The 61,773-nt window shown below is 43.1% G+C and overlaps 3 protein-coding genes across 4 annotated transcripts in view; 1 reads left to right on the top strand and 2 right to left on the bottom strand.

Annotated features, from left to right (window-relative positions):
* The window catches only part of ano2b (anoctamin 2b), a 91,867-nt gene extending 91,781 nt beyond the window's left edge, over positions 1-86 (bottom strand). Inside the window, exon 1 of the mRNA XM_030045896.1 lies at positions 54-86. Within this exon, the coding sequence (XP_029901756.1) occupies positions 54-86 (33 nt within the window). The remainder of the gene's footprint in view (positions 1-53) is intronic.
* A 7,311-nt stretch (positions 87-7,397) lies between these two features.
* Positions 7,398-34,918, bottom strand: pik3cg (phosphatidylinositol-4,5-bisphosphate 3-kinase, catalytic subunit gamma). The gene is made up of 24 exons (XM_030045891.1): positions 34,754-34,918; positions 32,914-33,133; positions 32,081-32,252; positions 31,461-31,723; positions 30,585-30,671; positions 30,360-30,460; positions 29,160-29,329; positions 28,462-28,649; positions 27,379-27,486; positions 26,951-27,044; positions 25,996-26,422; positions 25,120-25,218; positions 24,031-24,166; positions 21,687-21,752; positions 20,309-20,452; positions 17,953-18,034; positions 17,548-17,651; positions 17,246-17,392; positions 14,265-14,355; positions 14,021-14,151; positions 11,767-11,878; positions 11,412-11,569; positions 9,287-9,368; positions 7,398-8,494 (listed from the first exon to the last, which is right to left on the bottom strand). The coding sequence occupies exons 2-24, from the start codon at positions 33,124-33,126 to the stop codon at positions 8,295-8,297; spliced, it is 3,375 nt and encodes a 1,124-aa protein (XP_029901751.1). The 5' UTR covers positions 33,127-33,133; positions 34,754-34,918; the 3' UTR covers positions 7,398-8,294.
* Positions 34,919-38,088: 3,170 nt separating this feature from the next.
* Positions 38,089-54,167, top strand: LOC115355194 (HMG box-containing protein 1-like). 2 transcript variants are annotated; one of them, XM_030045904.1, is made up of 13 exons: positions 38,089-38,108; positions 39,948-40,030; positions 42,465-42,560; positions 43,696-43,924; positions 44,960-45,095; positions 45,868-45,979; positions 46,275-46,384; positions 47,516-47,672; positions 48,555-48,699; positions 49,408-49,526; positions 50,291-50,477; positions 51,520-51,661; positions 51,815-54,167. In XM_030045904.1, exons 2-13 carry the CDS (start codon positions 39,958-39,960, stop codon positions 51,830-51,832), a joined length of 1,524 nt encoding a protein of 507 aa, XP_029901764.1. In that variant the 5' UTR covers positions 38,089-38,108; positions 39,948-39,957; the 3' UTR covers positions 51,833-54,167. The 2 variants fall into 2 exon arrangements, with proteins under 2 accessions (XP_029901764.1, XP_029901763.1); XM_030045903.1 differs by having other exon boundaries at positions 39,951-40,030.
* The last annotated feature ends 7,606 nt before the right edge of the window (positions 54,168-61,773 follow it).

Here is a 61,773-nt window from a genome sequence, read left to right on the forward strand (position 1 = left end):
CAGGTGACACAAAGGAGGGTCGTTCTATAGGTCCGACCGCAGCACTCACCTGCGTTGGTGGAGGAGGGGGATCTGCGCAGGGCCATTTTGTTTTTCCAAACTCCACACAGAGCTCTCACACTGTCTTTAAAAAGCCCCTGTGGATTCGCTCGGCGGCGTCCCGTCCCGTCCCGTCAGCAGGTGACAGAAACCAGAAGAGCAACAGTCTGACTCAAATCCTCGGCTTAGCCCTGCCGGGATAATGCCGAGCTGCGCCCGGCCGGCTGGTCAGCGGGCGCTCCGCCGCTCGGCTCGCCGCTCGCTGGTGTGCTGGTTTGCCGGCTGGCGGCGGGGCTTAAGGGCGCTCGTAGGCTCCTGAGCCCCGCGGGTGACGGGGCAGCCGGCTCACTGGGTGTTTGGCTGAGGAATTACAGCCAGGCAGAGGCAGGCAGAGATTACGGGCTGCTGTAAGGTGCACTAATTACTCCACCTTCTGTTCGGGTTTAGCTGCAGGCCTGCGGGGTCTTAAGCGCCCCCTCATACGGATTAAAGACAAGGAGCCGCCAGCCCAGCTTAAATTACCAGTTAGATTCATTCAACACAGAAAAAAAAAAAAAAAATCTGTGTTAAAGCAAAGTTGAACTCCACGAAATACAAAATAAACTCCAACAGATTATAACAGCAGGGCTCCTGTGCTCGTTTTTTGTATGAAATTATTTGTTGCTAAACCCATCAGGTTATTTCCTGCCACGTCACCACGTGGGAGTTTCCTGCATGCGCTACCTGCCGGAACTACTTTCCAATACAAATAACACCAACACCAACAAAGAGGATTATGACAATATGAACAACAACAAGACCCGGTTCCCATTTTTTGAGGAAATTAGTCGCCTCTTTTCTTGTTATTTTCCTTTTTGAATTGGAAAGTAGTTCCGGCAGGTACAGCGTCTGCAGGACACATGGTAACCTTACGCCAGCAAGAATCAACCTGTTGGTAACGGAAACAAACACCAACCTGCCGGATCTACTTTCCAGTTCAGTCAGGAAAAGAACAAGTAAAGAGACGTTTACTTTTTAATTAAAAAAAAAAAAAAAAAAAAAAAAAGGAGCCATGTCTTATTTCTTTGTTTTGTGAAAATCTTCTTTGTTGGTGTTGTTTTCTGTTACTCTCAGCGTTTCAACTTGTTTCCAGAACTTTCTTGAATCAGGTGTCATTCTGCCTTGTTTCTGCACATTTGTACACTCTGAGAAAATAAAGCCCATAGCTGAACCTTTAGGGGTCCAGCTGCTCATCTCTGGACCCTCTAAGGTGCAGCTTTTTGAAATTTACCTAATTTATTGATTTATTCGGGTATTTATTTATATATTTCTTTATTAATTCATTGTATTTGGCCTAACAAACACTGTCTCCTGATACTGAACCTTCACATTTAGAGGAAACGGTGTATATCTGTACCTTTTACTGCTCGGGAACATATCTGGACCTTTTCGGCTCTGAAAAAAAGGTTCACATAATTACCTTGTGGTCTAATATTTATCAGTAATTATTAGCCCTATCGGGGGGACATTTTTGTAAACTGTAACTTGGGGACAGAAATAGACTCTTACTACTGTAATTTTTAGTCACTAGCTAGCTCACTCAGGAAATAGTCCTTTGGGTCGTATTAGAGTTCGGTGGTTTCTGAGTGTTGAGGACTTTGTTAGTCGCAGAAGCAGAACATCATAAGGCGGCTGATTCAACCACAAACTCACATTTTGACTCTGTGCTGTGAAATCTGTAGCTCCCTGCTGGATTTGATAAACGGTTTGTTGACATAAAAGTGGAAAAATGAATCAGTGGAATGCTCCTTTAATGTCCAGTCTGTTACTATGTTATCCATGCAGAGTGTATTATAGATCAGTGGTGACATTACAGATGATTTCACTGTGTTTCAGCAGCTCTGTAGGAAACATGAGAGGCTCCAGAACAGAGCCTTGTGGTACACCAGAGTCTGCAGGACAACACTCTGCCTTCATGTTGTTGTGGAAGATGCAGTGTGTTCTTTTTGTTTATGGGGAAAAGAGAGGAAAATAGGTTTTGCTTTCCACAGCCAATCATCAGCTGTGTGGTTTCTGAATGTTGAGGACTTTGTTCTCTGCAGAAGCAGAACATTATAAGGCGGCTGCTTCAACCACAAACTCACATTTTGACTCTGTGATGTGAAATCTGTAGCTCCTGCAGGATTTGAGAAATGGTTTGTTTGCATGTGGAACATGGGGAAACATTCAACATCAGTGGAATGCTCCTTTAGAAAAAAAAAATTAAAAATTAATTTTTGCCTGATTAAAACAACAACAATAACACAACACATGGTATGTCATCGCCCATCATCCATAAACAGGAAATCCCAGTCCCGCCCACACTGTTTGATTGACAGGTGTGGAGCAGAAACAGCACAAGGATGAACGAGACGGAGATAAAATAAAAATATTATCACACTGATGACATGAATAAAGAGATAAACGATCAGATTGTCTCTTCTTCTTCTTCTTCTCTTACTTCCTGTCGGCCTGATTGTTTGGCCCAAACCTCCTCGGGACTAATTGTTCTACCAGAGAGGAAAGTGATGCTAAATACAGATAGAGGGAGTGTGAGAGGCAGGCTCAGGTTCCACACACACACACACACACACTCACACACACACTCACTTGTATTCTGTCAGTAAGGGTATCTGATGTGGTACACTGACCCTTCGGAAGTACTCTAAGCAGCTCACACACACACACACGCACACACACACACACACACACGTCTCCAGTTACAGAGGGTACAGATATATCCGTGGTGTTAAATATTAACGGCGCTGTGCTGTAATCGAGGAAACTGCGAAAAGTTCAAGTTCAGTCTGGAGGCTCGGCGGAAACGTCTTCGGCCGGCGAGGAGAAGGAGGAGGGGGAGGGGGAGGGGAGGAGGAGGAAGAGGGGGAGGGGGAGGAGGAGGAGCTTCACCTCCTGCAGTTTAACTCTGGAAACTGTTCTCATGCAATAAAAACAATATGAGTCATTATTTTAACATCATGTTTTAATCTACAGGTCAGTGCTAAAATTAGACTTCTATTTATCATTAAAGGCTTTTAATCCCTTTAATCCCTCTGTGTGTGTGTGTGTGTGTGTGTGTGTGTGTGTGTGTGTGTGTGTGTGCGTGTGTATGTGTCAGCAGAGAGCAGCGGGTGTGTCGCTCCCAGCCAATCACAGTGCAGCGCGGTGCCAGCTCGACAGCACCGCGTCCAATAGGAAGCTGCGAGGATCTCTGACCCGGGAAAAAAAGGTAAATGTTGCGAGGAGAGACGGCGAGAGAGAATCTGAGCGCTGAGGAGGAGGAGGATGAAGAGCGACGCCACGCTGGACTGGGAGCTACTAGCTAACATTAGCTAGCTAACGTTGGCGATGTTAGCTTGCTAAAAACAAACTGGGCTCCACTTCACTTCTTCATTGGTCTTTATGCTACACTGAGCTTTATGCATCCTTTCCTAGGATGGTGACGGAATGTTTTCCAGACTGTTTTCCATCACCATCCTAGGAAAGGAAAACGGGCTGCTGGCGGTTAGCTTAGGCAGGGAGGAGGGGCCAACTTTGAATGTTGTGTTTACAAACCACAGCCAACACACCGCGCTCACTCTGCCTTCAAGTTAACCGCCATCGTTTAAATCAAAAAACTTGTTTGGTGCAGTCGAGCATTTTGTCGAGGTCAGCGTCTTTTTTTTCCCAGATGTTTCAGTCTCCTAATGACCTTTGACCTTCTCATATTTATTTGTAACGCTTTGTATTTGTAAGTAAAATTTTATTTGTATAGCGCCCTTCACAGTACAAATACACAGAGTGCTTTACAGTAAAAACAGCTGTTATGACTCATCTTCAGATTTATTTATTTTTCTCCTCATCACGTCGTTTTGGAGGAGAGGATCATCTGCATCCTGGAAGTGATGACCTGATGAAACTCAGACACTGGATTTTTATTAATTATTATTATTATTATTATTATTATTATTATTTTTGTGTTGTTGTTTTTGAAGAGTAGATTTTTTGTTGAAGCGTTTGGAGGTGAAACGCCTCCCTGCGGCGCCGTGGGAGGAAACTGGAGCATCGACCATCGATTCTCTCCTTCTATTATCTCTGCTTCGTCTCCAGGAAGACATGAACCAGATCAGACAACGAGGGAAATCACTCTCTCTCTCTGTGTGTGTGTGTGTGTGTGTGTGTGTGTGAGTGTGTAATCTGTGCATTCATGTGCGCACACGTCTATGTAAATGTAAATGCTGCCATACGTGTGTGTGTGGGTGTGAGGCTCCTCTCTCTATTTCTGGTTCTGCCTTTAAGTGGCTTGAAGAAAATAAACACACAGATTTAATGCTTTTCCTTTAGATCGGTGTCACGTGCGCATACACACACACACACACACACACACACACACACACAACGCTCCTTTACATCCTGTGACTGGAACACAGGCAAGACTCTCCCACAGATTAAAGGAATATTCCAACGTTTTTGGGTGAAATAGCCCTTTCCCCCGCCTCCCCAGACTGAGACCATCTCCACCTCTTTGGTTCAGCTCCTATGGGTAGCATTTCCTGTTAGCTTAGCATAAAGACTTGAAGTCTATGGGAGTCGTTAGCCTGGTTTACTTCAAACCCACATGATCCACTGTGTAAATTAGAGAGGTTTCCTCTTCTTTCTATTCTTTAAATTTTATTTTCATTTTTAATTATTTATTTGTGCTGAGTGCAACTTTGACAGCATTGATTCCGTGTTTCTTTTATTTTATCTATTTAAAAAAAAAAAATGTCTTATTTCTCTTACAGCAGCTGGAGCAGTCCTTTTTGTGTTCCTTTATTTTATTTTATTATTATTATTATTATTATTATTATTATTATTTCTCTTACAAAGGCTGGAGTGGTCCTTTTTTGTTTTGTTTTTTTATTTTTTTTTTAATTATTATTCTTTATTTCTCTAAGAGCAGCTGAAGTAGTCATTTTTTGTGTTTGTTTTAATTTTATTTTTTATTTCTTTAACAGCATCTGGAGTGATTTTTTTTTTAATTCTTATTATTTTTGACTTCTTTTATAGCAGCTGAAATGTTCCTTTTGTGATTTTTATTATTTTTTTTTTTTATTTCTTTAACAGCTTCTGGAGTGGTGATTTGTTGTTTTCTTTTTTAGTAGTTTTTTTTTTTTTTTTTTTTTTTTTTTTCTTGTGACTGTTATTGATGGAAACAAAAAGCTGAACTGTCCTGAGCGTCTCTGCTGTAACTCACAAACTCAACCGTCCAAACTGAGACTTTTCTGGTTTACAGCCTCGGTGTTCAAATCTTTTCGCATCTCTCTTTTCTTTTCTTTTCTTTCTCATAAGACACTCCGTCTGGTTTCCAGTGCAGTTTCACAGCTTCAGGATGTTTTCTCTCTTTGCTGTTCGTCTGTCTTTACAAGCAGCTGCTGCAAGTCGAGAAAAATCAGCAGACACCCTAAAACTACTAAAATGAAATAATAAAAAAAATACAGTGCTTTTGTTGTTTTAAATCAGTCGGTATCATATTTAGTGATCAAATCTTGTTTTTCTTCAAATCAGGTACAAAAAAATCCCGAGTGGGATGAAATAATCCCACGTGTCTCATGAATTTCAGTGTGAATGTGTTGAAACGAGGCAGATCAGCCTCTGGGATCAAGAACAGGACAAATCAGGTTGTTAACATGATTTTTTTTTTTTTTCCCCCAGGGGAGCGGCAGAGATAAAGCGGTGCGATCCGCTCACCTCGGCCTCCACACGGCTCAAACCGGGGGAAGAAAAATTATGATTAAGAGACGACGCTAACGCAGCAGATTATCGCTCTAATCCAGTTACAGCCAGAAAATAAAGAGACATGAAGACATGAAGAGGACTTTCCCCTCCTCAGCCACAAAGACTCTGCTGCCCCTGTGAGGAAGAGGAGGAAGAGGAGGAGGAGGAGGAAGAGGAAGAAGAGGAGGAGGATCAGGATGAGGAGGAGGAAGAAGAGGAGGAGGAGGAAGAGGAAAAGAAGGAGGAGGAAGAAGAGGAGGAGGAGGAGGAGGAGGAAGAGGAAAAGGAGGAGGAAGAGGGAAGGAGGAAGAGGAGGAGGAAGAGGAAGAGGGAGAGGAGGAGGAAGAAGAGGAGGAGGAAGAGGAGGAGGAAGAAGAAGAGGAGGAGAGGGGTAAAAAGGAGCTTGATGTGGTGTAACTCTGTGAAAAATGGTGGCGTTGCTCCCTCTTGTGGTCCAAACTTGTATTACAGCTTCATGATGTTTAAAGGTTCCATGTTTTAGATAGATAGATAAGATAGATGCACTTTATTGACCCCAAGCTGGGAAATTCTTATGTTACAGCACAGACACACACACACACACACACACTTTTTAATTTCTTTTTGCCTGATTTCATTTTTTTTTTTTTTTTTTTTTTTGCATCTTGCGTCTTTTATTTATCCTAATCTGATGATGCTTTTATGTCGTCTAAAGTGTCATACAAATAAAATTATTATTACTATTATTATTATTGTTGTTGTTGTTGTTGTTATTATTTATGTTATTGTCATTAGTTTTTCAGCTGGAAAACTGCGAGCTGAAGAAATGTTCGACAAAATGAGGATTAAGCTGAGGAGATTATTAAAGTGAAGGCAGGAGATGTTTGTGCAAGTGAAGTGAGAGAGAGACAGACAGAGAGAGAGAGACAGAGAGAGAGGGAGAGAGAGAGACAGACAGAGAGAGAGAGACAGGCAGAGAGACAGAGAGAGAGAGAGACAGGCAGAGAGACAGAGAGAGAGAGAGACAGGCAGAGCACAAACTGTTCATGATGTTGATTTTATTGATTGAGTCAAAAGGAGAAAATAAAAACATGAAGACAGAAAATCAGTTCCTGCAGGTCGGGAGGAAGAGACTGTGATTTCCAAGCGGAGCCTGAAGGCCTCACTAATGTCACCTGTCCACAGGTGTGTGTGGGTCTGACGGCAGGTGCGGCGCTGCTTCCTGATTTAGACGCTTGATGGGCGTGGCCACCCCTGATGATTGACAGCTGAAGAAATAGAGGATGTGTGTGTGAGTTTCCAGAGTCGCAGCCTAATTTGCATAAAGTAACCTGGACCTCGACTTTATGCAAATGAGGGGACGCCGACATGACGCCCCGTCTCTACTCCGCACTACCAGAATGCATTGCACTGCTGCCTGCATAGACAATGAATGGGAAGCCTGATCCATGAGACTCTGAGCTTATTGAAGGATTTCCTACGTTTCCCATGATGCCGAGCGACATCAGGAGCCAGACAAACAACCGGGAGATTTTGTGAAAAGACGTAAAAAAGTGAAAACAAACTTTATGTTTCTGCTGAAATCTGAGAAGCGACAGACTCTCTGCTCAAAACCTAAAAACACAACTTTCAGTCTTAACCATTAACATGTGGTGTCCAGTTTGCGTTGTGGCGACTTAATCCCAATCCTAATCTCACGTCCTGACAGCGCTTCAGTCGCCATTGTGGCCGTGAAAATGCAAAAATATAAAATATAAATTTCAGTTGGTCATCTTCAGCCTTTTCTTCATCGTTCCTTCAGATTAAACTTTTGAAGTGCAAAAAAGTAAAACAGAATTTATGAACATTTTTCTGTTCATGGTTTCTACTGATTTCAAAATTCAAGTCTTCGTCCGTCCTTCAGTCGACTTTCAGCTCTCAGTCGATGATCATGATTTATTTATTTATTTATTTATTTATATTTTGTTTTTTTGCTGTGCAGTTACATTCCTCATCCTCCAGCAGCTGCATCAAACTCTACAGATTTAAATTGTCCACTTCCAGAGAGACAGGCTGCAGTTCAGTGTCTGTCCACCGGGGGCAGCACTGAGCACTAAACACAGCAGAATAAGTGGCTCAGCGCTGTGAACTGATCCGTCCAGAACCAGCAGCTCATTTTCAGCGACGCACAGGAAGAAAAAAAATATTATTATCATTTAAAGAGCCGAGTTTCTGGAAAAGTCCCATTAACCGCTGCTGATTTGACTGTTTGGCCTCTATGGCGCCCCCTGCAGGTGGAGACACACGATGGATCTCTATAGAATCTGTCTTTGTCTGCGTCTCTTTTTCGAGGAGGACTTGGAGGGGTTTTGAAATGGGAAATGTGCGGTTGCCGGTTCAACGCCACACTCTCTGTGCAGATCGGAAGCTCATCGAGGACACGGCTTCTCAGGGAAAAATAAAAAACGTCTGTAACAGTTATCTTTGTAAAAATAAAGGAAAAACAAAGTAAAAGCAGGAGCGCTGGCGTGCGGCGCGGCGCTCTAGGCGGAGCGTTTCTCCACGCCCTGCTTGATGCCCAGCACCAGGTGGACAAACCAGTTGATCTGCACCATCCAGCCTTTCTCCCTGCAGATCTCGATCTGGTCCAGCAGGTGGCGCTGCGCCTCGTCCTCGCTGCGGCCCACCGTCAGCGCCTCGCGGATGTACTCGATGTCCTCCTTGCTGGTCAGCTGCGGCATGCCTGTCGCCCGGCACAAAACAAGAGCTTTTACTTTGAAAGGGTCTATTTCTTTCTAAATTTGCACATTGTGTACTTAGATCTCTGGTGTCATATTTTATTCTTTATTTTTTTTTAATTTATTTAATCTTGTGCTCTGTGGATACTGCTGAAAACTGTGAATTTCCTTCGGGATGAATAAAGTATCTATCTATCTATCTATCTATCTATCTATCTATCTATCTATCTATCTATTTCTCTGTTTATCTGAAGTCCCAAAAGAAATGACCTCACATGACCTCATGACCTCACATGACCTCGACTTCCTGTCAAACAGAGCATCTAAAACAGTGACATCATCATCCTGCTCTAGTGGCTGTAAATTAAAATTTCAAAAAAACTTTCACAGATCTGTCAACATCCTCTCTCATCTACATGTCCCTTCAAAATAAAAGCCTATTTCTCTCCCAGACTGATGTCCTGTTGGTTTGGCACCGTGTCCCGCCCAGACTCAGCTGACAAAAAATGCTGAGTTAACACGTAATTTGTCATTTAAAGAAACCAATAAACTCAACCGTCCATGTTTTTGAACGGTGGAAAAGAAATAAATTACGCGTTTTATGTGTTACATTGTTTCCCACCATGACATTAAAATACATTTTTAGAAAAGCGGACTGACACATTTCTGTGTAAAATATGAAAAGCTTTTCATCGCAGGTGCGTTTAGTTTTGTTTTTTCATGGAGACGCTGGAACTGCGACTTTCCCCCGAGGAAAATAAAGTAAAATAAATAAATTAAAATAAAGTGAAACCCACCGGTCATCAGCATCATGGAGAAGAGGATGATGAGCAGGTTGGTGTGGTGACGAAGAGCGAGGTACGCTTTCACACACACATCCTGAGGGAGAGAGAGAGAGAGAGAGAGGGAGAGAGAGAGAGAGAGAGAGAGAGAGGGAGAGAGAGAGAGAGAGAGGTAAACAAAAACAAAAACAAAGATTCAGACTTGTATCAGGATGTCGAGTCGCATTTGTTCCTTCACTGGAAACAGGATTTTTTTTTTTTTTTTTTGCAAATGTCAAAATGACCGAGTCGACACATATTTTCATATTTTAGGCTGCTTATTGATTTATTATTTCGAATCAGTCAATTTGTAGCCGACCGATCGATGAGAAACTGCATGGAAATTAGACAGAATGTAGAATCACATCAAGCAGAAGAGACACAACAAACACACAGCAGACACGTTTGACTTTTCCCTCCCAGAGGAAAGTAAAAATCTGTCCGTCTTTCTGGAAAAACTCTTCGTTCCATGTGAGAAAAAGGTGCTGCTTATCTTTTGCACGGAGTAAGAAAGAACAGAGTGTCGGATCACAGCGTTCTCATGGAGCTTCTTGTCGTTCATGTTCGCTCTCGCCGCAGAACCCAACCGCAGCATCTTGCACTGCAACCCCCTTACCTTACCTCCCTCCCAGGTGAGTCTCCATGGCAACAGTGACGTGTAAGAACTTTCCCAACGTTCCATGTGGAGCTTTTGCTTTTTGAACAGCAGCTTTGATAAACAGACAGACACAGCAGCTGACGGACAGTTTGTAGTGCCAGGTCTAATTAATTTATCATAATTACTAATCACTAATTTAAAAAAAAAAAAAAAAAAAAAAAAAAAGTGGAAATTTCCCCACTGTGGGACTAATAAAGGAATATCTTATCTTATCTTATCAATTTGTCAGAGGCCTCTTATTTTTCTTATTACACATAATAATAATAAAAATAAATAAATGAATAAATAACAACAACCACAATAATAATAATAATAACAATAATAAGAATTATCATTACTATTATCATTATTATCATTGTTATTATTATTAATATAATAATTATTATTGTTGTTGTTGTTATTATTATCAGAATAATAACAGTGATAATAATGATAATAATAAAAAAAATTTCCAGAGACGGCTGCTGTGCTTTTGGAATAAAAGTTTACCATGAAGGCTTTTTATTTATTTATTTATTTATTTATTTATTTTTCAGACTGTTTGTTTGTTGCACGTTGTTCCATTTGCTTGAGCTGCTCATTATAAATGTATAAGTGCGGAAATATTAATAATATTCTCATCATCTTAATTTCTCTCATGTTCTGCTGCACTGAGACATTTTCATCAGCCTGACACACACACACACACACGCACGCACACACATGCACAAACAATCTGGGTTAATTTTAATCGCTGAACTGGGTCACACACACACACACACACACACACACACACACACACACACGTCACAGCCAACAAACTAATATTTAATGTTTCCAAAATCAATAAACTGAACTCTAAACGACAGGCGATGGCGAGACACTTGACTGGGTATTTACAGATTTAGTTTTTTTTTGTTTTTTTTTTTTTTGTTTTTTTTTTTTTAATAATATTAAAGGCAGAATGAGTAGGATTTTCAATATTCACTATTCATTGAGCCTCAAAATTACAGTCAATTAATTTTGAAAAGTTCCAGTCATGCAGCAGAAATTTTTAAAGAAATCCTGTATTCATTAAAAAAAAAGAATAACTTAAAAGCAGAGTGAATAGGATTAAAAAAAAAAAAAACATGTACAGACTACAAAAAGTCATTACTTTATAAATGACTAAAATTATTCACTGATCCTCAACACTACAGTCAATTAATTTTCAAAAGTCCCATTCATGCAGCAAAAATAAATAAAATCCAGTATAATTTTTTAATAATAACTTAAAGACAAAATGAGTGGGAGTTTCAAAAAAAAAAAACAATGTCTAGACTCATAGAAAAATAATCGTCCAGTGAGCCCGACTCACTCTGCCTTTAAAAAGTGATTCGTTAGGCCTGATGCAGTATAACAAAACTGTGACTGTATGTGTGTGTGTGTGTGTGTGTGTGTGTGTGTGTGTGCCGCTTCCAGCACCTGGAACTTGTGGAAGTGGGGGCTGCTCTTCTTGCCCGACGTTCCCATGACGTACAGGAAGTCCGGCGTGAGCACGAAGGGAACCCACTCCTTACTGATGCCCATGAAGCTCTTGTAGTTCCCCAGGATGTGGCCGAAGTCAATGTGGAAGAGGTTCCCTGCACACACACACACACACACACACACACACACACACACACACACACACACACACACACACACACAGCAAAGCTTCTTAAGGTGTCCTGATCATATCACATCATCAGGTCTTATCACATGAGATCTGTAAACAGGAAGGTATGTCCATCGTTTGGAGGAGTGTTTTGTTGTTGTTGTTGTTGTTGTTGTTGTTTACCGGACTCGGTGATCATGATGTTGTCGTTGTGTCTGTCTCCGATGCCGAGCACGTAGGTGGCCACGCAGTACCCGCCGCAGGACAGCAGGAAGCGCTCCACCGCCTGCTGGAACTGCAGAGGAGAACACCTGGTCATCAGCCTCACCTGACACTGTGAGCCCCGCCCCACCGCCTCACCTGACACTGTGAGCCCCGCCCCGCCGTCTCACCTGACACTGTGAGCCCCGCCCTGCCGCCTCACCTGACACTGTGAGCCCCGCCCTGCCGCCTCACCTGACACTGTGAGCCCCGCCCCACCGCCACGCCTCACCTGACACTGTGAGCCCCGCCCTGCCGCCACGCCTGACACTGTGAGCCCCGCCCTGCCGCCTCACCTGACACTGTGAGCCCCGCCCCACCGCCACGCCTCACCTGACACTGTGAGCCCCGCCCTGCCGCCTCACCTGACACTGTGAGCCCCGCCCCACCGCCACGCCTCACCTGACACTGTGAGCCCCGCCCTGCCGCCTCACCTGACACTGTGAGCCCCGCCCCACCGCCACGCCTCACCTGACAGTGAGCCCCGCCCTGCTGCCACGCCTCACCTGACACTGTGAGCCCCGCCCCGCCGCCACGCCTGACACTGTGAGCCCCGCCCTGCCGCCACGCCTCACCTGACACTGTGAGCCCCGCCCTGCCGCCACGCCTCACCTGACACTGTGAGCCCCGCCCTGCCGCCTCACCTGACACAAGCTGAAGTAACTCTTTGAAACCCAGGAGCCTGTGGGCACGCTTTTATTTTGAAAGGTTCTTACTTCATCTCCTTTACAAGATTCACATTATTTGTGTTTTTTTGTTTATTGGGATTTTTTTTTTTTTTTTTTTTTTTTTGCGATGTCTTTCAGTTTTTTCCACACAAAATGTTTACTTAATTTTGTGGTAATTTTCTTGTTATAATCTCTTCATAATACTTACAAATAGTTTTCTTATAACATTTTTAAAAAATGCAAATTTTCTGTTTTTTTTTTTTTTTTTTTTTTTTTTTTTTTTTTTCAATTTTATGATTTTTTTTTGTAATTTTTTCACTACCTTTTTGGTAATATTCTGGTCATGTTTTACTTGTTTCTTGCTCATATGCTTGTAAACTTTCCCCCTCTTTTTATTTTTAACAAATCAAGTGAATTTGCTGAAATCTCAAAGCGTTATCTCCAATAGTTCAGACACTATTTTGAATAAAAATTTGATGATATTGTGCGAGAGAGCGTTACATGTCATTTAAGATCACAGAGCGTTTGGTGTCAGAGCAGCAGGTCGCAGCTTCTCCTGATAAAATGATGAACCAGAGGATTCTGGGGCCTCGAGGCTCCTGGGAGATAATAACAACAACAGGGACAGGAATAATCTCACCACTTTAGATCTGTCAACTATGAGAGCTGAACATTTTAATCCCAAATCCTGATGCAAAGCAAAATATTTTTTCATGTCAGGATCCAAACACAAAAAAAAAAAAAAAAAAAAAAAAAAAAAAAAGCTGAATGAAAGTCGAGTCGGGTCCAGAACACGAAGACGTCTGAAAACCTTTTTACAGAAACAGAGCAGGAAAAGTAATAATAGATCAGAGTGCAGCTGTGACGGCTAGAGGAGTGTGTGTGTGTGTGTGTGTGTGTGTGTGTGCGTGCGCACGGTGGAAACACACACAGACGCGTTTCCTTCCTGTCTGCGACGCTGCCACTTCCTCTGAAACTGACAGAGGAGCAGCTGGAGAGAGGTGACATCACACCGTACCCACGATGCATTTCTGCTCTGCAAACCACACACACACTCACACACACACACACCAACGTCACACAGATCCTCAGACGACAGGCACCCCTTTATTAATGATGATGATGCTTCCACCTGCAGGGGGCGCCAAAGAGAATCTTCTATAAAATCTGTCTGGTCACTTTCATGTGGTTTTTACTCTTTTTTTCCATTTCTTTGGTAATTTAGTGGCAATTTCATATAAATTTTCTTGAAATTATTTTCCCCCTCATGTTTCCGGGTATTTCTGTGGTGATTTTATGTTATTTTATTTAATATGAAACGCTTTTGAAAAGTTAATTTGCTGAGGTTTCAAAGGGATAAACGAGGAGAAACGAGGCAGATCAGATCCAGAAAACAAAACTCTGGAAGCCAGTGGGATTATCTCGTCCCACTGGTGGATTATTGTACCCTCTGAAGGAAAACAAAGGTCAGAGCAGCGAGGGGGGGGGTGTGTGTGTTTTGGGGGCACCTTGTCCTCGCTCACACAGCGGTCCCGGAGCCACTGGTGCAGGATCTCGTCTTTGAAGGCTCCGGTGCTGCCGACCACGCTCTGCTGGATGTTGGCGATGGTGGTGGCGTCCTTCACGATCTCGATCATACCTGCAGCCGCAAGACGGACAGATTAACACTGATCAGCCTGTGCATGTGTGTGTGTGTGTATGTGTGTGTGTGTGTGTGTGTGTGTGTGTGTGTGTGTGTGCGAGCCGGCTGACCGATCCTGTTCCCGGTGGAGATGCAGCCGTACGGCAGCAGGGACAGGTCCAGGTTCTCCGTCTCCCAGATCGACTCCATGATCAGCAGGATCTGAAGGGACAAACAGAGCTCAGGTCAGACCGAGGTCACACACACACACACACATTTTTCACCAAAATCATCTTGAGTGGACTAACCGGTCTTGCCCAAAACTGAGCTAGAAACTTTGATTAAAATTTAAGATGAGTAGTGACGATGTTAGCTACTGACTTTATGTATTTCCATAGTGAACTAAGTAAATACAACACAGTTAATCAACGACTGATGACCTGTTGACAGTTTCTGGTTAGGTGTGTGTGTGTGTGTGTGTGTGTGTGTGTGTGTCAGCGAGCCGTGTGGGGTGGCCGTCCTCAGGCAGGAGGGGATTTGGTTGCAGTCCTGTTAGTCCAGGTAGTTTCACTGCTTTCCCCTCCTGAGAAACCCCCTCTCTGTCTCTGCCTCTTGGTTCTCCAACGTTCTCCCAGCAGAACCAAAAGGAACCCGCTCGTGTTTTATGACCACGAGACTTTTTGTTTACATAACATGATCATCCAGAAGCCACGAGTACCAGGATGACACATGAGTCAACACGGCGATGGAAACTAGGCTTCCCACCGATCTGATCAGATATATCGGATCGGCCAATATTTTGCATTTTATGCAATTTAGCATCTCAATTCGCCGATCCGATCAGTGACGTCATTGTCGTGTTGAAACTTTTTGCAGATGCTCCCGTTGCGTCGTTTTATCTGTCTCATTTACTCCGAAGAAGTTCCACACCACTGCCGTGTTAGTTTTGAGCCCTGTCACTATGTGACGGACAATAAAGTTTTTTTAATCTTGAATCATTCGCTGTCGGATTCAAACATACATGTCAGCGGTGTGGGACTTCTTCAGAGTGTCTGAGACAGAGAAAACTCAAGCTAGTTTTAAGTACACTATATTGCCAAAAGTATTCACTCAGCTATCCAATTAATTGAATTCAGGTGTTCCAATCACTTCCATGGCCACAGGTGTATAAAATCAAGCACTCAGGCATGCAGACTACTTCTACAAACATTTGTGAAAGAATGGGCCGCTCTCAGGAGCTCAGTGAATTCCAGTGTGGCACCGTGATAGGATGCCACACTGGAATTCCAGTCCAGTCGTGAAATTTCCTCGCTCCTAAATATTCCACAGTCAACTGTCAGCTCTATTATAACAAAATGGAAGCGTTTGGGAACAACAGCAACTCAGCCACGAAGTGGTAGGCCACGTAAAGTGATGGAGAGGGGTCAGCGGATGCTGAAGCGCATAGTGCAAAGAGGTCGCCGACTTTCTGCACAGTCAATTGCTACAGAGCTACAAACTTCATGTGACCTTCAGATTAGCCCAAGTACAGTACGCAGAGAGCTTCATGGAATGGGTTTCCATGGCCGAGCAGCTGCAGCCAAGCCACACATCACCAAGTGCAATGCAAAGCGTCGGATGCAATGGTGTAAAGCTGTGATATTCTGTCTTGTTTGAGTTATGTGTTTGTTGGCACTTCCTGTTTTATTTTGTAGTATTGCCCTTGTATGTTATGTTGTTACTTCCTTTTGGTTTCCTGCTTGTTTTTCCCACACACCTGTGTCTTGTTTGCTCCTTCCAGTGCCACACCTGTCCTGTGTCTGTCAATTATCCCTGATTGTACTGATCCCTCCCAGTGTTTCCTCAGCCTATCCTCTGTGTTCTCCTGTCTTGTGTTCCAGCCCCTTCCCCAGGTGTGTCTTGTTGTAATTAGTCTTGCCCTATTTATTCCCTGTGTGTCCTTGTGTCCTCTGCCAGATTGTCATTGTCTCCCCTGTGAGTTCATGCATTCCAGCATTTATTTCTTCGTGTTAGCTTTTCTGGTTTTGGACTTGGATTGGATTTTTGGACTTTGGTTTTTGTGCTCATCCCCTGATTGGACTTGTTTGTCTTCTCTGCCTGCCTTCCCGTGTATGACCCTGGACTGGAAAAGTAAAGTGATTATCTTTACTTACTGTTTGTTTCCTGTGTGTTTCTCTGCATCTGAGTCTCTGTTCGGTTCAGAATTGTTACAAAAGCACGCCACCACTGGACTCTAAAGTAGTGGAGACGTGTTCTCTGGAGTGACCAATCATGCTTCTCCGTCTGGCAATCTGATGGACGAGTCTGGGTTTGGACAATTCCATGCTCCCAACCTTGTGGGAACAGTTTGGAGCGGGCCCCTTCCTCTTCCAACATGACTGTGCACCAGTGCACAAAGCAAGGTCCATAAAGACATGGATGACAGAGTCTGGTGTGGATGAACTTGACTGGCCTGCACAGAGTCCTGACCTGAACCCGATAGAACACCTTTGGGATGAATTAGAGCGGAGACTGAGAGCCAGGCCTTCTCGACCAACATCAGTGTGTGACCTCACCAATGCGCTTTTGGAAGAATGGTCAAAAATTCCTATAAACACTCTCCTCAACCTTGTGGACAGTCTTCCCAGAAGAGTTGAAGCCGTTATAGCTGCAAAGGGTGGGCCGATACCATATTAAATCTTATGGTTTAAGAATGGGATATCACTCACATTCATATGTGTGTGAAGGCAGATGAGCGAATACTTTTGGCAATGTATATACAGTAAATAAACAAGTTATTTAAATAGACATATCGCTCCCTCATGTGATCGGTGATCGGTTTATTTAAACTCACTGATCGGTTATCGGCCCCAAAAACCCTGATCGTGTAAAGCCTAATGGAAACAGGATAAAACTTCACAATATCACAGAACAACTCTTTGAATTTTGTATTTTAAGGAGTGAGAAGCTTCCAGACACACACACCATTTCACTTCAGTGTGTTTACAAGAAAAAAACTACGTCGTGTGCCTTTAACTGGCCCATAACCAACGTGATTCTGATTCCTGTGATTCTGTATGTGTGTGTGTGTGTGTGTGTGTGTGTGTGTGTGTGTGTGTGTGCAGCGCCTCGCCTGCAGGATCAGCATGTCCTGCCTCAGGTCGTCTCCGTCTTTGAAGATGATGCCGATGGCGTCCCGGGACAGGGTCGTCGGGTCGGCTCGCTTGAACTGCAGCCACAGAGGCTTCTTCTTGGACGCCATCACTTTACACTGCTCGATCTGCACACACACACACACACACAGATATATACAGACAGACGAACATAGACACACACACAGAGACATATGAGGGGGTTGTGCAGGTTGTCTGAACATGAACCTGTGTGTGTGTGTGTGTGTGTGTGTGTGTGTGTGTGTGTGTGTTGCTCCCTCACCAGCAGGGCTCCAGCTCTCAGGCCAGGATCGTACGGGACTCTGAAACTGTCCGGCAGCCCCGACGACTGCAGAGTCTCCAGCTTCTGACGCAGCTGGAACACCACTGACACACACACACACACACACACACACACACACACACACACACACAGAGTTATAATACACGTTTTATTTTCCACTCCAAACAGCAGGATTGACTGAGCGTAGCAGGTATTCTCTGAGATTAAAGAGGAAAATTTATGAGAAAAAAACCTCTGAGCTCTGTGCTCTCAGGGTCTGTTCACATTAGGGCCATTTGCTCCGTATCGTACCAAAGGCAGGTGTGTGTCAGGTGTGTGTGTGTGTGTATGTGTGTGTGTGAGTGTGTGTGTGTGTGTGTGTGTGTGTGTGTGTGTGAGTCTCACCTTGTGCGCTGACGTCGTATTTGTCTGCAGACATGGCCTTGATCTCTCTGGTGACTCTCTGCAGAGCCTCGGTCACCTCCACCTGGACAGCAGCAGCAGGTCAGCCTCAGCTACTGACCCAGCTACAGACCCAGCTACTGACCCAGCTACTGACCCGCTACTGACCAACTACTGACCCAGCTACAGACCCACTACAGACCCACCTACTGACCCACTACTGACCCACTACTGACCCAGCTACAGACCCACTACAGACCCAGCTACAGACCCACCTACTGACCCACTACTGACCCAGCTACAGACCCACTACAGACCCAGCTACAGACCCACCTACTGACCCACTACTGACCCACTACTGACCCAGCTACAGACCCACTACAGACCCAGCTACAGACCCACCTTCTGACCCACTACTGACCCAGCTACAGACCCACTACAGACCCAGCTACAGACCCAGCTACAGACCCACCTACTGACCCACTACAGACCCAGCTACAGACCCACCTACTGACCCACTACAGACCCACTACTGACCCACTACTGACCCAGCTACAGACCCACTACAGACCCACTACTGACCCAGCTACAGACCCAGCTACTGATCCAGCTACTGACCCACTACTGACCCACTACTGACCCACTACTGACCCAGCTACAGACCCACTACTGACCCACTACAGACCCAGCTACTGACCCAGCTACTGACCCACTACTGACCCAGCTACAGACCCACTACAGACCCAGCTACAGACCCGCTACTGACCCACTACAGACCCGCTACTGACCCACCTACTGACCCAGCTACAGACCCAGCTACAGACCCGCTACTGACCCACTACAGACCCGCTACTGACCCACCTACTGACCCAGCTACAGACCCAGCTACAGACCCGCTACTGACCCACCTACTGACCCAGCTACAGACCCAGCTACAGACCCGCTACTGACCCAGCTACAGACCCAGCTACTGACCCACTACTGACCCACCTAAGACCCAGCTACAGACCCAGCTACAGACCCACTACTGACCCACCTACAGACCCAGCTACAGACCCACCTACAAGACCCAGCTACAGACCCACTACAGACCCAGCTACAGACCCAGCTACTGACCCAGCTACAGACCCGCTACTGACCCAGCTACTGACCCAGCTACTGACCCAGCTACAGACCCACCTACTGACCCAGCTACAGACCCAGCTACTGACCCAGCTACTGACCCACCTGCTGCCCCAGCTACAGACCCACCTACAGACCCACCTACAGACCCACCTACTGACCCACCTACCGACCCAGCTACCGACCCAGCTACAGACCCAGCTACAGACACAGCTACTGACCCGCTACTGACCCAGCTACTGACCCAGCTACAGACCCACTACAGACCCAGCTACAGACCCGCTACTGACGCAGCTACTCACCCACTACAGACCCACTACAGACCCAGCTACAGACCCACTACAGACCCAGCTACAGACCCGCTACTGACCCAGCTACTCACCCACTACAGACCCAGCTACAGACCTGGTACTGACCCACCTACTGACCCAGCTACAGACCCACCTACAGACCCAGCTACAGACCCAGCTACAGACCCCACTACAGACCCACTAATGACCCAGCTACTGACTCCACTACAGACCCAGCTATTGACCCCAGTACAGACCCAGTTACTGACCCAGCTATAGACACAGTTACTGACCCAGCTACAGACCCAGCTACAGACCCACTACAGACCCAGCTACTGACCCAACTACAGACCCAGCTACAGACCCACTACAGACCCAGCTACAGACCCACTACAGACCCAGCTACTGATCCAACTACAGACCCAGCTATTGACCCCAGTACAGACCCAGTTACTGACCCAGCTATAGACACAGTCACAGACCCAGCTACAGACCCAACTAGAGACCCAGCTACAGACCCACTACAGACCCAGCTACAGACCCAGCTACAGACCCAGATACAGACCCACTACAGACCCAGCTACAGACCCAGCTACAGACAAAGCTAGAGCCAGGCAGTACAGTGTAACAATAACATCCGCATACTTATTCTTTCAGTAATAAAATATTTACAGTAGGACCAGGAACGTCAGACTCCTGGCTGTTCAGTGTGTGTGTGTGTGTGTGTGTGTGTGTGACTGCGTGTGTGTGTGTGTGTGTGCGTGCATGCGTGTGTGTGTGTGTGTGTGTGTGTGTGTGTGCGTGCATGCGTGTGTGTATGTGTGTGTGCGTGTGTGTGTGTGTGTGTGTATGTGTGTGTGTGTGTGTGTGTGTGTGTGTGTGTGTGTGTGTGTGTGTGTGTGCGTGCATGCGTGTGTGTGTGTGTGTGTAGCTGGGCAGCGGCTCACCTGCTTCCTGAAGTCCTGCAGCATGGCCTCGCCGCAGCCGCGCAGGTACGCCTCCAGCAGGACGGCGTACCTCTGCTGGTAGTGCATCGACTGGACGATCTCACTGCGCAGGAACCAGAACAGGAAGTGGCCGATACGCTTACTCTGTGCACAGCAAACAAACAAACAAATAAACAAACAAAAACACACACGAGGAGAGAGGCGGTGTGGGTCAGCGTTACAAAGAAAAAGCTGAAAAGTAAATCCCAGAGAGTCAAAATGAAGTTAAATGTTTACGTGTTATTGATATGACAATATTCTGTAACTGTTGGAGGAAAAATACCATAAAGTTCACAGAATGTTCCGTGACTTAATGTTGATTTTTTAACTAAAATGAGGATTTTCTGCCTCGACCAAAAGTTTAAATGAATCCAAAACAATATACTTGGCTGTTAAGATCAAAGTAGTACTTTAGCTCATCTTAGCCTAGCGTAGCTCCAGTAGTACTTATAGTAGTACTTTAGCTTAGCCTGGCGTAGCTCCGGTACTTTAGCTCATCTTAGCGTAGCTACAGAACGGCAGAGAAGGGAGCCGGGTCGCCACTTCCTGTTCCTCCATTGCCTCGACATCTGAGACGCACAAAGCGAGTGGACGGGGCTTGGAGGAGGGGCTTAAACTCATGAGGGCGGGGCTTGGAGGAGGGGCTTAAACTCATGAGGGCGGGGCTTGGAGGAGGGGCTGTTTGCCGGGTTCCTCCTCCTCCAAGAGTTTTGGCCACTTCAGACCAAAACGCTGCTGTTTAAAATTTTATTTTTTATTTTCAATTTGAATATCAAAGGGAGCATGAGCGAATAGTACAGAGGCACAGGGAGGTAAAATAACAAACAACAAACAATAAAAAAAAAGAGGAAATTAATAATAATAATAAAAATAATTAATTTAAAAAAAAGCAAGGGCATTGAGATGGTTGGTTTAAAAAATAATAATATATAAATAAATAAATAAATAAAAATAAATAAATAAAAAAAGGGACACACAAATAGTGCCTCCTTTCCATTCATTCAGATGATTATCGGTTTATAATCGGGAATCATTCCGAATCAAAAATCGATTTTAAATCAAATTGGACGCCCAATAATCGTAATTAAGTCAAGAGAGTCCCACACCCCTAATAATTAATGTTATTAATGATAAACTTAAAATTGAAAACGCAAAGCTTAATTGCATTGCCCCAGCCAACAACATAAGATCAGGGCCTGTTCTTGAAATACATGAAATATGGATGAAGAAAAAGATGTCAGAGCTTCTCTGAATAAAGTCTATGAAAAGCAATTTGATTTAAAAGTGTTTCATCTTTATTTTCCTGGTTGTGGAACCTGCTCATTTAGATGCTGCTTACCCTCAGCGCTCTCTTCAGCAGGAACCTGACCAGGGCGCTGTCATGGTACGGCTCAAACTTGACCGCCTGCAGGACACACACACATACACACACACACACACACACACACACACACAGAGCTAATGTTATGTAATCCAGATAGCAGTTTGCTGGTTATAAACAGACCAAACACAGTGCGGGAAGCGCAGTCAAAACACAGAGTTTGTTGTGTGTGAGTTGAAAGAGAGCCACTTCAAACACACACACAGACACACACACACACACACACACTACAGCTCACATGGAAACTGAATGACCTGTTTCTCTCACAACAAACGTTCTGAATGAAGCGCTTGTGTTTTGTCGCACCAACATCCTGTGATTATTAACTGAGGAAAACCAAGATGCCGCCGGTAAATAACAGCTGCTGTGAGCCCGAGTGCATTCTGGAAATATACCAGACGATATTTCCGGAACACACACACACACACACACACACACACACACACACACACACACACACCGCTCTTCACGTCTCTCTGCTCTGGGCGGCAGAGGAAGAGGGAAATGGTCGTTTGCATGTGACGGCGAGCAGCCTGATAACTTCCATGCAAAACTGACCACAGAGGCAATTATCAGAAAAAGACAACAAAGTAATTCACTGTGTGTGTATGTGTGTGTGTGTGTGTGTGTGTGTGTGTGTGTGTGTGTGTTTGTGCCAGGATACTGCCAGAGGCTCACACAACTTCCATTTGCGATGAACACTTTAAACCCCAAACTCTGTCACATCAGTGTGAGGGACGCACGTGCTGCTGCGACGGGCCCAGTGCATGCTGGGTAATGTAGTACCGATTCACTAGACTGTGAATTCAAACCTGGTGTCGCCATGGTTACGCTGTAGCGTCCAACGCCGAGGGGAGTGTTTATCAGAAAATAAACATTTCAGCTGCACAAGAAGAGAAGAGAGGAGAGGAGAAGAGAAGAGAGAAGAGAGGAGAGGAGAGGAGAGAAGAAAAGAGAGGAGAAGAGAAGAAAAGAGAGGAGAAGAGAAGAAAAGAGAGGAGAAGAGAGGAGAAGAGAAGAGAAGAAAAGAGAAGAGAGGTGAAGAGAAGAGAAGAAAAGAAAAGAGAAGAGAGGAGAAGAGAAGAGAGGAGAGTGAAGAGAAGAAGCAAAGCAGAAGGAAAGAGGAAGAGAAGAGAAGAGAGGAGAAGAAGAGAAGAGAAGAGAGGAGGAAGAAGAGAAGAGACGAGAGGAGAAGAGAGGAGAAGAGACGAGAAGAGAAGAAAGAGAAAGGAAAAGAGAGTAGGAATGAGAGGAAGAGAGGAGAAGAGAAGAAAAGAAAAGAGAAGAGAGGAGAAGAGAAGAGAAGAGAGGTGAAGAGAAGAAAAGAGAAGAGAAGAGAGGAGAAGAGAGGAGAAGAGAGGAGAAGAAGAGAAGAGAGGAGAAGAGAGGAGAAGAGAAGAGAAGAGAAGAGAAGAGAAGAAAAGAGAAGAAAAGAGAGTAGAAGAGAGGAGAAGAGAAGAGAAGAAAAGAAAAGAGAAGAGAGGAGAAGAGAAGAGAGGTGAAGAGAAGAAAAGAGAAGAGAAGAGAGGAGAAGAGAGGAGAAGAGAAGAGAAGAGAGGAGAAGAGAAGAAAAGAGAAGAAAAGAGAGTAGAAGAGAGGAGAAGAGAAGAGAAGAAAGGAAAAGAGAAGAGAGGAGAAGAAAAGAGAGTAGAAGAGAGGAGAAGAGAAGAGAAGAAAAGAAAAGAGAAGAGAGGAGAAGAGAAGAGAGGTGAAGAGAAGAAAAGAGAAGAGAAGAGAGGAGAAGAGAGGAGAAGAGAAGAGAAGAGAGGAGAAGAGAAGAAAAGAGAAGAAAAGAGAGTAGAAGAGAGGAGAAGAGAAGAGAAGAAAGGAAAAGAGAAGAGAGGAGAAGAGAAGAGAGGTGAAGAGAAGAAAAGAGAAGAGAAGAGAGGAGAAGAGAGGAGAAGAGAAGAGAAGAAAAGAAAAGAGAAGAGAAGAGAGGAGAAGAGAAGAGAAGAAAAGAAAAGAGAAGAGAGGAGAAGAGAAGAGAGGTGAAGAGAAGAAAAGAGAAGAGAAGAGAGGAGAAGAGAAGAGAAGAGAAGAGAAGAGAGGAGAAGAGAAGAGAAGAGAGGAGAAGAAGAGAGGAGAAGAGAAGAGAAGAGAAGAGAAGAGAGGAGGGGAGGGCAGGGCGGGGTGGGGCAGGGTGGGGCAGGGCGGGGCGGGGCAGGGCAGAGCAGGGCAGGGCGGGGCAGGGCAGAGCAGGGCAGGGCGGGGCAGGGCAGGGCAGGGCAGAGCAGGGCAGGGCAGGGCAGGGCGGGGCAGAGCAGGGCAGGGCGGGGCAGGGTGTCCAGGTGTGCCAGCTCACCTGGACGAGCTGCAGCAGGTATCGCAGCACGTCGTCGTCTCCCAGCGTCTCCAGCTTCCTGACGGCCATGGAGCGCACCTGAGCGTCTGAGTAGTGACAGTCCAGCAGCTGCATGGCCAGACCCACGTCCAGACGGCTGCTCGGACACACACCAGAGACACCTTCATCACCTTCATCATCATCATCTTCATCTTCATCACCTTCATCATCATCACCTTCATCACCATCATCACCTTCATCATCATCATCTTCATCACCTTCATCATCACCTTCATCACCTTCATCATCAGCATCAGCATCACCTTCATCACCTTCATCATCACCTTCATCACCTTCATCATCACCATCATCACCTTCATCATCATCAACATCACCTTCATCATCATCATCACCTTCATCATCATCATCATCATCATCATCACCATCACCACCATCATCATCATCATCATCATCACATCATCAACATCATCATCAGCAGCATCATCACCACCATCAGCATCATCACCATCACCTTCATCACCATCACCACCATCATCATCATCATCATCATCATCACCATCACCATCATCAGTCTAGTCTTCCATCAGGATGTGGGCACACCAGATGAAACATGCAGAGCTCATCATAATGAACATGAGCTGATCACAGGTCAGTCACATCTGGATTATCTGGATTTAGTTCTTCACATCTGGATTATGTGTCTCACAGTGCAACACACATTCTCACTTATAAATACAATTAAATTTATATATATAAATAATAATAAAGTTACAATAAGAACGGTGGTGTGAATATTTTCTGCTACTTCTCCTCCAAAACTGTGTGTGTGTGTGTGTGTGTGTGTATGTGTGTGTGTATGTGTGTGTGTGTGTGTGTGTGTGTGTGTGTGTGTGTGTGTGTGTGTGTGTGTGTGCGCAGGTGTGAAGTCTGCATGAAGCTCATTCTCACCACATCTTCTTTTTTATAAACACTGATCTCTGTGGAGAAAACAGCATCTGCATGTTTCTGTGTGGACGCATCTGGTTGCCAGGTGTGTGTGTGTGTGTGTGTACGCCAGGTGTGTGTGTGTGTGTGTGTGTGTGTGTGTACCTGCTGTCCCAGGCGGTGCTGCGCTCCAGCAGGCGGTGTGTGATCAGGACGTCTTCCTGTTTGCCCCAGCGGACGGAGCTCAGCAGCTTCGGGTAGGCCCTGAGCACGCGCACACACACACACACACACACACACACACACACACACACACACACACACACACACACACAAAGACACACACGCACACACACTGAATAGGAGGATTTTTCAACCCCACTGATTTGAGATGTTGCCATAACGACCGACAACAATCACCATTTTCTGTTGAACTGGTCAAATAAACGAGGAAAACCTTTCAATGTCTGTTCTTCTCCCATTCGGTTTATATGTTTATTTTATTTTATTTCATTTTATTTTATTTTATTTGTTTATTTGATAGGGACAGAGCACGTTAATGAACATCAGGGGAAAATACAATCAAAAGTCCCTATATAATGTCTATGTGTTCACCATTTAGAGTACATTAAATAGAAAAAAATGAAAAAAAAAACAAAAAAAAAACTCGGAGATTAAAGTCGTAAATTTATCACAAAAAAATTTGGATATTCTCTGAGATTGAAGTGGCAAGTTTATGTGAAAAAAAAATAAAATTTATAAAAAAAAAATAAAATTCTGAGATTATCAGTAATAAAGTAGTAAGAAGTAAGAAAAGCTATTTTTACATTTTTTTCTTATAAATTTACAACTTAAATCTTAAATTTTATAGGTTTTTTTCCCTCAGAATAACCCGAGGGGAAAAAAAAAAAAAAAAACTGCAGTCATTTCCAGTTCTTGGTGATTACTAGCTCATTAGCTCATTAGCTTGATCCTCATATTTCCATGTCGTGTTTTCCTGCAGACAGGTGTGTTTTTAAGGGAGCGTCGGTCCCGCCGTACCTGGGGTGGCGCATGCACTCGTGCCTGAAGTGCCACAGCAGCTCTTTGTCCTCGGGGCTGAGCGGGTGCAGGGGGTCCGTGGCCACGATGGCCTCGAACTGCTTCCTCAGGTGGTTGGGCATCTCCCTCTGGCCCCGCTCGCCGCCCTCGGCCTCGTCCGGCGCCGCGGCGTCCCGGCCCGCCTCGCGGCTCTTGGGCAGCACCACGGGGAAGCAGTACCTGTCCAGCAGGACGGACACGGCCATGGACGAGGCCTTGTCCGGGTTGGTGGCCGAGGTGAGCTTGTCGGCGTTGACGCTGCTGCTGCTCTCCTCGCTCTTCTCCGGCATCTTCCACATGTGCAGGATGAACTCGCCCTGCCGCAGCAGCGAGCGGTGGTCCACCAGCAGCAGGTTGACGTAGTACAGGAGGCGACTCTTCGTCTTCCCTGAGAGACACACACACACACACACACACACACAAACACACACACACACACAGTCAGGTAAACAAGTCTCTGGTTCCTTTACTGACCAGTGGCCCGAGGCTGGGCTTTTAATTTAAAATGTTTTATTTCCCCCTTCATCCTTACTTTTTTATTTTTGTCTGGTAATAATGGGGTGTTTTTCTTGTTTTTTATTTTTATTTTTTTTTCTTGTTCTTTAAATTTTTAAAATTTATCTTTATTTATTTTTCTTCATTATTGTTATTATTATTATTATTATTATTATCATTTGAATGTATTCGTTTTTATGTTGTATTATTTTTTGCAGTAATTTTGTGGTAGTTTTTTTGTCATTTAATTTTATAATTATAAACGTAATTTTATTTTACATTTACTTTTTTATGAATGTTTTAACAAACTTTTGCTAGTTCATGCTATTTTTCTCATGTTTTTTAAAGCAGTCAAATTAATCTGATCAAGTGATTTGAATAAGTAAACAAATAAAAGTGATATCTGAGTCTTTGGCCTCACCATCGTGGGAGCCGCTTCCTCCACTTCCTGTCCCGTCCTGGTGGGCGGAGCTTGCCTTGGAGTTTGGCGTCTGAGCCGACTTCCCGCAGGAAACCTGACAACACGACAGAGGAGAGGAGAAAAAAAAACCAGAACAGAGAGACCAGTTTGACCAGTTTACTGTGACAGGAGTTAAAGGCACAGTTCACCCAAAACAGATGATCCATCCAGACAGTCTGTGTGTGATTTGGTGAAGTTTCCGGTCCGTCTCCCTCCACCCCAACACATCAGGGCTGGATGGAGACTCAAAAACTGGGATCTACTTCCTGCGGAGGAACACCAGCCAGCTCTCCGTCGGCCTGAGCTCAGGCTCTCCAGCAGCAGACAGATAAAACTGTCGGGTGTTCTTGGGCAGAAAATAGTTCCCTCTGTGTTTTTTGGGCTGTTACCTGCAGGTTGAGGCGCGCTCCTTTCGGCAGATCTCTGATCCTGATGTTAAACTCCAACCAGCAGTTCCACAGGACCTCCTCACTGAGGGGCTTGGAGGTCGTCCGCTCCTGGGACGAGAACCACAGCTTTACAACCAAACGTCCAAAAACAGATTTTTTATTGTCAAAAAATAAATTTGGCCGTAATCCTCTCTGCCTGTTGTGCTCTGTTGTAGCTCTTTAACTACTATTGTACTTGGCAGAAAAAATAACATGTAATTATTATTTTATAATACAGGTGCAAAAAAAAATATTCACTTAAGTATTGCCATTTTTTGTTTTGCGTTTTTTAAATTAAAATTTCTTAATAAAATTTTTGCATTATTATTATTTATTTATTTTATTGTTTTTTTTATTTTAGTATTATTAATTATTTTATTTGCTATGTTTTGTTGTAATTTTCTTGTAATTTATTTTTTTAAAATATAAATGTAATTTGTTTACTACTTCTATGTTTTTTTGTGTTTTGTACTTTTACTTCGCAGAAAAAAATATGTAATTACTATTTTATAATAGGGGTGTGAAAAAATTCAATTGACATAGGTATCGCAATTCTTTTTAAAAACATTATTATTATTCATTTTATTTATTTTTCTTGTTTTTTATGTTATTATTATCGTTTATTTTATCGTTATTATTATTTTGTGGTAATTTTCTTGTTATTTAATTTAATACATATAAATATAATTTGCTAATTTTGGCAATGTTTTACTAATTTTATGGGTTTTTTTTGTTTGTTTTATTAATTTTTGAACCAATTTGTTTATTTCTGAATTGATGCAGGTATGAAACTAGACGACCTGAGGAACCCGCTGGTACCAGACGGGTTGTGCTCGGCTGTCGGTATGGCGACTAAATATCGCTGCAAAGTCAGGCTAAAACAAACTGGCATTTTTACAACTTTACACTTTGCGACCACATACTGGAGGATAATTCAAAAAAATAAAGTCTCAATAAATCCTAATATTGATCGCAGTATTTGCCGAATCGTGACACTCGGTCTCATAACGTTTCCGTGAGCCGCTCGGTGTCGGGGGGAGTTACCTGGGCCAGGAGCTGCTGTCCGTGGAAGATGCTGGCCTCGACGAACACGGTGAGCTCGGGGTTCTTGGGCAGGGAGGGGATGTCGATGCCGAGCACCTTGACCCTGAACTTCCTATTGCAGTCCCACATGGAGATGGTGAAGACCCGCTCGTGGTCCTTCTCGTCGATGGTCAGCTGCTCGTGGGTGCCTGGGGGGAATTCAATAAATCATTTCCCAATTCAAATCAACGTAATGCCATGTCACGGTTACGTAGGGCATTATTACAAACACAGCATTAGCCTGAGCTTCTGCCTCTATTTCCTTTTGCACGTATTTCTTCTTCTGCAAAAACTACAAAACATAATTCAAAAGATATTTGAAAATTAAGGATAGAATTTGTGTTTGCCAATGGCAGCACAGTGATCATACACCCCGAACTATTACTGCCTTGTTACTGAATGGATCTACACACACACACACACACACACACCACAGGCTGTTTCACGTCTCTGTTTTGCTTCCACATTTGCTGCCTGTGGCCGTTATTTGCATGCAGCCATGAAACTCAGAGGGGGCTGGGAGATTTGTGACGCAATGCAGAGCCTAACAGGTGCGGTTTCACACCGCAGTCCTTCCTCACACCTGCCCCGTGCTCACGCTCACACACACACACACACACACACACACATTCCACCTCGCCGTGTGCCGCTGGTTTCACCTGCGACTCCGGTGCAGTCGTCCACCTGGGCCCAGTCCTCCCTCTGCACCAGGTCCAGGGCCGGGTCGGGCGGCGTCTCCAGGACCAGGTGGATCTCCTCCCCGTTCTTCAGACACTGACGGATCCAGTGGAAGTTCTGCACCGGTTTATCGCCGTAGAGATACTCCTCCCTGCGAGAGCCGCCACAGGGAGGGTCACTCTCCACGTAAAGTCAGACATTAAAGGCTACAGGCTCGATGCTTCAGTCCGGACTGGAAGCGGCTGCTGTGATCTCGGTCAGTGGAGCAGGACAGGGCTGATGCTTTCACCCCCTTTCGTTCCTGTTTGCCTGTTTGTTTGTTTGTTTGTTTGTTAGCAGTAAATCTCTAAAAGTTATGAACTGATTTGCATGGAGCTTTGTGGAATGGTTGTTCATGGGGAAAGGAACAAGCGATTCACTTTTCACTTTTCACTGCCTGAGGAGGGGGGCGATTAACATATGGAGAAAAAACAACATATGGAGCCGGCTGATCGTGTTTTCTGCTTTGTATTTGATTATTGCGTCAATTCAGTTTTCAATTAATCAATCATTTTGCCCAGAAAGTGTGGAAAAAAGTCTCATGGGAAGTGAGCAGGGCCTAAAGCGATGCCTCCACATTGCTTCCTTAGTCTGAACGTAGTCCACAGGGTAAAAGACTAAAACTAACTAAAACTAACTCAACTAAAATTTTCTGCTGATTGATTATGGATTAATTGAAGAATCATTTCAGCAGGATTCAACCCTCTGAATTCCCCTTATTTTCAAACCTTACTGAATTATGCTAATTATTTATATTGTTTTATATTTATATTTATTTATTGATATTAGTATACTGTTTTTATATTGTTTTTTATACTGTTTTTTTATATTTTATTCAGTATCTTATTTGTTTTTATTGTTTTAAATCTTTTTATTCACTCTCTTGTCTGATTATTATTATTATTTTTTTAATTCTTGATCTTTTATTTTTTAATTAACCATATTTTATGAGTGTGCATCGGTCTCCTAATCCTTTTACTCCTTATTTTATGCTTATTTGTCAATCAAGATGTAAAGCACTTTGAATATCATGCATTTGCTTGAAAGATGCTATATAAATAAAATTTGATTGATTGATTGATTTTAATGAAAAAACGTTGCTACTGATGTATTTTCAAACCTCCAGGAGAGGTTTTCCATACCTGCCACACACACGCAGCACGAAGTCGGCCTCACACACACTGTCAGGGATGCCCAGCAGAGCCTTCTTATTGGCCGTCTTGGTGAAGAAGCTGGCCAGCACCTGGAAACAGAACAAAACTGTTTCATGAGCGATGGGCTTCTACAGTAACAAACAGCGTAAGGATAATGAGGTGCGTCTGTTTTCAGGTGTTCACGGAGCGCCAGGTGCTCGTTCTGGTCGTTACCTGAGCCGGCGTGTCGTCGATGGAGACTTTGATGGTCTGACTGTTGGAGCCGACGTGAATCACCAGCAGGATGTGACCGTTACTCACCTGACAGGACGGACAAGACAGCGTTAAATCAATCAATAATCAAGGAGAAGGTGATTAAATGATTACACCACGTAAAGTTTAATCCATATTCAATAAATTACTAAACTGATTGATACATCAAACTCTTAACTCAGTGAGGAGATGGTCCATCAATAAATCAATCCCTCATTCATGTTGTTGAGAAGGTGGTGTGGAAATCAATCAGTCAATCAATCAATCAATCAATCAATCAAGCAACTGACCCACGAAAAAAGCAACCAACCAATCCCCTGTTCAGTTTGCTCAGGACCATGTTTGGGAATCAATCAATCAATCAATCTACGAAACAACTAATCAAGTGATCCTCCCGCTCAGTTCCTCAACACCCTCGCAGAGAATGTGGATTGAAAACTTGTCAGTGAATCATCAATAAATAAATCATTTTTCATGTTCTAAAACAAACCACGTTGTTAAGAAACTGATCAATCAATCAATCAATCGAGGTCCAACTTCAGTCACCTTGGGGAGAATATACAGCATTGAACTGATTAATCAATCAGTCAATTAGCTAATCAATCAGTAGACTGACTGACCATGCACCAAGCTGATGAGGTCAGCTGAGCACGCTTCAATCAATCAATCAACCGATCAATCCCCCTCAGTTTCCTCAGAAAACTGACCAGATACTTTATTGATCGCAGAGGGAATGTAGGAATCGTGGATCCTCCTTCTCAGCGCTCTGACAAGCTAACCCAGGAACTGATCGACTGATCGACTGATCGACTGATCGATTGACCGGTGAGCGCCCACCTTGCTGAGCAGGTGCTCGGTCAGCGGCCTGTCCGTCAGCCAGGGGTCGGTGCTGTAGAGCTTGGCGTCGCGCTCGGACAGCTCGATGCGCCGCGGCGTCAGCAGCTTCCTGCGGGTGAACTCCAGCTCGTCGTCGTGCACGTTGCTGACGTCCGTCACGTCGTAGCCAATCAGGTAGTTGAGGTAACGCTGGTACTGCAGGGATTCGTCCGTTGGCTGGGGGCGGGGCACCAGCTGGATCCGCCCCACCTCCTTCTTCAGAGCTTCACAGCAACAACAACAACAACAACAACAACAACAACAACAACATCAATGACATTTTCAGTTCTTTGGATTTTTACTTCAACATAAAGAGAGTTTTGTAGTTTTTGTACTTAATAAAATTATGTTTATTAAGTTTTAGACAGACAGACAGACAAATGGGCAGTAAGGCAGACAGGCAGACAGACAGACAGACAGACAGACAAATGGGCAGTAAGGCAGTAAGGCAGACAGGCAGACAGACAGACAGACAAATGGGCAGTAAGGCAGACAGGCAGACAGACAGACAGACAGACAGACAGACATACAGACAGTCAGACAGTCAGTCAGACAGACAGGCAGACAGACAGGTGCGTCACCTCTCCAGTAGCGGATGCAGTCGAGCGTCTGGAACACCTGGTGTTTGTCGTAGATCTCGCACACGCTGCCTTTCTTCTGGTAGAGCAGGATGCAGTGATCGGGGGAAAACCTCTGGTAGAAGTCTGGACACAGGTTGGAGGCCACGGCCCGCAGCCACACCTGAGCTTTCACCTGCACGACACACACACGCAGTGCGGGGAAGCACCGGGGCTGATGGGAAATGTAGTCCTTACGTGGACCAGACCAAACTTCAATGTGAAAATGTTATGCTAATGATCTACAATTTAAAATAAAGTAATAAACTGGGGCCATCACACTTTGGCTTTAATTTTACACAGTTTATTCACTAAATTACGACGGTGTATTAGGGCCACTGTAGAGAAAAAAAAAAACAAACACAGCCATTGAATATTCAGACAAAAAAAAAGCCAGAAGATCCAAGATTAAAGTTGTAGATTTATGAGAAAAAAATTAATAAATGTATGAAAATTTATGCAGAATTTTTTTTTTATATATAATTTTTTTGGGCTAAAATCACCAAGATTTCCTTCTTACTAAATCTGACAGTATGAAAAAAAATATATTTTTCAGAGTTTTTTTTCTCATAAATTTATGACGGTATAATGTCATAATATTCAAATTTTCTCCTTAAAAATGTGGGAGGTTTTTGCTCGTAAATTTAAAACTTAAATCTCAGAAATTCTTAGTTTTTTTTGGAATATTACACTGGCCCTAATACACCGTCATACTATATGATTCATGGGTTAATTATGAAAAATATTGGCAGATGCAGCTGCAGCCCCACAGGAAGCCAGACCCGGGTCCTGCTGACCTGCTCCACCGTCCAGTTGGCGGCGACCTCCAGCAGCAGGGTGTCGGGGCCGCTGCCGCCGCGCGCCGCGCTGGGCAGGACGAACTCCACGGTGATCTGATCCATGGAGGCGCAGGACGACGGCGTGATGGCCTTCTTCCTCCTCCTCCTCCGGCTCTCCTCTCGCAGGACTACGGGCTCTTCGTCGCTCACCTGGACCTGCTGCTGGTCCATCGCTTAGCTGGGAGGGAGACAGGAAACAAAATATATCATACAAGATATAATACAAAATATAAGTGATATTAGTTGCATCAAAATATACAGAAAATACATCAATATAGTCTGTGACATCCTTATTTTTTTTTTTTATTTACGACCAGCTTACTAACTTCATTTTTAATTTACTATATATTTTAACTTATTTCAACTTCATTTATTTAATTTAATTTCGCTGTGTATTTAGCATACCGTATTTTATTTCTATGCTTTGTATTTTTTTTTTCAGATTTTACTTAGTTATTTTATGATACATTCTGTGACTTTTAATACAAAATATAAATGATATTAGCTGCATCAAAATATACAGAAAATACATCAATATAGTCTGTGACATCCTTATTTTTTTTTTTTTATTTACGACAGTTTACTAACTTTATTTTTAAATTACTATATATTTTAACTTAATTCAACTTTATTTATTTAATTTTGCTGTGTATTTAGCTTGCCGTGTTTTATTTCTATGCTTTGTATTTTTTTTTTCATATTTTACTTAGTTATTTCATGATACAGTCTGTGAATTTCTTATTATTTCATCGTATCTATTTATTTTTAAACTCATTTTCTACTTGCTGTCATTTTGCGAGACAATGTGACCTTTGTCTGCAAAAGGTGCTGTATAAATAAGCTTGCTTGCTTGCTATGTGTACTAGAACAGTGAGTAATGGAATTAGTGTGGATGGATTTTTTTTTTTTTTTTTTTTTTTTTTTTTTTTACAACGTGAAGTAACCACTAAAAATACAGAATTTTCCAGGAAGTAAAACTGGTAGCATACTGATATGAAAGTTATAGGAGGAAAAAAAAAATCTAATCCAGTCCAATCCAGCTGTGGTGCCCTAAAGTTTCCTTTCCTGCTGCTGTTGGACTGGACCGCATTTTACGGACAGCTGTTTCCACTATTGTGTCCCCACTCATTGAATATAAACACAAAGGACAAAAAATTAGAAACACCTCTCAGTATAATGCAGCCCAGTAGCAGACCTCTGCAAACTACAACCTCAGTAATAAACACAGAATTAAAGTGACACATTCTGCACAACGTCAACACAAACTGAACATTATACACTTTAATAAAAGGTAGAGTTTATGTCAGAGCTGAGCTACATCAGATTACACAGGTGGCGCTGATAAAGTGATGCTGAGTGTATTTCCGTATGGGTAAAATAACATAACAGGAGATATATAAAGTTACCACAGCCTCTCATGTAGGAATATAATTTTGTTTCAGTGTTTTCTCTCTCATCTGTCACAGCTGTGCACGAACAGCTGTGGGTTTGTTCCCCGCAGCTTCTTCTGTCACATCAGCAGAGGAAGTTTTAGAAAAGCAGGAAGCAAAACTCGACACGGTGTCGGTCCAGCTCCTTGGTTAAACCCACACGGACACCAACAGCAGGCCTCAGTCTCAACATATTTAACACGGTGACGGTGAAAAAACGACATTTCTAATAAAGCCTTTAGAGAAGGAGCTCGTGTTGGCGGTGCGCCTCGCAGCGGAAAATAACGGTTCAAATAACGGCACCAGGCGTCGCTCCGAAAACCCCCCATTTTTTTTTTTAAAGTACATAAAAGTGTTTTCAAACTCACCGCTGAGCGCAGAAACAGGCGGCAGCCACACCCGAGGGCCTGGGGGTGAATTTCGGCATTGATGCTACATGGAGAGGAAAGACGCCGGAGTGGAAAAACATAAGTTTGATGTGTTCACAAAGTCCGGAGCTGCTGCTTTTACAGCGTCAAGCCCCGCTGTGCTCCGCCACTTCCGCTCTGCTCCTCCCACGTCACTGCTCCAGGGACTGTACCACACACTTTACTGTGAAAAACATATAGCTACATAAAATCATATTTTACAAATTAATATAGAACATCTACAAGCTACATGTACCTGTTGACTCTGGTAAATATTAGTTTAAATCGGAAATGATAAAAGCTAAACTGAATTTCCACTGGAGAAGAGCCGCTGTGAAACGCCATAAGCGAGGCGGATCACAAGAGTACACCGGTCCTTTTTATTGCTACAGGTGTGAAAACTCACCTTTTCACAGCATGCAACTTTTAACCAAAAACCTGCTTCCGGATACAAGTTTCAAAATAAAACTGATTTTGGCGAGTATGCTGTTTGATTTTTCAGTTTTTGGTATCAGAGAAAATTAAAAAAATATATATATATTTAACGGAGGCTGAAATGTCAGTAATGAAATGAGGGCAGAAGTCCTTTTAGTATGATTCAGTCATGCAGTGCAGCAGTGCTGCCGCTGTCTGTGACGTGGTTTACATCAATTTCACAGTCAAATTAATGAACAAAACAAACATCCATTATGATCAAACTGGCACACCTGACTGGAAAATACAGAAATGAAATTAAACTAAATGGTCACTATTGGCCATATTACAGATACACTTTAATCCAGTATAGGAAAGCCAGTTTGTTTGTTTTAGTCTATCTATCTATCTATCTATCTATCTATCTATCTATCTATCTATCTATCTATCTATATTTATATACATAAAAGAATTGGGACATACACATATACATAAACATATATATTTATATGTGTGTGTATTTCATTGTAGGTACAGTCTTTGCAAAAGTTTGAAGGTGAAAGGTCTACAGATTTTTATTATACACACACATACATGCATGCATTCATACATATGTACACATATATACATGTTACTTGTGTTGATTAATGTTTATAAAGATATATATTTCTCTCTTCTAGTGTTGAGAGGTAGAGTTTGTGTCATCTACTGTTGTTCCTGTGTCTGGACAAGCTGCTGCTGCATAACATCAGAATTTACAAATTTGGGATCAATAAAATACATCTATCTATCTGCCTATGAAATAATCATATACCATGAAGAATTAAGGAGTGTATAAGTAATAAATGTAGGTGTGTGTGTGTAAATGTGTGCATATATATGTAATGTAGATATATAAATACATAAACAGTGTTTCACTCCTCCCACAATGTGAAAAAGTCCTGAAAAGCCAACAGTGCTGCTGCTTTTAGGAAAACTCATGTGGAGGACTTTATCCCGCTGATGGAAAACTGGAGTGAAGAAAGTGTGAAGGCTCTGAAAGTTCATGTTCATATCATAGTGGAATGAATGGAAACCAGCGGCTGGAGGAAAGGAGGAGGAGTGATCCTACTGCTCGCTTTGGGAGGAGACCAGCAGGAATGTTCTGGGGAGAAAACTCTGAACATGCAGAGGAACTGGGGCGGAGCTTTAATTTAATAAGCTGTATTACCTGCATGGGCGTTTCTCACTGTAACTATAAACACTAACGTTCTGCAGTCAGGTGACCCACTTCTCTGTGTGTCTCTGGCAGCGATGAAGCCCTGATAATTACGGTGAAAAATGTCCTCCAGGGCTTTCAGGATGTTGCCAACACGTGCGTTTCCCTCCAGATGAGCTCAGGCCTGCAGACTTCACTGTGAAAAAGCTGGGAGGATTAAATGTGGAGAAAGCAAGAGAGAACAAAGGAACTGACACATGCTGCTTTGCATTGTGGGAAGTATCCGTGCAGTTGAAACGTGACTTTGCTCCTTGAAAAATCGCGAGAAAAGGGTTTTCAGGGCTGGGACGATCTGTTTATCTGATTTGATACTGTCACAATACTCAGGTGCCGATTTGATACTATGATTTATTGCATTTTTAGTTTTTGAATCCTTGTCTAGTTTGTTTGTGTAAAATTTGATGAGGCTGTGATTCTCCTAGAGGTCACCAGAGGTCATTTTCTCCAGCGACGTCCAGTTGGACAAAAGTCTCTGCCTGCAGTGAAATGGCTGCTATGGGGGCCAACATCATCACACAGGAATCAAATGTGGCTCATTGAATCCACAAGAGTCTCAGCTTTCCAGTCAAAGCCAACTGATGCAGCTCCAAGACTGTTTAGGCCCCAGTCTGCACACACACACCATTTTACAACAGGCCACAAGAACACATGTGGACTGCAGGCTTTGGGGCCCAAACTGCATGGGATTAGCAGAAGGTGGTCAAGAAGTTAAGGGACCCTGCTGGAAACAGACTTGAATCAATTCAGTAATTAAAAACAAACAAACAAAAAATGAAAAAGAATTGCAATACTTAAGTGAATACATTTTTTCCCTACCCTACTTTTTAGACATTTTTCATTTACCTGCTGGTGCAGACAACAGGTGTACACATGCATGCCCCTGTTTTGCGAATATGTGTTGCTGTGCAGCTTACTTTTATGTTAACAGCATTTTTTTTTTTTTTTTTCATTATTCACACACCTCACCCTTTAACTGCAGGGTTCAACTTTCAGCATGTGGTAAATGAAGTAGTTTGGGTTTTATTTGTTGTTTTCATTGGCCATCGCAATAAGCTTATTTTTCTGTACCAAATCAGAATCAGAATCAGAAAAATCCAGGTGCTGCAGGTGCTGAATTCTCAAGAGACGAATTAAATGATAAGAAATAAAAAAAGAAATAAGAAATATTAAAAGAAAATTTGAAAAAAGTGGTTGCATTATGTGTACAAATGTGCATTAATCTTACAAAATATTAAAACAATGAATACAGACATAAGAAACCGAGCATATGTAAAAAGTCTAACTATATACACCTTATATAAGGTACAAATTATTGCACAGTTAAACAGTATTTCAGTTTCTCAGTCGTATTCCGGTGTTTATAACAATATTATTGCCATATCTACCAGTTGGAGTTAGGTAATAAATGATAAATGAGGTAATAAATGAGACTGGGTGTTGTGTAATTGTTACTTTCGTTGTGTTTTCACCATATTAACCCACCCGACGGTGTTACTGCGATGGTAATAAAGAGCACAAGCCACATCGCTCCCGGCCAATCAGAGCGAGAGGAGCCGCTGATTGACGCGCGGCCTGGCCAATAGGATCGCCGGGGGGAACGTGTTTGTACCAGCCCCCCCTTCCGTACAAGGCGACTGTTTTTTGGTGAGTTGCACAAAGTTCATTGAAATCTTTTTGTTTAAAAGCGTGAAATTGAGAAGTAAGTGCGCCAGGCGGACGGTTTAAAGCCGAGCCGAGCGAACGGGCAGGATTTTAAACATGTCACGGCCTACTTTGGTCGCAAATGGGCATTTTCCTGGCCGCTCCGTGAAAATGTTCATTGTTGACGTTTGTTGTTTTGTTGTCAGCGGCTCGACTGGCCGCTCCGTCCATTTTACAGAAAAACGTCAAGCAGCGTTTTCTCGCTCTGTCTTTCAACATGTGATGTGTTTGCTTGTTGCGGACATTTTACTCGTGTAGTTTCAGATTTATTTTATTTTATTATATATATTTTTTTTTTTGTTACGTCGACGCATTTCAACAGCGCTTCGTTTCGTGACAACAAAACGACAACTTCGCCTCAACTTTCCCCAAACAGTTTCTGACAGCTCGGTTTCCACGGCAACACGTCTGCCGTGTGTGTGTGTGTGTGTGTGTGCGAGTGTGTGTAATGTGTTTTTATTTTGTATTAAATGGTCATAATTACGAAACGTTAACTACTTTGTTTCAAATGAATTATCGCCCATTCTGCCCGTTCCCAGTGAATGAATGAGTCACTTTTGCGCATGCGCCGACTCGCGGAGCTCTGAAAGTTTATAAACAAGCGGAGGTCACATGACGATATTGCGAAACTGATAAGAAACCAAACGCATTCCTATTGTCTTTCTGTGCTCCCGTGCTCTGTAAACATGCAGTTTTATTCAGTATATCATGGGAGTGAATGGTGCAGCTGGCCGAGGACGGGCTCCTATATTTAGGTTTGTTATTACATAATGGCAGCCGGCTCCGTGGCCCGGTGTCACCCTATGTCACCTTATGTCACCCTGCATCCATCTGACCAGCTCTGAGGCTCAAAAGGCTCAGAGGTGATAATTAGAAAGATGAGGCTGTTAGAGGACAGTTGGTGTCTGTGCGCACCGTTTTTACACCTACAAAGGCAAAAAAAAAAAAAAAAAAAAAAAAAAAAAAAAAAAGCATTCAGTGTTTCCAATAGACTTTTCTTCTTGTCGGAGTGGAAAAGCCTGTGAAACAGCATTTAGATCATTACGGCACACAGAAACTCTCCACTGACCCGCGATAATGTCACTGCATCGGTGTTAAAATGTGGGCTGACTCAATAACATCGAATGGTGGTTAAACTCTGGATCTGTTGTGAGTTAATTAGGAATTCATTCATTCGTACAGATGTATATGCAGTGAGAAAATAAGCAAAATCCAGTTGTTTTTTGTAGTGAAAAAAGAAAGAGAAAGAACTATGTGAAAGTGACCAGAATTTTTTTTTTTAATAATCTTAAAGGCAGAATATGTAGGATTTTCCACAAAAAAAAAAAAAAAAAAAAATGTATGGATTAAAGGCAAACTATTCATTGATCTTCAAAATTACAGTCAATTAATTTTGAAAAGCTCCAGTCATTCAGCAGAAATTTTTAAAGAAATCCTGTATTTATTTAAAAAAAAAAAAAAAAAAAAAAAGTATAACGTAAAGGCAGAATGAGTTGTATTTTAAAAAAAAACATGTATAGAATACAAAAATAGTCTTTATAAATGACTAAAATTATTCATTGAGCCTCAAAATTACAGTCAGTTAATTTTCAAAAGTCCCATTCATGCAGCAAAAATAAATAAAATCCAGTATAATTTTTTAATAATACAAAAATAATCGTCCAGTGAACCCGAGTCACTCTGCCTTTAAAAAAGTGACTCATTAGGCCTGATGCAGTATAACAAAACTGTAACTTTGTGTGTGTGTGTGTGTGTGTGTGTGTGTGCGTGCGTGCGCTCCAGCAGCAGGAACATGGTGTGGGAGGTGCCGACCCCCGCCAAACACCGCGACCCTCCAGAGCCCGAGCCGCAGTGTGAGCACTCAGGTGAGCGCAGCACAGCCCATCGTCACTTTCACTGTCCGATCACTCACTCACGTCTTTCAGTCAATTAATCGATTTGACCAATAAAGAGCCAGTCGGAGTCTTCTTCAGTCTGACCAGCAGCCCAAAAAAAAAAAAAACCGAGATATGAACGGACAAAAGGAAGACAGTTTGAGCGTGTCTAAAATTATTCACTGATAATCAAAATTACAGTCAATCAATTATCAAAAGTCCCATTCATGCCTCCGTCCTGCGTCTAGTCAGTCACAGATCATCACACACTGTGCTTTTATTTGTCCATGATTTAAAAAAACAAAACAAAAAAAAAACACTCCCTACCTGCTTCCGTGGGTTCATCATTGCTTCTCGGCTGAGGTTCAGTCAAACCCTTTATTTTGAAATTCCAGCGTTGATCCCGAGGTCTCCACAGATCCCAAACATGAGCGGCTGGATTCCAGGGAAATGCGTCTAAAGTGATGCAGGAGACATGCAGATCTGTTCTGTGTGATGTGGACAATTATTTTTGGATCAGGAAAACGTCTCTGAGCTGCTGCCGAGGAGGACGAGGCAGCAGAGGATGAAGGTCTGCAGCTGTGAGAATGAAGATGAGTGAGGATGAAGATGAGTGAGGATGAAGATGAGTGAGGATGAAGATACATGAGGATGAAGATATGTGAGGATGAGGATGAGTGAGGATGAAGAAGAATGAGGATGAACATATGTGAGAATGAAGATACGTGAGGATGAAGATGAGTGAGGATGAAGATGTGAGGATGAAGATACGTGAGGATGAAGATGAGTGAAGATGAAGATATGTGAGGATGAAGATGAGTGAAGATGAAGATATGTGAGGATGAAGATGAGTGAGGATGAAGATATGTGAGGATGAAGATACGTGAGGATGAAGATGTGAGGATGAAGATACGTGAGGATGAAGATACACAGCTGTGAGGATGAGAATTAGTGAGGATGAAGATGAGTGAGGATGAAGATACGTGACGATGAAGATACGTGAGGATGAAGATGTGAGGATGAAGATACGTGAGGATGAAGATGAGTGAAGATGAAGATGAGTGAGGATGAAGATGAGTGAAGATGAAGATGAGTGAGGATGAAGATATGTGAGGATGAAGATATGTGAGGATGAAGATACATGAGGATGAAGATGAGTGAGGATGAAGATATGTGAGGATGAAGATACATGAGGATGAAGATGAGTGAGGATGAAGATATGTGAGGATGAAGATGTGAGGATGAGGATGAGTGAGGATGAAGATATGTGAGGATGAAGATGAGTGAGGATGAAGATGAGTGAGGATGAAGATACATGAGGATGAAAATGAGTGAGGATGAAGATATGTGAGGATGAGGAAGAGTGAGGATGAGGATGAAGATGGTGGGCGGGGCTGGTCAGTGATTCCGGTTGAAGAGAAAACCCGACGTGGAGTTTCTGGATCGGAGCTTCTTGCTGTTTGTGTTTCCCAGCGTGACCTGACTTGCTCCCCCACTGCATGCTGGGAAACGTCACCGCAGACAGGTGAGCGTCAGATTCGAGCTCCGCCTCCTCACCGCTCCACAGGTGAGACGCTGAAGACACACCTGCTCGTGGACGTGACCCCGGCCCGCTGCACGGAAACACGTTTGTTTTTATCTCTGATGTTAGTTAAGGGGAAAATTTGAGGAGCAGATCAGGATTTAAGGGGTTAATGAAGCTGCTCACAGCCTCTGAAGCTCCGCAGCACGAAGGACCTAACCTTCAGCAGCAGAGAAACTTCAAGAACTGAACGGGCTGGAACGGGACGTCCGAGAGAGAAATGTTGTTTTGGTTCCTCAGAGCGGACGGTTGTGTGTGTGCTGACCTCAGATCTTAGACCAGAGGCTTGAGAAAAAAAAAACAAAAAACGGGTAATAACTTGAATTTTAAGTGTGAAAATGCCAAAACACACTGGAGTGAAGCCCTTTAACCCTCCGACAGCTACCAGAGTGTTTTATTCAACACCTTTCGTTTCTCCACACAGGCATTTAAAAAACTCTCTGCTTTGGCCTGCGAGGATGTGAGGATTTTTTAATTTTTTATTTCATCATTTTTATTTTTTCCCATCACATAAATGGTCATAAATTTACGACTTTAATCTGAGAATTTCAGTTTTTTTTTTTTTTTTGCCATATTACCTCCCCTCTCCTGACTCTGTAGGCTATTTGTTTTTCTCTCCTTATTCCTGCAAAAACTCGTATTTTTAGTACCCGTCTTTGATTAAACTGAACATATCTGACATTATTCTCATGAAAATGTCATTCATGCATTCTGAGCGTCCAGCTGAAAAACAGGAGATGATTCAAATTTAATCTGTCTGATCTGTGGCCGTCCTGCAGGGGGCAGCAGGGTTGAGGTGACTGATCTCCTCTCTGTGTGTTTGTCTGTGTCTCTGACTTGCAGACGCCATGACGGACGCAGACGGAGGCCGATCATGTGACCAGCTGCACTGCGAGGAGCGCCTGCCCGCCTCGCCCGGCGACAGCCACATGGAGTACGGTACGCCAGCTCGCCGCCGCAACCTCACCGTCTCTCAGGCTCACACTGAGCTGGATGTCAGCCGCATCGTTTCCTTTTGAGGTGTTCATGTCTCACGTGTTCATATCTGGAGAACCGTCTGATAACCAGACAGCAGCAGAGAGCGGTGGTTTTCAAACTGGCGTCCCTCAGGGGCCTCCAACGGGTCCTCAGAAGAAATAGAAAAAAAAATCACTAGAAATGAATACGGCACAAAAAATACATGAGTGATTGTTTTACCATGATGTTTTATGAGGCTGCTTTCAGACGCCTTCCACAAGCATTTAAACACCACAAATCTAACAATTCTCATATTATATTTTTTAATAATTACAAATATAGCTGTCTTGTGGTAGTTTTTTGTGTGTGTGCTAATTTTCAGGTACATTTTTGGTAATTTTCCTTTCTTTACTGATGTAATGGTCATTTTTAATATTTGATTTTTATTATTATTATTGTTATTATTATTATTATTATTATTAGTTTGTTTTTGTTTTTTTTTTGCTTCCTCTACTGGTAAGGGCCACCAGACAGGCCCTTCAGGAGTTTGTGATTTTACAATGACCTTTTTTTTTTTTTTTTTCACGAGAGCCTGAACGCATCACAGATAACTGACATACAGACAGTGGGTCCAGGCTGCCTGCAGTTGCTGTTTTCCGTCACTAGATGGCGCTACAACCTCAAGAATATCAAGTTATTAAATTCATGAAGTGTCTTGGTTAATAAGTTAAACACAGTGAAAAGACTTATAAAAACCCATTTCTTCATTGGTAAAAAAAAAAAAAAAAAAAGTATTATTTTGGATTCTTGCAGTATCAGAGAAGTGTTAAAAAATAATAATGACAAAATGGTAATTTAAAAGACATGTGATGTTGTTAAATTACAGGAAATAGCAGGATAAAATCAATTTAAATGTGTTTTTTTTTAGAGTCTGCAGAAAATTGTAGCAAATTAAAACTGTACCGTCAAAGAAAAAGAAATCCACTGAAACTGAGATGAAAGCTGAGATATTGAGATGAGAGAATTTTAAAAAGGATTTTTTCATGTTATTTTGTAGATTTTTATCCAGTGAAGGAGCTCATTGTTTGTTTGTTTGTTTGTTTGTTTTCTCGTCCAGACGACCTGCCGGAGCTGCAGGAGGTGCAGGAGGAGGCGGCGCCCGTCTACCAGGTGGAGGTGGGCGTGTCGCACCAGGAGCGCACGGCGCACGTGCACGAGCACGAGCACACACACTCACACGCACGCTCACACCACCCGGCGCCTCCAGACACCCTGTGGCTGACACAGCTGGCACACATCGCCACGGGGCCCCAGAGCCCCCTGCTGCAGGGCCCCGCCCACTGCAGGTACACACACACACACACACACACACACACACACACACACACACACACACACACACACACACACACACACAGATTTCACATTCAGCTGGTTTCTTCAAAGCAGAGCGAGCAGGTTAATGCTGATATAAATTTGTACATGAAAGAGAAGTAACACATCCTCATCAGCGGCACAGCAGCGTGATGACATCATGATGATGTCATGATGATGATGATGTGACGAAGATGATGGTGATGATGACATGAAGATGATTATGATGATGATGACAGCCTGCAGCGCTCTGTCACCATGACAACACACACTGCGGCCTCAGAGCTGAGCAGGTGAGCGGGTCAGCGAGGTGTGCTCAGTCACCGCGGCGGCTCTCCTCTGACCCGGCTTCATCGCCATGGTAACGGATGCTGCGAACATAAACCTGCTGTGGACCGGGTTACGTTCAGAGTTTCGTCTTTTGTCCTGTTTGCCTCAGGTGATGCGTCTGTTAACCCTTTAAACCTGACAACAGCAGATTAATAATCCACAGCAGCTCCGTCCCAATCTGAGGCAGATTATGATGCTCACTCCTTATTGGCTGCCCAGTTCGTCTGAGGCTGCTGGTGCCTCATCTGATAAACACCAAGTGTGCCACACAGAGGCCTAATATTATATTAATCAGTAACATTTATTTCACTTGATATTGACTAAAACTACAGTGATTTATATGGATGTAATGTTTAATTAATAGAAATAAACTGGAAGATAATTCACGAATTTACACGATCCGCAGTTTTCTGCCAGCGTTCTTCTTCTCTGGTCTTATTTGCGGCCGCAGTGATAATTTCTCGTCCTCCTCGTTGCTCTCCATAACAAACAGGTGAACTGGACATTCATTAAAACACAGACTTCACCTCCTCCTGTCTCCTCCTTCAGATCAAACCAGTGATCTCAGCTTCAGTTTAACTGGAATCAAAAATGAACTGACAGTCACGTGTGTGTGTGTGTGTGTGTGTGTGTGTGTGTGTGTGTGTGTGTGTGTGTGTGTGTGTGTGTTCCCCCAGCTCCTCTCCGCTCCACGTCTTCGGCAGCAGCAGTAACCTTCACTCCTACGCCCGGCCTCCTCCTCCTCCTCCTGCTCCGCTCTGCAGCGCCCCGTCGCCCCCTACAGGCCACAGCAGGGAGCGCAGGCGCAGCCGGGTACGACCGCCTCCTACAGGCTGCAGCTCAGCGTCGTGTCCAGCGGGGGCAGCACTGAGCTAAATAGAGCAGAATATGTGTTGGTCAGTGGGGCTAGACGCTCTAAACTGATCAGTCCATTGATCCTGTCAATATTTCTGCTGCAGACAGGATTATAAACTGAAATTATAATCCATGGCTGTAAAATGATGTGAGTTTCAGCAGATTTCCACTCGCATTGAGGCGACAGCGTATCAGAGTGATTGTAGGGCGAAAAAAACATAAAATGGGGGTGGAGGTGGGGGGAGGATAATATTCAGAGAAAAAAATCTTAATTTTTGAGATTAAAGTTTTACAAATACAAGAAAAAATAGAGATAAAATTTGAAAGAAAAACCTCAGAAATTCTCTGAGATAAGTCATAAATATATAATAATTTGTTTGATTGTTTTTATTCTTTCTACTGTTCTTTCTGTTTTGTTGTTCTATTATCATTTTTGTACAGCACTTTGTTTTCAGCTGTGGTTGTTTTTAAAGTGCTATATAAATAAAGCTGAGTTGAGTTGAGTTGAATATATTTGAAAAAAAAAAAAAAAAAACTCGGAAAAATAGTTTCTCTTTTACTTTTTTGTGGGTTTTTTTTGGTCAAGGAACCAAGAACTAAGAACTAGATTCAGCAAAGTGAAGCCGTGTGATTCCTTTAATCTTTAATCACTTTAATCTCAGAGAATATCTGAGCTTTTTTCTTCGACTATAAGCAGCATCTGCTCCTTTGTTGGTTTTAAACTGTGCAGACGAGCAGCGAGTGCGGCTCGGCGGTGTCGACCAGATCCTCGCTGTCCGACGACGAAGACATGGGCTGGAGCTTCACCTGGCCGCCCACCGCCTGGCACTGCTTCCTCAAAGGTCTCACACACACACACACACACACACACACACACATGGATATACACTATGGTCTGGATGATGTGGACTAAATCTCAGTCGCTGTATCTTGTGATTTTTGATTTTGAGTTTCACAATAAAAGCTTCACAGGAAATGACTGGATTCTGTCCCCCGAAAGGCTGGAGGGCTTTAAGTTTGAAAGATACCAGATGTTTGTTGTTGTTGTTGTTGTTGTTGTTGTTTGTGTGCGGGTCTTGCGAGCGCTGGTGCAGTAAAATGTAAAAACACGGGTCTGCGTCTGTTTTCTGTTGCCAGGCACTCGGCTGCGTTTCCACGGCGGCTCCAACCTGGAGTGGCAGGACGCCGAGGAGGTCGACTCCGGCGAGGAAGACTCCGGCGACGAGGAAGACGGCGGCTCGCTGAAGGTGAGAGAGTTTAAAGAAAGCCCTGATCCTCCTGTTGCTTGTTTTCCTTTTATTTATTCATTTATTTGTCTCCATCTCTGTTGCCGGGCGCCCGGCGCTGCGATGTCTCCACCTCCCACAGAGCTTCCATCTGTAAATGTTGAGGGAAGCTGCTTCACTGCTTCCTCTTCCTTTACCAAGGGAAAGGAGATAATGCCGTCCCACAATTCCTTGCGGCAGCCCCATTTAAAGCGGCGCACCCTCCGGCCGTTCACGTTTGAAGGTGTTTCCTGAGTTTCGTGGAGGTTCCTAAAGGCAGCGTGAGCAGGATTTTTTGTTTCAGTTTGTAAACACAACATCCAAAGTTAAGCCCACCTCCCTCGCTAAGCTAACCACTGGCAGCTAGTTTTCCTCTCCTAGGATGGCGACGGAATGAATGCCGTCAGACCCTGCCCCTGATTTCCTTTCTTTTTTCTGTGTCCATGATTTTCGTCGCCTCCTATTGGATGAAGTGCTGTTGATCTGTCACTGCACTGCACTGTGATTGGCTGGGAGCGACACACCTGCTGCCCAAAGACTGACGCCCACACACACACACACACACACACACACACACTGCTGGTGGCTCACAAGTCATGATGGAGAGGATTTTTCTTCCTGCTCATTCAGCCTTTAAACTGTCACCCGCTCAGGCTCATAATCCTCAGAACCAGAATATGAACCGTGACACAGAAAATATATGAGGCGTTTTTGGCCAGATGATGATGTGTAATCCATATTAGGCCTATAATCTGGCAGAAACTAACTGGGATTCATGTGGAGGGTGAACGTGAGCAGCCGTTCTTGATGCGACAGCCGTTTGGTTTTTCTCCTGTAGCCCAGATCCTTTTATTTCAGTTCAGGAAGAAATATTGTTCATTTTCCCTGAAACAAAACGGTAAGAGCTCACGGGGCGTCGACGCTGTCGTTATGAACTCTCCTCCACGTGATGTTTTCCATCAAGGCCAAGGAAACGTGCTTAGGAAAGGACGCGGGATGTGAAACTCCATCAACAGGAAGTGCAGGAAGTCTCTGGGAGGAGGCAGTTGCTTAGCAACAGACAGAGAGAGAGTTTGAAAGTGTGACTGAGTGTGTTGTGTTGGACCGGCGCAGGCTTACGGCTCGGAGGGGCTGCGGCTGCTGCGGCACGCCGAGGTCGTGTCGTCCGGACAGTCCGTCCTGCAGCTGACCTTTGACCCCGGCGCCTTCGGACACGCCCCCCTGACTGCCCAGTGCCAACTCGATCACCCGTTCTACGTCAGGAACAAAGGTAGGGGCCGCTGTTATTTTATCTGAAACACTTTGAAAGAGAAAAAACAGAATTCTGACCAAATTTATGTAAATTTATGGTCTCTGCTCTTTTACAACTTGAATGTTACAGATACATTTAAAATTTAAAAATCTGTAAAAAAAAAAAAAAAAAAAAAAAAAGGTTGTTTTTGCTTTTTACTATAAAAACGAAAAATAGAACAATAACTAATAAATTTAGGCAACACAGATCAGTCTGCTCTCTGTGTAACCAGTGGCTGGGCTGAAAAAAAAAAAATCAATAAAAAAGATTTTTATTCTCCTCTTTTTCTATTAATATTTATCTAACTCTTATAAATGCTGCAAGGATTGAACAGAGAAAAATGGAATAACAATAATATTTTATAATAATAATATAACAATAATACTTTCTTTCTTTCTTTTTTTTACAGTTACTGTTTATGAAATACAAATCCTGCATTTATTGAGTAGAACAAACGGAATAAGGATAAATTTAGATAAAGATAAATGTAGGCAGCAGTGATGAGTGTGTTGTGTGTTCAGTGTGGAGTCAGGGGCACAACTGGAAAAAAAAAACATTTACTTAATGATGTGTGTGTGTGTGTGTGTGTGTGTGTGTGTGTGTGTGTGTGTGTGTCTGTTTCTTTCTGTTTTTGAATTAATCTCATGTATAAAGTGTGAAAGCGGCCGCCTGGAGTCAGACCCCGGACACACGACCAAAATGATCAGTTATCAATATTGGAATTGATTATTAGTATTTTTAACTGTTTCAGCTCCAATTCAAAAAACACAGAGCGCAGTGTCAGCAGTTTGTCAACAGGCAGGAGGTTTACCTTTCATCTCTCTCTCTCTCTCTCTCTCTCTCTCTCTCTCTCTCTGTCAGGGTGGGCGTCGTTCTACCCCAGCCTGACAGTGGTGCATTATGGGATACCGTGCTACGAGGTGGAGGTGGGAGACGTTTGCCTCCCTCCGGGCCACAGAGACGCCGCGCACACAGACGACTCGCTGGTGTTCGACGCCTTCAGGAGGTAAGAACAGAGGAAACATGCCCAGCGTGTGGTCTGGAGGTAAAGCAGCTGTTCTGGATGTTCTGGGTGTAAAGCAGATGTTCTGGGTGTTCTGGGTGTAAAGCAGATGTTCTGGGTGTTCTGGGTGTAAAGCAGATGTTCTGGGTGTTCTGGGTGTAAAGCAGATGTTCTGGGTGTTCTGGGTGTAAAGCAGATGTTCTGGGTGTTCTGGGTGTAAAGCAGATGTTCTGGGTGTTCTGGGTGTTCTGGGTGTAAAGCAGATGTTCTGGGTGTTCTGGGTGTTCTGGGTGTAAAGCAGATGTTCTGGGTGTTCTGGGTGTTCTGGGTGTAAAGCAGATGTTCTGGGTGTTCTGGGTGTTCTGGGTGTAAAGCAGATGTTCTGGGTGTTCTGGGTGTTCTGGGTGTTCTGGGTGTTCTGGGTGTAAAGCAGATGTTCTGGGTGTTCTGGGTGTTCTGGGTGTAAAGCAGATGTTCTGGGTGTTCTGGGTGTACGTTCCTCGGTGTCGGAGTGTAAATGTGGATTAGAACTCAGTAGGATGAAAGCAGCTGTTAGACGTGTATAAATGCGTGAATATGGCTGATTATTTTCTTTTTTTAGAACCGAGTGGTGCTCTTCTTCTCCAGAGCCTATCTTCGTGTTACGTGCTAAGACTTGATCAGCATTTGTGTGTGTGTGTGTGTGTGTGTGTGTGTGTGTGTCGTCTTCAGTTACGACTTCACCCCCCTGGACTCGTCGGCGGTTTACGTGCTGAGCAGCATGGCCAGGCGGCGCCGCACCTCCCAGTCCAGCGGGGGCGCCGTGTCCCCAGACAGAGACACGCTGCAAGGTACAAACCATGACCAGCCTTTTAGCTCCGCCCCCGGTTCCTCTGCAGAACGTTCCTCTGCTCTCCTCCCAGAGCGAGCAGTGGGCTTTCAGAGCTGCCACATCACTCCTCCTCCCTTTCCTCCATTCATCCCACTACGATATGAACGTGAACTTTCAGAGCCTTCACACTTTCTTCACTCCAGTTTTCCATCAGCCCAATAAAGTCCTCCACATGAGTTTTCCTCAAAGCAGCACCACTGTTGGCTTTACTCACATTTGGACTCTGTGCTGTGAAATCTTAAGTTTCCTGCAGGATTTGATAAACGGTTTGCTGACGTGGAAAATGTGGAGGAATATTCAAAATCACTGGAATGCTCCTTTAAAATGCCCATGAGCCTCCAGAAGGAGAAGCAGTAATACAATCAAACTGTCTCAGTAACACAGAAAGACAAAAACAAACCAAATGTAAAGATCAGTATGAAAGTAAAATAACTCGCACATGAAAAATAAATTTTAACAGGATCTTGACTCAGCCTGTTCAGAGGGGAGTCAAGTTTTCCTCCTCAGATCATTGTGATTAATAATCATCATTAATTATCCGGCACAATAATGATAAAATAACAGTGTTTATCTAAAAAAAATCGTTATTTAAAAAGAAGATTAAAGATTAAGAAAAAGATCAGAGCTGAAAGTGAGAAACGCAGAAACACGGGTCACAGGCTCAGCCTCTGGTTTCAGGAAACGCCTGTCGGAGTCTTAACATGAACCTGTTTGTACCTGCAGACACCCACAGCCCCGGCCCCTCCCACTCGCCCGCCGGCAAGCCAATCAGGAGCCAGCACGCCACCGCGGCAGGAAGTAGCAGCGCCGCCCCGCCCACTAAGTGCAAGCGGCCAATGAACGCCTTCATGCTGTTCGCCAAGAAGTTCAGGGTGGAGTACACACAGATGTACCCGGGCAAGGACAACAGGTGTGTGTGTGTGTGTGTGTGTGTGTGTGTGTGTGTGTGTGTGTGTGTGAATCACTGTACATTCCTAAATGCATCACCAGCACACAGCAAAATCACTCTATTGATGTATTGTGTAATTTTTAATTTATTTATTTTTTGGAGAGCACAGATATTTTCAGCGTGGACACAGACATTATTATTATAAAATAATGAGTTTATTCATTTTTTGTAAAGACTTTCTTACAGCACAAAACAACAAAAAGTAAAAGAAATCTGCTGCACGGAAATATAATTAATCCAATTAATTGCACATCATCTACCAGTTCAAAAAAGATATAAAACATAATATCTGTCCGTTCCCTATTGCAGTGCACCATCTATCAGAGGAAAAAACAAAAATGAAAAACACAGGACTTCAGGGGGCGACCCTAATATTTACATAGGTAAAAACTGTCTAAATATATATGTACATAATATTTTAAAAAATGTAAAATATGTTCCTTTGACCAATGATTTAATATCAAATAAGTTTATTTAAATTTAAAATACATTTTACATCCAAAAAAGTAATGGAAAGTAAAAGAGCATAAAAATATATACAATTATAAAAACATAAATTGTATGTAAAAATATATTTACATAGATAAACTTTAAACAATAAAAAAAAATTTTTCCTGTTGTAAAGTGCAGACTCTTACTTTTAAAGAACATCAAATAAGTAAATAAGAGCTTTTAATGGTACAAAAGTAAGAAAAAGTAATAGAAAATACTTATATTGAAAAAATACATATTTAAAAAAATAAAAGCTAAAATATATGCACATTTAAAAAAAGTTTTTTTTTTAAATCACTACTTTAGCCTTTAAAATTTGCCTTGAAAAAATCTAAGTGACCCAGAGTTTAATGGGTGAAATAAATAAAACAGTTTAGAGAAGAATCTGCATTGAACTTCTGAGGGGGATTTCATTTAGATTTCAGAGGGTTAAACTATGACCAACATTATATTTCATCTGTGTGTGTGTGTGTGTGTGTGTGTGTTTGTGTGTGTGTGTGTGTGTCTGCAGGGCGATCAGCGTCCTGCTCGGCGAGCGCTGGAAGAAGATGCGCGGCGAGGAGCGGCGAGCGTTCACGCTGCAGGCCAAGGCTCTCGCCGACGAGCAGAAGAGACTCAACCCAGACTGCTGGAAACGCAAGAGAACCAGCTCTGTGAGGACACACACACACACACACACACACACACACACACACACACACACACACACACACACACACACACACACACACACACACACACACACACACACTGACATGACCCAGTGTATCGTTCGGCTGTCTAACCTGTGTCCTCTGTCCCAACAGGGCTGTCAGGGAACTTAAGGCCACACACAGCGAGAGGACAACTGACCGACTGCAGGAGCACACACACACACACACACACACACTCACACACTTCATTAAGGAAAGAGAACTATGCCTAATCTTCTAACTGTGCTTGAATATTATATTATATATTATATATTTTATTCTATATTTTTTAATGACAGACTTGCCTTAATCTCCCAAAATGAGGATTTTGATTGAGTCGTTTTTCATGCCGGACTCTCGCAGAGCTCATCGCTGAAGTCATCGCAGCACGAGGACGTGGCAGGAAGCACCGTGTGTGCGTGATTATTTGTTTTCCACGCATTTTGAGCCGCTCTCTGACATTTTCTCCGCTTCCTCTGTTTTTTTTTTTTTTTTGGTGCTGCACGTGGCATTTTAGCATCGATAAATCACTGCTGCGTTCATTCTGAGGTGACACGCAAACAAGAAAAAACAGATAAATAAACAAACAGCTCTGGTCCACCGTGTGAGCACAACAGGAAGTGGGCGTGGCCTGGGAAGACGTGGGCGTGGCCTTGTGTCAACCAGCTTGTCGGCAGCAACAAGCCGAGTCAGAGGATACCTCACATGACCCCTTTTGGAGAAACTGATTTTTTTTAAACAGAAGTGGGCGTGGCTTGGGTGGAAGTGGGTGTGGTCCAATTAGTGTGAGGCGTTAATGAGTTGTTCATTAGCCCGGAATCAAACACATCATCACGCAAATATGTTGTGGTGTTCTGCTAATGCACCGGGACGCTCTGTGACTTTTTGTGTTATGCCCCGCCCACTGCCACGCCCTCTTTTGGCTGAACGGCCTGAAAAGTTAAAGCGACAGGAAACTCCGAACTAGCATCTGAGCCGTAAAAACACCCCGACCCTGAAACCTCAGGCCACACAGAGGTCTGACCACCAGGGTCCACGGGAAAAACCAAAAACAATCCACGGAGTCGGAAAAATGTGGGGGAAGTCCAAGATGTCCTGAACTTCCTGTCCGAACTTGCCACCATTTATGGGCAGTTGTGGGCGGAGCCGACATGAAGGCATTGTGGGTATTTGAGTGTTTACGATCCTGTGACCCTGTAACCCGAAAGTGCGACTTAAAACGAACAGACTGATAAAACATTTAAACATGGAGGACAGAGCTGTGACGTGAAGCCCCTCAGAGGTCAGGAGCCTTTCTGTGGTAGGCCACGCCCACCGCCACGCCCACTGACACGCCCCCTTTACCAAAAAGGGGGAGTGAAAAGTTCAGCTGCTCTTCTTTGGCCCGTGACCGACCCGCCCACTCAGTTTGGTGGAAATCTGAGTTTTTGATCAGAAGTTGCGCTGATTATAGTTCCTCATTTTTGTCGTGTTTTCATGTTTTTGTTTGTTTTTTCCTCCAATCAAAGTTAAAAAAAAAAAAAAATCATCATTTTCAGTTTGTTTTTAAATGATTTATCGATGCTAACAGTGACTCAGCACTGTGGCATCAATCACCACCGAGGAAGTCCTCACGTTCTCCTTCTTCTTCTTTTGTTTTCACATCAAACCAAAAGCCGAGCGTCAGGGCGATGAGCTCAGGAGCGAGAGACAGAGAGAAAACAACAACAACAACAACAACAACAACAACAACAACAGCTTGTGTCTCGTTTTGAAATGACTCTGAACGTTTCCAGGTTGTTTCACATCGAGGCTTGAAACAGGTGGAACTTCTGGTGCTGTAGTTTTATTTTTGTTTTTATTGTTTTGTTAGCAGAAGTAGCAAGGGAGTTTCATAAATACTGAAAATCTATTTTCCCTAAATCAGATATTAAGGAGTTTATTATGAAAAAAAAACAAAAAACAAAAAAAACAAACACTGCATTTATAAGCCTGTATTTTTACTCTGTGTATTGCACATGACCATGTATCTGCTTTGGCCAAGGAGAAGTTTACTAAAAGCCTGTGATCGCCGGGGGCCTGCGTTTAGTTTTGTAAAGACAGTCAGAGACTTTAAACGTTCAGAAACCGATGGAATAAATTCATTTAATGCATTGGGGTTAGGATTACAGGATTAGGATTACAGGATTAATTAAAGTGATGTTCAAAGTATTGCCATGAAAGTTGCTCCGCTCCGTCGCTGAAGTTTTAACCTCCACGTGCCACAAATAATTTAACAAACTGTCAGCGTGAGGACGGGCGAGGGCCAGCGCTTTGCTTTCACTCGTTTTGTTGCCCGGATGTTTTTTAATTTTTTATATAACGTGAAACACAGTGAATATGAAGCCGAAGAGCAGCAGCTGTGAGAGCAGGACGACGGCGTGTGAGGGGGAAAACTACACCGCCACGGCAGGGAGGGGTGATAATTCAAGAAAAAAAAAAAAAAAAACTTAGATGGATTAAAGTTGTAAATTTCCCCCCAAAAATGACAAATTTATGAGAAAAAAACTAAAAAAAAAAAGTTTTGAGATTATGAAGTCAAAAATTTACAAGAAAAAAAAATGTAAAACTAGTTTTTCTTTCTGTATTTTTCTCATAAATTTTTGTGTTTTTTCTCACAAATTTACCACTCTGATTTCAGAGAATATTTTGAGTTTTAATCTCAGTAATTCAGAGTTTTTTCTCTCTGAATATCGCCTCCCCTCCTTTGTTCTGTATTTGTTCCCCCTGCAGTTTCCCTAACACGCCGTCAAAATTAATTTCAGGCACAGAAATTAAGTCAAAATAACATCAAAGCAGGTTTTATGTGCAGCTGAGCTCCTCGCCTGAACACACACACACACACACACACACACACACACACACACACACACACACACCAACTCGCTCAGTGAAAATACCAAACCAAATATAAACCCGTCCTGTCTGCGACTTCACATCCTCCAGCAGGCTGCAGCGGGTCGGGCCAGTAATGTGGCGTCAGGTTTGTGCCGTGTCAGCGCCCACTCCACTCTGGCTCCGCCCACTGTTCCCATAGACCCCGGTTATAGGCCTCCTCAGCCAATCAGGAACTGCTTCCTCTCTGGATTACGAGCCCAACGTCAAACTGCTCAGAGCTCATGACGACCAAAAAATAAGTTCTGAGAGGACGGGAGCGCTAGAAACAGTACATTGTAAATAAGCAGGTGGAAGTAAAATGGATTTGTGTGGCGCCTTTAATAGACACAGATCACGAAACGCTTTACGACATTTTACCACATACAGAGAGAATATTGTAGAAATGAACAGTCACCTGAGGCGTTTACAAAAGTTCAAAAGTTAAAACACACAACTTTTAAGCTCATAAAAATAATGCAGATGAAAATTTCCAGTGTATAAAATACACAAAAAACACAATAAATAATAATAATAAAAAAAAAAATGCAAACCTAGTGCTACAGGATTACACAAACGCCTGTCCGGATCTTGAAATTGCTGTTACGATTAGACGCCACACAAATCAAACTGAGCTGAAGTGGTTCCAAGAAACCAGTTTAAGAACCAGAACCAGGACCATTTTCGTAAACCAAAAAAAAAAAAAGAAAGAAAAGAAAGGAGGTATTCAGGTGCTCGGATTTCCAAGGTACGCCTCTGCTGCTGTTCTAGCGCTCTGGGCGGAAAAATCAGGAAACCATTGCAAAAAAAAAAAAAAAAAAAAAAAGTCATTAACAAACCTTTACAAATCACAGCTCGAGAGCCGCTGCAGCGTCGATGTTCCCGTTTCCAGCTGCTCATCAGGAGTTGGAGGGGGCGTTCATGTTCTCGTTAACTCGTACACGTGGAAAAATCCCGGTTTCAGACGTTCTGATGAGAACCTGAAGGCGCTGTTAGAACCACGGTTATGAGACTGTAACCCTGGTTCCATGAGAACTCAGTGAAGACGCACCTGGGGATGTGGAGTGACAGCGAGCACCGGTTTATATTTGGTTTCAGACACAGACACACACACACACACACATACACACACACTTTGTAGGCCACCTGGATAGATCAGTGTTCTTTACTGATCCCAAATCGGGAAACTACATGCATGCAAAGTTTGGCTGAGCGAGTCCAAGCCTGTGCGACACAGAGCCGTGGTTCCACACCGTAACCTCGTCACTGTGTTGGTTCTGCTGGTCTGAAGCCCAAACCCGGTCGTGACCTTTGACCCCGGTTTGCTTTTGCCCTTTGACCCCGGTTTGCTTTTGCGGGACAGAAGGACGCAGGCTCGTAAACGTTGGCCCAGACACACTAGAATAAAACTCTTAGAATAAAATGTAAGAACTCTGTCAAAAAAGTCTGGAGAATTTCTTAAATATTACCTTAGGAACATTTTAGGTGAAGCACTTTCAAATGAGACGGGATTAAAGTTACTGGATTAACTCTTTGAAACGTGAGCAAATTCACCTGATTTGTTATTTATTTTATTTTATTTTTTTTAAAAAAAAAAAAGGTGATTAGCAATCAGCAAGAAATCAGTAAAAGGTTATGAATTACCAGCAAATCATTAAAATGAAATGAATGAATGAATAAAACAGAAAATGAGTGAAATAATTCGAACAAATATTTAGTACAAATACAAATATATCTAAATGTCAATTACAAGGAAAATACCATAAATGAAGCACAAACTTAACCTTCTAAAGTGGAAAATAAAAGGAAGTTTTGTGACTTTTGTGACTGGAGGGTGAATCAAACCCTCAGCAGCTCCTTTCAAAGAGTTAATCTGCTCTGGGATCAGTTTTTCCGCGGCCGCCTGCAGGCTGACCACGCGTCGTTTGGGTTTTGGCTCCAGCTGCTTCCAGTTTTTACAAATGCAGAAATATTTTTTAATAATTGGTGGGTTGGGCACTCATACTCTGACTGCACAACGAGGTCTATCTTCTATGCACTATATACACTTTATTATCTTACATGACTGCTACAGTATAATGTTTAATAAAAAAAATATCAAAATATATATATTTTTTTTTTTGGGAGGGGGGGTTTGACTTAATCTGTGTTCACCAGTCGTGGTTGTGCATTGATTATTTGACTTTTTTTTTTTCCTTTCACATCATGTACAGGTCCTCTTGAAATAACAGCACACAATGCAATGTAATATAGTATAAATAAAAGCATGAATCTGTTAATATTATGATTTGTCCTTTGTCTTTTAATTTCTGGGAATCGTGGAGGAATTCTGCATGTCCAGAGGTTCCTCTCCAGAACGTTCCTCTGCTCTCCTCCCAGAGCGAGCAGTGGGGTTTCAGAGCTGCCACATCACTCCTCCTCCCTTTCCTCCAGCCGCTGGTTTCCATTCATTCCACTACGATATGAACATGAACTTTCAGAGCCTTCACACTTTCTTCACTCCAGTTTTCCATCAGCCCAATAAAGTCCTCCACATGAGTTTTCCTCAAAGCAGCAGCACTGTTGGCTTTTCAGGACTTTTTCACACTGAAACACTCACTCCTCCTCCTCCTCCTCCTCCGCCAGGGAAAATAGTCCCTAAGAGGGGAAACGTTTTGCTTTCCACAGCCAATCATCAGCTGTGTGGTTTGTGAATGTTGAGGACTTTGTTCGCCGCAGAAGCAGAACATTATAAGGCGGCTGCTTCAACCACAAACTCACATTTTGATTCTGTGCTGTGAAATCTGTAGCTCCTGCAGGATTTGATAAATGATTTGTTGACGTGGAGTTTTAATAAACAGATCAAACATCCAGAATAGCTGGAATGTTCCTTTAACCTCACCAGGAGGACAGAGGAGGTTCAAACACCAATCCATTTCCCAGATGGCCTCTCATAAACAGCAGAATGTTTAGAAAAGGGATTTTGAAGATTTCATCCAACAGACCTGCTAACAAAGGAGATCATGGACACCAAAACTTAAAATAAATTCAAGTAATAACAATAATAATAATAATAAACATATTTATTTGCTGACTTTTTCCCAGCAACAAAAAAGGACAACACAGTTAAAGGTTTGAACCAAATCTTTAATCTTGTCACTATTTACACACTGAGCCTGTTGGTGGCTGGAGGAGAAGGTCGAGGCATTAAGCTCCTACTGTGATCAGAAAGAGAATAATAAAAAAAAACATAAAAGAAGAGAGAAAACATTCCATTATAGCTATAAACATGATCAATATTTCCAGCTAAAATTATCAAATTGAATCCACACAGTTTCATTTATATTTGTAAATGACTAGAAAACCACCTTTTTATAGTAAAATAGAAAATATATAGAGATATAAACATAATTTGGCCTTTTTTTTTAATGTATTTACATACAAAGAGTTAAGGAGGAGTTCTTCTGCTTTGGGATTCCCTCACACACGTCACAGTCGGGACGTGCGCTCAGTCACCGCCCAACATGACAGGAAGGTGAGGTCGCGGCGCCATTTTGCATCCCAGGGCGAGTTAAACACAGGCAGAACGTCGGGAGGGAAGCAAAATGACGACAGGACAGACGGACGGACAGAAGCTGCAACACCAAGTGAAAACAATAAGATATTCAGAGTTTTGGACGAGGGAACATTTGGATTCCCGGGAGGAGAGTCAGGGCTGCACGATTACCCTCTGAGATCATGATGATTTAGAAACGAGTCCTTTTGTTGTACTTTTGCAAAGAAAATATGAGCTTTTAAGACAACTGAGCTGGAAAATACCTTTAAAGGGCCTAAATAAATCAGTTTGGATCATGTAACGAGCGTTTTTTCTTGATCCACCAAGGTGGTTTTACGTTCTCCTTCCTCCGTCTTTCAGAGGGTAGAGACGTAAATGAAGTACCGTCAGAGTACATTTGACTTTCCAGCTGAAACAAAACAGCCAGAGTGTTTTACATCACCAGGGGAAGCCCAGTGATGCGAGAGGAACTTTTCCAGATGGTATGTGGAAAGCCAAAACTGTAACTGGAAAAAAACAAAACAAAACAAACAAACAATAAACAAGATAAATGAAGTAAGCGTGCAGCCCTGGAGCGACGGTGAAGGTCAGCCTGGTGATTTAACGTCACGGCGTTCAGAGATGACAAACTGGTTTCTGAGTTTCTGCTCGTTTTCTGGACGACCACTCGAATCCGCTCTGTGATGTCACGCTTCGTGTCCACCGGGTGTTGCTAAGTGGGCGTGGCCACCCCCGATGATTGACATGATAACCTCGCAAACACTTCCTCGCTGCACCTGATTGGACGAACGCGTCGCTAGTGGGCCGTCCTCTCCTGGATTTCAAACCGCACCAACATGGCGGCCCTTTCGGAAACTTTCTTTGACACGAGGAAAATAAAAATCACTTTCTCAGGAGTTTACAGAGGCAGCGAGTCGCCTATTTTGCATAAAGAAGCCTGGACCTCGACTTTGCAACTGATAAGGGTGGAACTTCGCAGAAAAAAATATTTCAAAGGGGAACATTATTGAAAAGTTTGAGATACACTACAACAAACGATTGCATTTCTATGGTTCAGTGTCATGGCACATGATGGGAATTGGCAAAAAGTGTGATTCTTTGTATTAATTATAAAATACCATATTTTATTAATCTCATCAACAAATCAGGATCAAGAATCAGACACCAGAAATCCACGGCTGAGAACGTGCGGTTGTAAAAAAGTTGTAAAAAAAAAAAAAAAGTACATAAAATCTGTTTTTTTTTTTGTTTGTTTGTTTGTTTGTTTGTTTGTTTTGCCGATAAGATCAAACTGGTTTTCCCGGCTCCTGGTCTGACGTTAAATCACAGACTGTACCTTCACAAAAAAGTGATTTTTTTTTTTCCCTTTGCGAGATCTTCCACATGAGAAGTGACACTGAGGACAAAGCCAGAGACAGAAGAAGACAGCGGTCGCCTTGAAGAGGAACAGATGGAGATCACAGCTCAGGATTTTGGCATATTAGTCACAGGTCGTATCAAAACGGCTTTACAGCCCCAGAACATGAATTACAGGAAGGCACAGAGGAGCGGTGAGCGGCGGCGGCACATGTGACAGCAGAAACCTGACAGACAAAACGCTTCACATTATTACCATTAAAATCAAATTCATTCGCTGTAAAGCTGCAGATCTCTGCTAAATTTGCAGAAATCACAGATTCACGTCCACATTTTGTACATAAAAATGTGAGTGTCACTTCCTGCGTGGCGACTATCAGCCCATTCATCTTGTGTTTCTAGTTTTCTAGTTTTTATGTTGAAAGTCAGCAGTTTCAGGAACTCGTCCCGGTGCAGTGACAGGTAACACGTGTGTTACAGCTAACTTTTTTCTAGCTAACGTCGCTCGATGGGAGAAAAGCACCGTAAAAAGTGTCAGAGGCCGACAGAGTCTGTCAGTGAGTCGGGTTTAAAACAGACTGACTGACTCGGCTGTCAGAGACACTGAACTATAATAATTTAAAAAATTTACATCTGTAATAAAATAGATCAGTGGTAAGAAAAAAAAACATTTAAAAACTGTGGTGAAAAATAAAGTAAGACTCCATATTAATTCAAACTAAGACAAGCAGAGTCATGAGTGAAGGGGGGTGATACTCTGAGAGAAAACTTTAGAGAAAAATAATTTCCCAGATTAAAGTGGTAAATTTGCAAGAAAAAAGTCTAAAAGTCTGAGATTATAAAGTCACAAATTTTCTTCGCAAATTTACAACATGAATCTCAGAAATTCTGAGTTTTTCCCAGAATCGCCCCCGGCTCTGTAAATATTTTTTCTCCCTGATGCGTCTTCATAAACACGCCTGTAACAGTCTTTTGTTAAAATAAAAATTGATTTCCAGACACATACACTCTGTTAAAGTTTCCACTTTGGCTTTTTGGCGAGTGACTTTAGAGAACCAGCAGTGAATTTGTCTGGAGAAAGAGACGAGGAACAAACGAGTGAAAGACAGAATAAAAAATAATGAAAATTACAGAGAGAAGGAATGGATAGAAAACAGATCAGTGGAGTTAGAAAGTTGCATCCTGCCACCACTTCACAGCGTCTTTAAGTTTTTAATATTTTTAAGACTAAGTCCCTCGGTTGTTTGCGTCTGTCGGGTCGTGCCTCGGCTCCGTCGCCGCCGCCGCCCTGCCGTCCGGAAAACAGCTACAACCCAAGTCGGAACGTTTGGAGGATTTTCGTTGGAAAGGCAACGAGAAGTTTTCCTCCCGTAAAGATAAAGAGCGTCGCCCGAGTTTTCTAACAGTTTGGCCCCCGGTTGGTCGCCTCGAACCCAAACGTGTGGTGAGTCATGTGGTGCACGGCGGTGTGCGCGCCAAGGCTTCGTGCTGCGTTCACTCCAGCTGGGACAAAAACAAACTCCCACGCTCCACCATGGTTTCAGAGCTCTGGTTTCTCCAGTTTCAGTGCAAGAAAAAAAAAAATTCTGGTAATTTTCTTTTCTTTTTTTTTTGCTAATTTTCTGGTCATATCCTTGTAATTTTTTTTTTTTTTTTTTTTTTTACATTTTTGTCTAATTTTCTGGTAATTTTATTTTATTTTATTTTTTTTTTTGCAAATTTTCTGGCCAAATCTTTGACAGAAAACCAATCAACTTTTTATTTTTTTTTTTTTTTTGCCTTTCAGAAACGGAACCAATGTAGCAATGAGTTTCCCCCGTGGAGGAAATGCAGTTTCTTCTTGTTGCTGGCGTCTGTTATTCCCCATGACACCAAGAACACAACAAAGTCACTGGTTGAAATTTTGGTTCCCAGTTGAAATGAACGCAGCGTGACCAGTGTGTTAAGAATCTAAAGGAGTACTGCTTCCCCAGACTGAGGCCAGATGTTGGACACCATCTGGACGTCCAGTGGTTCAGTTCCTATGGGTAGCATTTCCTGTTAGCTTAGCATAAAGACTTGAAGTCTATGGGAGTCACTAGCCTGGCTCCGTCAAAGTGAAAAAATATTTGCACAGTGGATCATGTGGATTTGAAATACATGTCTTGGGATTTCTTTTAAAAAATGATAGTTTATTTTTTCACTTTGATGGAGCTACGCTAACAATTCCCATAGAGATCAAGTCTTTATGCTAAGCTAACAGGAAATGCTAGTCTGCTATCAGCAGAGTAACAGGTTGTAGTTCCTCTGT

This window comes from Myripristis murdjan, chromosome 23 (assembly GCF_902150065.1).
Source record: "Myripristis murdjan chromosome 23, fMyrMur1.1, whole genome shotgun sequence".
NCBI classification, from domain to species: Eukaryota; Metazoa; Chordata; class Actinopteri; order Holocentriformes; family Holocentridae; genus Myripristis; species Myripristis murdjan.

What these genes read in the sequence shown, in the direction of transcription:
- pik3cg (XM_030045891.1), bottom strand. Translation starts at nt 33,126, where the DNA reads ATGGACCAGCAGCAGGTCCAGGTGAGCGACGAAGAGCCCGTAGTCCTG. An exon ending in AGCACCGCCTGGGACAGCAG is followed by an intron (nt 24,167 to 25,119) that starts GTACACACACAC and finishes GTGTCCGAGCAG; the next exon opens with CCGTCTGGACGTGGGTCTGG. An exon ending in CTCCATGATGCTGATGACCG is followed by an intron (nt 8,495 to 9,286) that starts GTGGGTTTCACT and finishes GCCGGGCGACAG; the next exon opens with GCATGCCGCAGCTGACCAGC.
- LOC115355194 (XM_030045904.1), top strand. Translation starts at nt 39,958, where the DNA reads ATGGTGTGGGAGGTGCCGACCCCCGCCAAACACCGCGACCCTCCAGAG. An exon ending in CAGGGCCCCGCCCACTGCAG is followed by an intron (nt 43,925 to 44,959) that starts GTACACACACAC and finishes GTGTTCCCCCAG; the next exon opens with CTCCTCTCCGCTCCACGTCT. An exon ending in AGACAGAGACACGCTGCAAG is followed by an intron (nt 49,527 to 50,290) that starts GTACAAACCATG and finishes TTGTACCTGCAG; the next exon opens with ACACCCACAGCCCCGGCCCC.